Genomic DNA, 72,089 nt, shown 5'->3' on the forward strand with positions numbered 1-72,089 from the left:
TCTCTGTCTCTACCCCAGCTCAGTGAGGAGGAGAGGAGCGGGGGCCAGGGGGAATGAGTTGAAAGCGAGCTTGCCCTGTATTCACCCCATGGCAGTGGTTCTGGTCTTGTGGAGCTGGGCCCAGCTCCCCACTCCAGCCCGTTAACTCATGTTGTTCACTCATTCAGGGCAGGTAGTGGGATGGCAGGGCAGAGATAGCTCTAGAGGGCTGAGTCCCTTCTTAGCCTGGCCACCTGCTGCCTATGGACTTAAATGCAAGCTTAAAATTAAGCGTATGCCTAAGTGGCCTGCTGAAGTGGGATAGATTTAAACACATGCTCAAAGTTGAGCACATGCTTCAGTGAATCATGTCTTCAATGCACAAACCGACAGTCATATGAACAATTATGCATGCACAGTTATACCCACAATTATCCATGCACAGTTTTGGAAACTCACTGTCTGCACATATCAACAGTTCAAATATAGCCTTGGACATAAGAACCTGCTTTACCGAGGAGGTGACTTTTGGTCAAGGCATAAGGTTATGACCTACTTTGTTTGAAAAGTACCTTGGCACCTTCATCTTCCACTCTCAGAGGAAATAGGAATAAAATCTATTTAAAGTCTCATATACAAGACAGGAACAGAACAGTCTTTGTTGTGGGACTTTACTTAAAACCTTCTGGAACAAGGATCTCATCCAAAGCCCATTAAAATAGATGGAAAGGCTCACATTGACTTCAGTGGATGTTGCATTAGAGCCCGAGAGAGAGAGATTGAGATCGAGCTACTAACCAAATCCTAACAGAGATCCATATCTGTAGTTTCAAATTACATAAATTGGAAGAAAAAACAGAATATAGTGTTACAGTTACAGTTGGGGCAAATTAGTTCACTGAACTTTGAACACTGCCAAACCTGGTTGTGTTCAATGACCAGTGTCAGGTTTACTCACGTGACTTATCTCCAAATGAAAAATTTTACCCTTACACACATTATAACAAATGTTCATTAACTATCTTTGTACAGTGCTTAGCACCTTGGGTCCTGGATCTGGTTTGCCTCTAGGTGCTACCACAGTATAAATATTAAATAACAATAATAAAAAAATTCACATTTAAAATTAAGGGGGAAGGAAGTGTTAGATAAATGGGTCCATTTTTGGCCCATCTTTGCTTTTAGACACACTTGTCAGTGTTTTCACATAAAGGTCGGGTATGCATAACCATGCCGATACTTGAATGTCATGTCCACAGTTTCACACACAAATCAGATATTTGTGCCTGGCAGGGATGAAATGATGATGATGGGTGATTGGGTATGTTTTTATGGGAGAGATTATTTTCATGTGGGTCCTACCAGCTGGACTGTCTGATAGAGGATAAGATGTTTAGTTGTATTTTGGGATGTCTTAGTTTTGTCTTGGATTTTTGTGTACGTTTAATTTATTATAGAATTTTAATAAAGAGTTTAATATAGAGCTTAATAAAGGTGATGAACACATCTAAATTAATCAATCAATACATGATATGTTTTATTTAGATATGTGTATACATATCTATATTTATATCCAATCTTGTGAGGTTTGATGTTTTATTAAAGCCCCCACTCCTGGAGTCAAGTGATTACATGAGTATCTCAGCATTCATTAAAACTTTAGTAAGTTTCTAGCCCTCATAGTTGCAGGGGAAAAGCTTGCAAATGTGATCAGCATATGGGGGTCACAAACCACATGACAAATAAAAAGGATCGTATATATATATATTTAGAAGTCTCATGATTTGTGAGCCAAAGTCATGATTTTTATGCTCTTGTGGTTGGCAATACTGTATGTGCATGTATAAAACAGACTGATGGGTGTGGTATTACAAGTATTTGCATTTTGAAGGTTCAGTTGGTGCTCCCATGTTTGCAGTTCTTGCCTGTCAATAGAGATCCATTCTGATTTAACTATTACATTCCATTTTACCTTTCAAATCCTCCCCAGCCTCTCTTCTTTTCAGTGTAGAACATGACCAGGCATTGTTTAAATAAATGACACAGCCCATTTAACCTGTAACCACTGCCCTGTACAAAAAATACACAGTTGGAGAGTACTGAACTTCCAAGCACAAGATGAGTAAGCCAACACTTGCTGCAGTGCCGGGCACAAGGACAGCACTGATTTCATCTGGCTGTTGTCACACAGCAGTGAATAACAGTGGCCCAGAGAAATGGTCTTGATGAGCCTTAGGATGCCATGAGAGACTCCTGGCTGCAAGGAACAGGGGGTTGGGGTGGGGTGGGGAAGAATGCCTTGACTCTAGACAGCCCTTGACAACTGCATGCTTTTTGGTGTCATCCTGAAGGTTGGGAGGGTGACCTAGGAATTTTGGCTGTCATCCCAGACCTAGTAACCCAGGAGATTAACAAAAAGAGATACTGTAGCTAGTCTGTAACATTTATTGAAAGGCCATTAGGTGGTGGTTCATTGATTAGCTCACCTGCAGGTAGCTGGCAAGCTATCAAATCTCATTGCTTTTTACTAGTATTCTTTGTAAGGGGGATCTTTTCCCCCCATGGCATAGAAATATGCTTAAGATGACAAAAAAGGGAGGGGAAATGAACATTGAGGGACCAGTCCTCCTCTCCTCCTGCCCCATTGTAGCCTCCTCTGTTATGTTGTGCAAAGCCCTGGAAGCCACAGAACTAGTGTGCCTTTGAGGTGTAGGTTGAGGCTGATGATGGCCAGACCCTATGCAATGGGTGAGTACTCTTTAAATGCTCAGGGCAGGGGTATAATTTAGGACTGGGGGAGGAGCAAGGTCAGGTTCACAGGATGTGTTGATCCACAGTCCATATCCTCTGGAGAAGCCAATGGGTGTCCAGTAACCCAGAGGGTACTTTCTTCAATCCTTGGCATTGGGCCAGGGGAGGATTTCTTGCCCTCCTGCAGGATGGCCAGAACACAGGCTGCTTATGTGGTATTCTGGGACAAGGATTTGCTCATAGCTATTATCCTGTATTTCTGTGGGACCGACTATGGACCTCTTCCTGTGAATTCACTGCAGACAAGGGACCTTGGGAGGTGTTTTCAGGGGCAGAGAGGCCATTCTCTGCAGAAATCGGAGAATGGGCACCAAATTGGTTTCAACCTATCGCACAAATTTACACCCCCTTTTCATACCCCTTCCCCTAAAAGGGATAGCTCAGTGGTTTGAGCATTGGCTTGCTAAACCCAGGGTTGTGAGTTCAATCCTTGAGTGGGCTGTTTAGGGATCTGGGGGGGGGGAAATATCCCAGGGACAGTACTTGGTCCTGCTAGTGAGAGCAGGGGACTGGACTCAATCACCTTTCAAAGTCCCTTCCAGTTCTATGAGATAGATATATCTCCATATATTAAACCTCATGTTTGTGGTGTGTGGGTAGATAGTCAGCCCTAAGCAGCTGGGTGTGGACATGCAGGAGCTGTTGAAAACAGAACCCTTTACAGAAACAACTTGAAAGACAGGTTTCTGCTTGAACTAGAGTTCCTTAGACAGGAAAAGACTGTGGTATAGTAGTGAGCATTAGGACTGGGAGTTCAGGACTCCTGGGATCCTCTCTTCCTGGCTGTGCTGAATGGTGAAGATATTTCACTGAACGAATGTGGAGAGGCTTCATTTGTCCATGTTTGCAGAGTGCTTTGGGATCCACAAATGAAAGGTGCCACATAAGTGTTATTAATAGTATTCATCACACTTGGCTATGATGGTAAACAGCTTCCTGTACTGTAATTCGGGGAACTGAAATAAACTGTGTTACTTAATCGGTCATCTTCTGTGCTGTTTATATAGGTCAGATCCTCTGCTGGTGTAAATCGACATAGCCCCAAAGCTCCACCGATAGGCATCAGCTGAGGATCTGGACCTAAACAGTTTGCAAATTTATGAGCATGGCTATTTTGATCCCAGCACCTTTTCAGTCATTCGTAGCTTTGTTGTATGGGAGAGCGGGCACACCTGTTACTAGATAATGGCTACATATTAATCCAGAGTAGCTAGGCAGTCTCCCAGTCCTATCAACCACAGTTGTTGTTATGGGCGCTGGAGCCAAGTCAGCTGTGCAAAGGAGAGCAGATGTGATATACTGCAAAAGAAAGATACTAAATGAGTAAAATTATACAGTGCAAAGGAGAAGGGGGTCCCTGAATCTGAGTACACAGTTTGGGAAATACATTGGATCTGAAATCTGATTCTGACCATTGTAGGTAAGGAATAACTTCACAGAACACAATGGATTGATACTGGTGTAAATCAGGCATAACTTCACTGATGTTAATGGAGTTACAGCAGTTTAAAATCAGTATTGAGCAAGATCAGAATCAGTTCACCGAGCTTTAGAAATGTCCCTGTTTCAGACACCTGCTAAATGCTTATTTTGAACCATATTATTACATGTGATCAAATGCCCATTTTAAAAAAAAGTCCTCCTTGATTTGGTTTGAGGGGCTCAAAAATAAAGACCGGGTCTGATCCCATTTCTTGGTAATTGGACCTTCATATCTATAATTGCATTGATTTCTCCTAAGTTTCATGCATTGACTGGCGAGAGGAGAAAGAAAAAGAACGAGAGCATTGCAGCAGTCAAGTGCTGCCAAGAATCTTTCTGCATTTAGGAGGGGTTGGGCTGGGATGCTCACTGTAGTTTGGTAACTGGCATCACAAATTGCTTTATGAACAGTTTAATGCATTTAAAAGCTAATAATTTCAGATTCTACCATACAATTTGTTGCAATGGTGCAGAAGCGTATCTAAAAGTTGAGGGGGAGGGGGGCTTGGGGAGAAGGAGGGAGGGATTGCATGGGGGTGGAACGTCTAATTGTTTTAATCATGCTTGATATTACACTATGAAATTGTAATTAACTTAAGAAGTCAGTCAAAAACAATTAATAACTGGGGTGGAATGTGGCTAATTTTAATAGGTGTGTGGAGAGGAAACAGGAACAGAAAAGGCCACGGGGCTGCTGGGAGAACAGTCAGTTCATTTACTTTTGGAGCTGGATCCTGCAGCTAGAGTTGTGTGTCGAGCCCTAACTGCAGTCCGGGTGGTGCAGTTCAGCATAGACAAAGGGATGTATTAATATTTAGCTCTTCTAGATCTCAAAGCACTTTACAAAGGAAGATCAGGATCATTATCCACACAGTACAGAGAGGGGAAACAGTCACAGAGAAATGAAGTGACTTGCACAAGGTCACTCATCAGGCCAGTGACAGAGTTGGGAATAGATCCCAGGTCTCCCCAGGCCCAGTCCATTAGGACACAGCCCTGCAGTTTTCTGAGTTGTGCACACATGCAGATTCTTGCTCACTCAAGCCCCAATTCAGCAAAGCGTTCGAGTATGTGCTTAACTTAAAGCATGTACTTCATATCCATTGTAGTCAATGGGACTGAAGAACATGCTTAAAGTTAAGCACACGCTTAAGTGCTTGTTGAATTGGGGCCTCACAGAAGTTTCTCAGTTGTCAGAGGCATCAGCTGTTCTTTAAAATACCTCTTTGTAGCGAGGCGGTGTGGCTTCCCTCCTCCACAGGGAGGGTTGAGCCCCGTCAATCATCCCCCAGGGCGGAACCACTGGGCGGAAGTCCCGCCCCTCAGAGGATCAGGCGCTGACCCGGAAGGATAAAAGCCGGGCCCCAGCCTTCAGTCAGGCCCCAGCCACCGCCAGGAGCAGACGTGCCCGCTGGCTCTCGTCACTGGGAGGATGCTGAGGCCAGTACCAGGAGCTGCCAGAGCTCCCCCGCAGCCGCTATGACAAGGAGCTGCCAGAGCTCCCCCGCAGCCGCTATGACGAGGAGCTGCCAAAGCTACCCTGTCCTTACTACGGCCCCGAGGAGCCGTCGGACCAGACCTGGGCTGCCTTCCCGGAGGTATTCCCGGACCTACCACCCAGCCCTGAGTGGGAGGAACCCATGGTGCTGGACGTCCCGGCGGACCAGGTAGGAGCCGAGAGGGAAATAGGAAGTAGCCCGGGGGCAGCTGACTACAGTCAGGCTGCAGAGGGCCCCGAGCCTATGTCAGTGTGTTTTGGTCAGGATCTCCACTGATTGCCACTAGTGGCGACAGCCGCTACCAGGGCCCCGGGCTGGAATGCAGAGGAGTGGGTAGGAATGCAGAGGAGTGGGTAGGCCTGCGTTCCCCCTGCCACCCGTAGCTGGGTGGCAGAATCCCCCTCTCCCCGGCCTAGAGAGGCCAGTGTGCTTGAACCATTGTATCGCTGTGCTGGTGCCCCGCCCGAACCAAGGGCTGGACCCCCTCTGACCTTGCCACTGCTCTGCCCTGCCCCAAAAGGGCCAGAGCTTCTTGTACTGTGTTTGGTGCCCCGCCCGAACCAAGGGCTGGGCCCCCTCTGACTTTTGCCACTGCTCTGCCCTGCGCCAAAAGGGCCAGAGCTCCTTGTACTGGGTGGTACTGTGTTTGGTGCCCCGCCTGAACCAAGGGCTGGGCCCCCTTTGACTTTGCCTGTTCTCAGTCCTCTCCACAGGGACCGAACGTCCCCCGGACGGTGGACCGCGGGTCCAAGGGGCCGGACACTTGGAGGACAGAACGAGGCCGGTGTGGCTCCCCTCCTCCACAGGGAGGGTTGAGCCCCGGCAACCCTCGTTACACTCTTCCTTTGCTGGTTTGGGGTGACAGCTTTTTAAAGTCGCTCCATTATAGTCAGGATACACTAACATCTTAAAAGGACAGGGTCACAGCGACAGGGTCAAATTCTGCTCTTATTTACATGACAACTCTGTTCCTAGCAATGGAGTCTTGCAGTATAAGAGAGAGCGGAATTTGGTCTATAAAGCTTACAAGATCTTCATTGGATGCATGCTGTAGCTCAGGCACTACAAGAATTAATGAACAAATAAGCCCTGATAACGAATGAGTCTTGATGGTATTAATATCACTGCATATGCAGATGTGGATAGCAATTAATTCTACCTCAGGTCTTTCAGTAATGTGAGGGGTAAGATTTTAACTAGTTAACGTGGTTGTATCAGAAATACTTGTCAGTCTGTAGCTCTGCTTGTTTAGGATTTCATTTTATTTTTCATTGTGTAAGTTAAACTCAGTAAACAAACCTTGCTCATGTAGAATAGTCCTGTTTTGGCCAAACATTTTATGTAGCCAGGTTTCTGCATAAAAGATGAGCACGATATACATTTACACTGTAGAAATACATTTGTAAAGTCATTTAATTGGCTGGTTTCCAGGATGAACAGAATAGATGGTAGGGTGGGACACAGTGTAATGCATGGAAATAGCTCTAAACCCAGTTACTGGTAAGTTGATTTCAAATGCAAGTGGATATAGAGTGTGAACTACATGCTTAGATACCATTTATTTACTCTTGAGTTAAGATTTTGCGTGCCAGTGATACATTTTAACGTTTTTAGAAGATCTCTTTCTATAACTCTATAATATATAACTAAACTATTGTTGTATGTAAAGTAAATAAGGTTTTTAAAATGTTTAAGTAGCTTCATTTAAAATTTAATTAAAATGCAGAGCCCCCCTGATCGGTGGCCAGGACCTGGTCAGTGTGAGTGCCACTGAAAATCAGCTCATATGCCTCCTTTGGCATGCATGTCATAGGTTGCCTACCCCTGATCTGACCTACCAGCTCTCCAAGAACTGCAGTTTGAGAACCACTGCAAGAGATGGATGGACAGATTGCTGATTTTTTTTCAGAAATCTTAAGTTCCCCTGCAATGAAATGTTCTAGCTGGAATAGAGAGGGGCAAACTGGAAAGGCGTGTAGAGGCATCCAAATGTTTCTGTGAGGCCTCTCAGGTCTTCAATACTCACAGCATTGCCACTTCTATAGGTGCCTGCCTGTGCCCGCAATGCAGAAGTACACTCAAGCAATGAAAAATAACCAGAAAAGAGTCATATGAACTTTTTGGAATCCCCATTTCTCTCTAGACTTTTCTTTTCTTGGAATATGGCATTTATGGTCACCTGGTTGATTAGCCAGCCCAGCCCAAACAGAGAGTTACATTGTACATTTCTTCTGCAGACAGATCCAGGACAGCATTATGGGTCATACCAAGTGCCATGACCCAAATCTTCCCCCTCTGCCCAAAGCCCAAGAATAGAATTGGTTGTAGCTGAGGACAAAATCCTCATCCCCACTTTCCCCTCATTCAGTGGTCAATATGGGCTTCAGTAACCTCCGCTGCTGCTGGACACTATGTATGAGGGGTTTACCCGTTAGATCTGTGTGTCCAGGATCTAATGGCAACACCTTTTGCACCCTGCCCTCTAATCCCCTTTTATGCTGTGCAAGAAGGTCCCTGGAGAGCACAGCTCTGAATTACACAGACCCCCTTAATTTTATTTATGTATTTATCCTGGGCCTTCTGCACCCTGCCATCAATTGGAAATGGAATGGAGCCCCGAACAATAACCGCAGCAGCGAACCCCACCCACATAAATAACTAGTCAGCAAGGAAAGCATTGCAGAACCAAATCCCCTCACCCCTCCGATTCCCACAAAAGCCTCTGCCCTCCGACCTAAGTACCTGCTCTAAATTATAGGCTTTGCAGGCTATTTCAGACCTCGGGAGGAGGCAGAGGGCCCTCCTGTACCATAGCCTGCTACTACCTCCCTCTCTTGTATTCCAAGAGAACAGAGAGCCAGTCTTTCAGGTAGGAGGGTACCAGGCTCCTTGGGACTTTATTTTGGTCCCTTACATGAACTTTCCATGGCAGATCCATTCCAGTTCCACTGCCCTGTGGTCCATGTGCACCTGCTGAGGGAGAGCCAGGATTTGGGTCATTATGCATTAGCTGTGACTTGTTGTCTTTCGAAAATGCTACAAAATATAAACCCTCAAACAGGCCAGAGCATATAGCTTCTCTTAAGGAACGTTCCTCTTTCTTTCTTTCCAGCAAACCGAGGATCTGTTGGCTTTGGGACACCAGGGGAAGGAGCGGATCTAAAAGAACTAGAGTTTCTTCTTTTTCTTTTCTTTCTCTCTCCCCCCACTCTGTCTTTCTGATTTTATTTCCTGTCATTATTTCTGTGACAGCTCAGCCCCGGCAGCCCCAGGGGACAGGACAGAGGGACAAGGAGGAGTGCAAGTACCCTTTGACTAAGTGGGCATTAAATGTTGGCTAACAAGCGGGAGACACGGTGTGGCTGGAGAGAAGGGGAAAGTTAAAAAGAAAGAAAGAAGCGCTTTTCAATATGAGCATTCATGTAGTTTTGACAGGAGCAATTTATCATGGCTGTGAACGGGGGCTCTGCCGCTGCTGCTGAAAGACAAGCTGGTTAAACTTTTACCTGCCTTGCTGGAAAGGGTGCTGTCATGACAGCTAAGATGAGCTGGCCACACACTCCTGTGATGTGTCTTTTAACTGGGATTGTCGGGATGGGGGGGAAGGGCAGTCATTCCGAAACAGCCTGTGCCCATCTGTCCTGGACAGAAAGAAGCAGTGACAAGGGGGCAGGGGGAAGAGAGCAAGAGAGAAAGCGCTTACATTTCCTGCTGTCTGGAATGCTGTTGGCATTCTGTGGGAAGGCCTTGGAATGTGATTGAATGCTCATGGCAGCGGGGGCGGTAGCTGTAGTGTGAGGGGATGACTAGAGGCTATAGTGGTCTCCTGGGAGTTACATTTGGGAGCAATGCTTCTAGCTGCAGAATGAGATGTGCTGATGTTGGGGGGGGGGGAAGCACATAAAGGGCTACAACGTGGCTAGGCGGTGTGGGGGGTGTGGGGACAGTAGCGAGCCTAACAATATGGTTATGGTATGGAGAGCATTATGCTCTGGTATAGATAAGTGAGGAGTTCTGTATGGCAGTGTTTCTCAAACTGGGGTCACTGCTGCCGGCCAATGGGAGCTGCTGGAAGCGGTGGCCAGTATGTCCCTCAGCCCATGCCACTTCGAGCAGCCCCCATTAGCCCAGAGCAGCGAACCGCAGCCAGTGGGAGTCACAGTTGGCCAGACCCACAGACGGGGCAGGTAAACAAACCGGCCCAGCCCACCAGGCACTTTCCCTACACAAGCGGTGACCCCAGTTTGAGAAACACTGCTGTATGGGATCCTTGATAATAGGCTGAGAGAGGTGGGGTGTGTCTAACATTGGCTTTTGACTGATGTATCCCACCTAGATCCTTTTGGAGGATTCTGTTTAGTCTTCCTGGTAGAACTGTTATCTAAGGGTTTGTTATTGAGAGGAAGGATGGTCCAGTGATTACTAGGGTTTGGGAAACCCCAGGTTCAAATCCCTAGTCTGCCACAGTCTTCCTATGTAATTTTAAGGCAAGTCATGTAATTTATCTGTGCCTCAGTTCCCCATCTGTGAAATGGGATAATCACTTCCCTACCTCATATGGGTTGTTTTGAGGACAAATACGTTACAAATGACAAGGTGCCCCGATACTGTGGCAATCAGAGCCATATAAGTACCTAAACAGATTAAAATCACTAGTATGGTAAATCCCAAATTCTGAAGTCCTTACTCAGTTCTTAACACAGGCAAGCTTCGCATTGGTTTAATTAGCCCATTTAGGAAGTAAGAATTGACTAAAGATGTCAGGATTTGCCCTTTTATTATTTATAAAGTACCATAGCTATACAGAGTGCTTTGGAGACAGACAAAGCATGATCCACGCTCGCAGGAGTTTACAATCTGTGCTAGAGGAAACACATTCTGTAATGAAGAATCACAAAGACACCCACTTGGATTTCCTTAAATGGAGACGTGGTTTCCAAGGCATGATAGAGAGAGAGCTCAAAGCAGCAGCCTAACTTGTTTGGAAGCCAGTACCCTTCTCACTAGAAACACGTAAGCTTTATTTCATGTACCGTGTACTGGATAATAAAATGAGAGAACTCCATGCTTGTAAAACTAAAGTGGTTGTTTCTTAAGAGAACTATTTATAGAGATGATGCAGCTGCAGCCAGCATTCTGCCCATGTCCATGCAGACTACCTTCCTGAAGCCTGCTCCAAACGCTTCCCTCCTGCAACCTGTGCTCCTCCCTCCAAGTTCCATGCAGGTTGCCACAGGTTTCTGCTTCTCTTAGGTATGCCCACACTTGCGTTTTAACCGTTTCCAGTGAGTCAGGGCAGAATTTTCTCCATGCACTTTAAAAGGAGTGATAGACTTGAGCCTCAAAGGTTGAATCCAGATCTGAATCTGAACCTCCTGAAAGTTTGGGAGTGGGAGTTTTGAACTTGGAGGTGTTGGTTTGGTTCTTAGTTAAAGAAAATGTGCATTGATTTTCTATGTTAATGGGGAAATGTGACACAACAGCACCCAACATCGTAATGTTAGGCTGGTGAAAACCAGCCAGGTGGCAACCCTTCCTGGCATGGCTCTGAGGCCTGGCTCAGTTACTACTTTGTTCTTTGATATTAAGCTCTAGAGCTAGTCGACAAATTTCCAACAGACATTTTTTATACTGGAAAATGCTGATTTGACTAAATCAAAATGTTTTGTGGGAACGTATCAATTTCACCACTCTTTTGGGTGGGAAGGTCAAAACATTTTGTTTAGACTTTATTGTTTTGACATTATTAATTATAATTATATGATATTATTCATTAAAGTTGAAATGATAAAAATAACAAAATGATTTGGAATATTTCATTTTGTGAAAAATTCCAAGATTGCAACTTTTCGTCCCTATTGGGATGAAATGAAATGTCAAAAATCTCAGCATTTCCTGGGGGACAGTTATACCATTTTTGACCCACTCTATTAAATACTTTTCCTGGCCAATTTCAGCAAGGTACTCAAGCACCTGTCTAAGTTTAGACATGTACTCAAGTGCATGAAGTTAGGAACATGATCAACTATTTCCTGAATTGGAAAGCAATGCTATTGGAATAGAATAAGGTATAACCTGCTTCACGACCCTCACCATTTCACACTTAACACTTACACATGAATTTACTGGCAATGGCATTCTAGACTGGCCCACAAGGACTGTCTGATCACTCAGCTACTGCCTTCTATGTATTTAAGCCCTTTGTAAAAGCTGTATGGCATCTGCTTGAAAAAGTTTCATAGAAATGCAAGTTATTCTAATGACTAATCAGAGTCTCAACACCAAAAAGTTTGACCGCATTAAGGGGCATTAAGTGCACAGATATTCCCAGTAGGTTTTTCATACTATTAATTGGTGATCTTCAGACTCTGAAATAACATTTCCCCCCTCACGTTCCTTATTTCATTATCCCCAGTTCAATACACACCAATGCAATATGAAGCAGACTAGATATATTAGGAATTATTTAAATTAGGGATGTATGGGTAGTTAAATACTCAGTCTTCTATTCTACCCTAATTATGTATCAAATTACACTCAAATTATACCCAAATATAAACGTAGGGGGTAACCTTCAATTTTACATAAGAGATTGGTGGGGAAAAGGTGAAATTAAACAGGTGGTACCATTGGACCTGAACTAATGCAAAATGAAAACCTTATGGCACTGCCATTTTCCATTGTTTCCTGTTATTATTGTATTGCGTTTTTGCTTAAAGTTCCTTTGTGTACAAAAATCATTACTGTCAGACTGTCTTATCACACTAGTAGCTGTCCTTTCAGCTTGGAAGAACATGTTTATTTTTTTAATGTGACTGACTCCCTCTTCCGATTTTAGTGTAAATATGATTCTTGTTCCTCATTGTGGAAATGAATACGCCACAATACTATGAGATATATATATATATATATATATATATAGATGACACTGTCCAAAATCAGGTAGACAGTGGAAGGGATTTATGTTGCTTGACCTGGAAAATATCTATTACTGGACACATCACTGAGCTGACTTTGTGGTGCTTTCATGAAACTGTTGTAAGTAGGTGACTGGAATAAACCTCCTGTCATATGCACTAAGTGAATTTAACTCCATCACTGTAGTTCAGTGCCTGTTTCTTCCCTTCAGCCATGAGCTGTTGTATGAAGACTTTAGGATGTTCCATGGTCTTTGACTACTAGTCATGATGGTGCAATGGCCTAGCCAAATCAGAAAGTTGAATACTTCTTTTTAAACCTTGCCCCTATGTCAGATTATTGGCAGTCAGGGAGGTAGAAAATGTTAGACAGTGATCTGTTATATTACTACTAGTATAGGGCTGATCCAAGCCCACTGAAATCAAGGGGAAGACCTGCTTTTACTATCATCGGCAGGAATCCCCTTGATTGAGTCAATAATAGATGGCAGAAAAATTATTATTTAGTGGTTGCATCAAATGTCTTGGCATCAGAATGCTTGAGTTTTATTCATGACTCAGCCACCAACTCACTATATGGATTTGGGCAAATTGCTACACACATACGTGTCTCAATTTACTCAGTAAAATGGGTCTAACGATACTATGCTACCTCACAGGGTGTTTCAAGAATGAATTCAGAATTGCATAGTGCTTTGGAATCCTGTCATCATGCTAGACTAATGCAAAGTGTTATTACCCCAACCGGAAAGATTAGACAAGCAGCACTGCAACCTGCTCATGTGAATCTGCTGGTTCACCACTCAAGAATGTTGGTGTTGGTCAGCCTGATGGTCTGTCTACACTGCAGCTGGAGGGGTATGGGTTGACTTACCTGTGGTAGGTATGACCGAGCTAACACACTAAAACTAGCATCGGAGCTGTGGCGGTGTGGGCAGCAGGGTGGGCTAGCCATCCAACTCCAGTCCAGTCCAAGATCCTAAGGTTCTCTCGGGTGGCTAGCCTGTCCCTCTGCTCAAGCTGGCTCAGTTACACTGCAAGTTTTGGTGCGTTAGCTTGATCAAAGCATGTGTATATCTGTCTCAGCTGGAAATGACAGCTCCAACTGCAGTGCAGATGTACCCTTAAATTTTATTGTCTGTGGCAAGTGGGTGATGTGTGTACCAGGAAAACCAGACAGTTAAACATGGCTAGGTAAATCAACAGAAAAACTGCCCAGCTGGGAGTACAACCCAGTCTTCGGGCCACTGAGTGGGTGCCTTCGTGCCCTCCCTTCTCAAAGGCCTCCCCCACTTCTGACTGGCAAGTGACTTCTCACAGGGCCAGATCTTCAGCCAGTGTAAATTGGCAGACCTCTATAGAGCTACACCAATTTCTACAAGCTGAGGATCTAGCACTTAGAAATTCCTGTATTCCCCTGAATATGTGGCTGGACTTCACCCTCCAGCCTTGCCTTGTTACTCCTCCCTGTACATGCATGTAAGGTATAAGCAAGGAGTTAATACTTTATTGAAAACCAAGTTGGGCCTCTTGGCCTGACACAGAATCAGGGGAAAGCCTAAGTTATGGCACAGGTTTTAGTTCTGCATCCATTTAGAAGATTCTCTTACTGAGTGCTAGGAAGACTTGTTATCTTCAAGGCCCGATCCTGCATGACTTTCACATGTGGGACTGCCTTGAGTTTCACACATGGGCCGCTTGCAAGGTCATACTCTAAAGAAGTTACTTACAGTAGCCAAATAGCCTGCAAATGATACATTGCCCACATCTAAAATCTCCATGTAAAGGATTGCTGGTCCCATTGTGAAATGGTATTGCAGGATTGTACAGCAACAATCTGAACCACTGCAGCTTCCCGTTGTGATACTGTGGCATTTTGAGTGTTTACTGTCAAGTACTGTGTCAGGACACCCACACATTTCTCAGCTTGCTAGAAGTTACTGGCATTGATTTTGAAAAGGGGTGACAGATGGTGCTTGAAACAAGGTATCCAACCAGAATAAATGCATAACGATCGTAAAGGGTGTGGGAAACATCATATTTCTGCTTCCTTTTTAAATGATAAATAAGGTTTCTCAGAAGCTCAGTTTTCAAAATCCACAGGCTTTTGATGTTAATAATTTCTTTATGGCACAGTGTGTGATAACAGCATGTCTACAGCCTAGAGAAGCAGATTCTCACCTCACATCCAGGGTGTGCCTCCTAATCAGATGCTGCTGGTGAGAATTATGCTAATATATTCCTATGAGGGGGGGTGGTCCCATTACACACCTTTTCATTGATGCTATTTACAGTGTGGGGAAGCACAGGATGCCTATAAATAATAGCCACTTTTCAGAGACAGGGTGATGATGGCAATGAGTGCCAGAGCAACACAGGACTCCGACATAGTCAGTGGCCAAGCTGGGACTCTCCACTGTGGTTGCTAGCAGAGGCCGGGGATATATTGGTGAAATTCCTATACCAGCAAGGGTGAAATCTATGGAGTGGGAGCTGGATGAAGGTCTAGCAGGTAGGGACTGAGGTAAATTACTCATTAGTATTTCTTTAATGAAGTATAAGATCATCCACAGAAGAATATGTAGAGGAGGAAACAAATCCTCTGACATTAGAGCAAGGGGATAGATAACATAGGGCAAGAGCGGGACGTATCTTGATATGAGAAGAGAGAGTTGTGGAGGAGGGGTTGGAGAATTTCTCTGACTTCATGCTACCAGCAAGTAACAGAGCCTAGGAGTCTTGCTGGCTCCTGCTTCCATGTGTCAGCAATTATTTCAGCAAGAAGCTGTACAAAGTTAGTTTTCTTCTAAAAGTGCTAAGCCTGTGCAAGTTTGCCATACAAAGGGCCCATTCCTTCCCCACTGAAGTCAATACGAGTTTTGCCATTGACTTCAAGGGGAACAGATTCAAGCCTCAGACATCGCTCACTGAAAACAAAATATTCTTTCAGTACTATGAGAGTGGCATCGTGGCCTAATAATGGCAGAAAGAAAGGTCAGACAATCCGCCCTGCTGGGACCAGGGCTGCAGGCTCTGTTACTGCACCAGCTCACCAGAGCAGACAGGGAAAATCAGGTAAAGATCAAAAGCCAGCAGCATGGCACCTGATGAGATGGTATTTCCCCGGAGCCCAGTCATGTCTGGTGCTGAATGCCCTCCACTGCCATTGATCTGGTGGCAACAGAGGGCACTGAATTGCACCCAGGAGGGGCCCAGTGCCTGGGCAGGATTGTGTCCTCAAACTGGAAGATTTTGTATTACTATGGATCAGCAGTTCTCCTGCTGTTTCAGGCTGTAGCTGCAAACCAGTTTCCACGATCAGCCTGATTTTGGTCCCCCATCTAACATTCACAGGTTCATTTTGGTATAAGAGTTGGTGAATTGGGTCTTGGGCCAACATAGAATTTTTCTTCCAGTTTTGAACAGTATTGGACAAGAATTTTCTGAATTGTGGTACCCTTAAAATCAAGGTATTCACTAGAGTCCAAAAAACTTCTGCCATTGTTTGGCTATTTTGGTTTTTTTGCTTAAAAAAAGAGAGAATGAGATAAAATATAATCTGCTGTAATCGTCTAGGCAAGGGAGAGATGACACTGGAGCCTAAGTTCCGTTTTCAGAAGTGACCGAGGCAGGGATTCACAAGGGATACTTGCACGCCTAACTGCCACTTTAGGTGCCTAAGTCCACTATACATAAATATTCATTGGAGCAGGGGGACTGGCGCATGGGTCTAATCATTGGGCCATGGAGTTATTCTTATGCTCTCTTTGGCCCAATGCAACAGCTTCAATAGGAGCAATTGAGTGAGCCCTGCCCCAGCAAATCCCATAACTCCATAGTTAGCGCACTCTCTTGGTAGTGGGGGAAGACCCAAGGTCACAAATATTTTTGCTTTGGGTGGTAAAAGACCTGGAGCCAGCCCTGGCCTTATGAAAGGAGACTCAAAGAGCTCGGCTTGTTTAGCCTAGCCGAAAGAAGGCTGAGGGGAGATATGATTGCTCTCTATAAATATCAGAGGGATAAATACCAGGGAGGGAGAGGAATTATTTAAGCTCAGTACCAATGTGGACACACGAACAAATGGATATAAACTGGCCATCAGGAAGTTTAGACTTGAAATTAGATGAAGGTTTCTAACCATCACAGGAGTGAAGTTCTGGAACAGCCTTCCAAAGAGAGCAGTGGGGGCAAAGATATATGTGGTTCAATACTGAGCTTGATAAGTTTATGGAGGGGGATAGTATGATGGGATAGCCTAATTTTGGCAATTAATTGATCTTTGACTATTAGTGGAAAATATGCCCATTGCCTGTTATGGGATGTTCGTGGGTGGTATCTGAGTTACTACAGAGAATTCTTTTCTGAGTCTGGTGGTGATGCTTGCCCACATGCTCAGGTTTTAGCTGATCGCCATATTTGGGTCAGGAAGGAATTTTGCTCCAGGGCAGATTGGCAGAGACCTGGGTTTTTTGCCCTCCTGTAGCGTGGGCACAGGTCACTCTGGAGGATTCTCTGCATGTTTAAGTCTTTAAATCATGATTTGAGGACTTCAGTGGCTCAGACAAAGATTAGGGGTTTGTTGCGGGAGGGGTGGTGAGTTTCTGTGGCCTGCGCTGTGCAGGAGGTCAGACTAACATCATATTGGTCCCTTCTGACCTTAAAGTCTGTGATACACGCCCTTCTCCACGTCCAGTGAAAAGAGAGTAGAACCGGGTTTCCTACATCCTAAGGTGAGCACTCTCACCACTGGACTAATAGTTAGAGCAGGAGAATCACTCCCCCCCCCTTGTTTTTCTTGAAAATGACTGACTGCTTCGGTGCCTAACTCCAGGTAAATCCCAAGTGGAGAGGTGCCTCCCTGCGGTCTGTTATGCACTGTGACAAAGTTCCTCCTCCACCTTGGGGGTCCTGCGCTTATTGGCGGATTTGTTCACCTCAGTGATCTTCCCTTCTTGTGAAACCCACAGTCTGAGTCAGGTCCTCCTGTGGTCTGATCAGGAGTTGGGAGGAACCCAGGCCCACCTCTACTCCGGGTTCCAGCCCAGGGCCCTGTGGATCACGCTGTCTATAGTGCCTCCTTTAACAGTTGCAGGACAGCTACAACTCCCTGGCTACTTCCCCATGGCCTCCTCCAAACACCTTCTTTATCCTCACCACAGGACCTTCCTCCTGGTGTCTGACAATGCTTGTCCTCCTCAATCCTCCAGCAGTACACTCTCAGCTTCTTGCTCCAGCTCCTTCTCCTCTGGCTCCTCCCTGCCTGACTAGAGTGAGCTCCTTTTAAAGCCAGGTGCCCTGATAGCCTGCCTTGATTGGCTGCAGGTGTTCTAATTAAAGTAGCTATCTCTACAGCCTTCTTAGAAAATCTAATTGGCTCCAGGTGCCTTGATTAACCTGGAGCAACTGCCATTTGGTTACCAGGGTACTAGGGATTTGTTTAGCCTGGGGCTAACATACCTGTTTCTCAGTACTTTACTGTAGCCATCTGGCCTTGCCCCATCACAGCACCTATTTCCCTTTGAGGGGCAGGCCTGAAGCCACACCCCTCTCCTGACCATTTCAGATTGGCTAGTTTAGGTGGCTTCCTGCTCAGCTCACTGGCTTTTGAGAGTCCCATTCTTAGGTGCCTATTTCTTCCCATGCACTGTTCAGGGATTCCATTCCACTCTTAGGTACCTAAGTCCCATTAAAAGTCAATGGGAGTTAGACTCCAAAGAGCCAGATTTTCCCAGGTATTTAGGCTCCTATGTAGACATTAGTGTCAAGTAGGATTTTAAGTGCCTAGGTACCTAACTCCTATTGAAATCTGAGAGCTAAATACCTAGGCATTTTCAGAACCCTCACTGGGCACCTATTTGAATCTTTAGCTGCCAAAATACCTTCTGAGATACGCCCCAAAGTGCCTAAATTGCTTCTGAAAATCAGACTAAAGTGCCACACTTAGGTGCTTTGGAAGATTTTACCTAGGATTTGCACAGAATAAAAATGAGTTGACTAAGCTCTAATTTTAAAAGCTACTAGAGTTTTAAATAGTAACATCAGAATTGTACCTTGGTTCTTGTGACCTAAGTTAGCCTCAGTGGAAGCTTCACATGCCAAGCTACAGAGCAGACATGGCAGTTAGGGTAAGGGGTTCTCTACTGATAACTCCTGCACAGTGCCCCCAGAGCAGCAGAAAGCAGTTCTGATAATTAAAGTAATCAACAAAACCCATAAGCTGTTTTCAACCCATAAGCTTTAGAGGATAATTTCCACTAATCAGATGTAAAACATATTCCTGGGCAAATTATATATTTACATCCAATTTGCAAACTAAACCTTCAATATTGTTCATGCTGTTGCATAGCTGTTCCTTTAGTAAACAGTGTAAATATTGGGCCTGTGCAAATGTACCATTAAAGAGATCCCAAGAAAACAATGTTTCACTCACTACATATTTAAACATCCTTGACTTAGCTTTCTAGATAAACTTCCATTTCAACAGCCTCCCACACATAGACTCATAGACTTTAAGGTCAGAAGGGACCAATATGATCATCTAGTCTGACCTCCTGCACAAAGCAGGCCCAGAATCCTACCCATTCACTTCTATAACAAACCCCTAACCTATGTCTGAGTTATTGAAGTCTTCAAATTGTACTTTGAAGACCTCAAGCTGCGGAGAATCCACCAGCAAGTGACCCATGCCCCACGCTGCAGAGGAAGGCGAAAAACCTCCAGGGCCTCTGCCAATCTGCCCTAGAGGAAAATTCCTTCCCTACCCCAAATATGGCGATCAGCTAAACCCTGAGCATGTGGGCAAGATTCACCAGCCAGCATCAGGAAAGAATTCTCTGCAGTAACTCAGATCCCATCCCATCTAACATCCCCTCACAGGCCATTGAGCATACTTACCTGCTGATAATCAAAGATCAATTGCCAAAATTAAGCTATCCCATCATACCATCCCTTCCATAAACTTATCAAGCTTAGTCTTAAAGCCAGATATGTCTTTTGCCCCCACTACTCCCCTTTGGAAGGCTGTCCAGAACTTCACTCTCTGTGATGGTTAGAAACCTTTGTCTAATTTCAAGTCTAAACTTCCTAGTGTCCAGTTTATATCCATTTGTTCTTGTGTCCACATTGGTACTAAGCTTAAATATTCCTCCCTCTCCCTAATATTAATCCCTCTGATAATATTTATAAAGGCAAGCATATCCCCCCTCAACCTTCCTTTTTGGTTAGGCTAAACAAGTCAAGCTTTTTGAGTCTCCTTTCATAAGACAGGTTTTCCATTCCTCGGATCATCCTAGTAGCCCGTCTCTGAACCTGTTCTAGTTTGAATTCATCCTTCTTAAACATGGGAGAGCAGAACTGCACACATTATTCTAGATGAGGTCTCACCAGTGCCTTATATAACGGTACTAACACCTTCTTGTCTTATTGCAAGTGGCAATAGAGCATTGTCAAAATTTCTATCAAAGCCTGATTTATTATGTGGTTCTAATTTGCACAATTGCTGAAATGGTCTCTCTTCTGTGTGTGAATTTGTTACTGGTGAAAGGAGCTAGACTGATAGCCCTGGAAAATGAAGTCTCCTATTTATCCACAGAATAGACACATTCAGCAATACAACAGAGCAAGCCTCTCATGACTGCTCTATCCATGTGCCTGATTCCTCCGTCTGGAAAGCCCATTCCTTGATGTGGGGAAGAACAGTTCAGATTTATGGGCTTGTCTAAACACTTTGTGGCGAGCTGGGGTGTGAATCTACCCTATATTAGCTTGGTGTGCACAAGGTGTCCCTGTGGACTCTGCTGCACGCATTAAAAGTTCCCTAGTGTGATTTAATTAACTCCTGTTTCCAAGTGCACATAGCAGGTCCACACGGATCGTTAGTGCATGGCAGGGTAAATTTACGCACCAGCTTGCCAAGAGCTAAGTGTTTTAGACAAGCCCTTACTCAAAGTTATCTGCTGAATAAGTTTTGCAGCTAACTCTTTGTCAGTAGATAATTTCCAAGCAGTTTGTTGCAAGTGTTTGATATCTGAAATCCAAAATCTGAGCTGTGATGGTTAGTTTTGATTGGACATATAAGACAAGTGCAATGCGCTTCTCTGATTGGATGACCATAACTCTTAGACTCAGAAGTTTGATGCCAATACTGACATTTCTGAATTCAATGTTTTCTTTCCACAAATCTTTGCCAGTAAGGTCAGTGGGACTGAGGCTGTGCCTACCTATATGTTTGAAGAGTGTCTAGCCCAATAGGGTCATGATTTGATTGGGGCCTTCAGGAGCGGCTATAATGAGAAAGCAATAACTAAACAATAAGTTGTTTTTACAAATATCCTTCCTAATAAACTCTTTTGCTACAATACTCCTGGAGATCAAACTCAGACTAAGCAAATTTGTTTAAAATTCAAACTAGTAGTCACAGAAAAGGGTTTTGTTTGTTTGCTTTTAATGTTATTTGCCAAGCCCAGCTGTTTGGTCCTTCTCTCTTCTCTTCATACCATTTCATATGGACAGTAGGGTCTGAAAATTTTTTGCAGTATCCTAAAATGTTGGGCCTGGTTTTCTGAGCTAATTATTGCGTCTTATGCTACTAAGGCAAAGTTTCAGAAGGGGAGAAAAAAATCTCTTTGCATCCAATCCACTGAGTGCTTTAAGTGCTGAAACTACCAGACCAAACAAGTTTATTAGATTATCATTGCGGAAGTTAATAAAGAATTAATTTCTCTTCATGTGACATCCAAAGGCAGTTATTTCAGTGGCCTGTCCATTTACACAAAGCCAAGTATTTGTCAAGTGTCAAACTCAATTCCCATGACCCAGGCCTCCTCAATAATTCTGGATTAGGGATAGCCTTAAATGACATTACCAAAATTTTATTCCAAGATGCAGTGAGCTCTTGGGACTACTCAGGAATTTCAGGTTAGTGAAGGTTATGTAGTCAGCAAAAGCTTGTTGGATATAATATGTGAAATGGAAGGATACTGTGTGTAGTGTATTTGTGACAGTGGAATGTGGCATGTAAGAAAGAAGACACAGATTTCCATGAGGATGGATTTTGTTCTGTTTACCTCCTTTGAAAATGATGCAGTTCATGCTATCTGCATTGCAAAATAACAGCCAGTTCCTATTCTCCTCAGCAAAGCAAATGCTGATCTGCTTCATCTCATGCAGATCGTTGTAAGGACAATGGGGTAGATATAGTGAGGAGGAGGAGGAGGAGGAGGCAGAACTAAGTCAGCAATATCTATCATGGGAATTAAGTGCTATAAAAATCTTCCTTCAGTGGTGGGGGGGGGAGGGGAGGAGGTGAGAGTTTTGCTTGTATCTAAAAAGCAAATCAGATAGCAAATAAAATAAAATGATCTGGGTTATACCTCCCCCCCAATCATTTTTCAGTACAAAGAGTGAGACCAGCAAAGCCCAGTAGTTTCACCAACAATGGCTGGAAATACTACATGCACTTTGGACATATACATTGCGTCTTCTCATTCCGGAACAGGAAGACTATTTACAGATGGGACTTAGAGATGGATCCCAGGTAAAAGATGGCCTGCGTGTAAAATAAGCACAAAAGCTCATTTACATCATATGATTATCTACATACACACACAAAAGAGAACCTCACCTTGTGCATACATTGACTTTATTTTATTTCAAGGTTATATGAAAATGTGAAACGATGGTAATCAGTGCAAAGAGGCACAAAGCAACAAATCCCTTCACTTGGTGCAATGCAGATTTAAGATTTAAATGGACACTGTCAACCATTTTTTAAAATCCTTATTAATTTTTCATCCCAGCAACTGAATCTCCCCCCTCACCCACTGTTCTTCTTCTTCTTTTCCAAGTAGAAAATACTGCTTGCAGATACCTCCACCATTGCATTTTGAATAAAACAGAAATTAACATGGTTGAGATTTGAGAGCCGGGATCCTCAGCTGAAGTAAATTAGTGATGAGTCTGGCCTTTAAGGTTTAATGTACAAGATTTAGTACAAGGAAAATACAACTACTTGAAGCCATAATTTCCAGTCATCTCTAAGTCACAAAGCTTGGTGACAACCTCTCAGCTTGGACAACTAAGGAAAGGATTCCTCCATGATTGATCAGGGCTAGACTGCCAGGTGTTCTGCTCAGCTCCACGCACATTCATCCCTTTTGAGGCATTGTGATTTAAGACATCCTGCGTAGTGCCAAGGGCAGGAAGGGGGCAAAAGTAAGATATAGAAAAGAGTTCGTTTGTATTAAAGAAACTGTTTATAACAACAATGGCATCCTTTTTGTACTGGTTGTCATAGTATATGGAATCACAGACCTTCTTAGACATTGCCTTCCAAGTGTGGTAATGTGGAGCTCAAGAGTAACCTTTTCCTTTCACCCAGGAGACTCACAAGAGGTCAGTTTGATTTATAACCCAACCAGCCTTCTCCCTTTAACCTATTTTAAATCTTCTGCATTTCCCTCTCTTCTCTTCTCAGCAGAAAACCTTTTCTTTTGGTGCCAAACAAAGAAGGGCCCGGACAGTGAACTTTGACTGGCATATGAAGTTCCATGAATTCCAGGGGTTTGAGAATGGATGTTGGGATTTGGGCCTGACCCTTATGCCGGACGAATTGTCTGATCCCTATTTGCACCACCCTGATCCTACTAAAGCTATGCACCCACTCTCCAACCCATAAGAAAGGATGGTGCCCTCGTAGGAACTGGTGTTGCCCGTTGTGGACAAGGCATGAAGGGCAGGAGTACGTGCTTCATTGCAGTGGCATGTCCATTTTAAAGTGCTCAGGAATTTCCGCTGCGAATCAGGGTGGGCTTCCTTTCTCTGCATCCTTGTAGCAGGATAGCGGGAGTGTGCAAGCTAATAGGTGCTTTCCCACTGGAGTTGATCAGTGAAAGCTGACTAACGTGTCGGATTGGCAGTCACTTCCTCAGTTTCTTTTCCCTTCACAGACGAATGAACTCTAAAAATAAAACAGGTCAGCATGGCATTCCCTTCAGAGTCACTTGCCCCAGGAACAGTGCATGATGTAGCACTTCTCACCAACAGCGGAGAGGACATGGGAAGAGGGGAGGATGAATATCTGGGGCTGACAACAGGGTGATGCATCTGAAAAAGGGAGGGGTGGGGTATTTACATGTTGAAGGCATTGTGGAGAGGGACAAGGCCCTGGGGAGAGTGCATCCTATGGAAGGGTTAAACTTTAACAAGTTTGAGATAAATCCTAAGTCAGAGTAGGGAAGGCACCACAGTGCTTAGTCTGGCAACTGAGGCCTTGAGGACACAGGAAAGTAATGTGTGTGAGAACAAGATAGAGATGACCGCCCTCTCCCCTGCTTTCTACTCGCCTGTTGATGTCCCCTTCCATACGACTGCAGACCTCATGCATTTTGTTCTGATTCTCCCCTCCCATCTTTTTTATGTGGGTGCATCTCCACTTGGAGCGTCCTGTGAGAGCAGCATTGTCCTTGGGCCATTTTTCTCCTTCCTGTCTCTGCAGGCTGTGAGTCCCTGATGAACGGTTCCCATCTCCTGATCAAAAAGTCTCGCTAGCCATTTGAGTGTGCTTGTGTCCCCCTAGTTAAGATAAATTAGACAGGCTAATGAGACTGATTAGTCTTTAGCTATGACCCTTGGCCTTTAGGATGTACTTTGAGCTAATAGAGAGAATGGGGATTATGAGCTGTGATAATGTGCTTGTGTTGGCCTTTTAAAGGAAAACACATTTATTGCTACTTAGAGGAAATTGATCTAATTGTACTGGAAACATTTCTGCAGACAGAACATGGAATTTTTATTAAGTGGGTGACTCAGGTTCAGCCAAGATAGCTGGACTTGAAATGGGAGAAAGATATTTTAAGAGGATTTCATATGGAAATCTCTCTCTCTCTCTCTCTCTCTCTCTGTCTCTCTCCAACTGATAATGAGCTTCTCTTGTCCTGTCTTTGATCTGCTGTTTTCTGAGCAGAATATTTAAGCTCAGGGAGCCTGTGCTGTGATCCTTGAAAGAAGTCTGATGGCTCTGGTGAGGGCTAACAGGTTGTTAAAGGTGCCAGCTTTTTCATGTTGACTCAGAATTAACTGTTTTCCTTGTTTTCAGAACACGACAGTCTTCAGACCAAAATGGCTTCTTAGATGGCTATGAAACAGTCTCCCAAGAGGCTGCCATGAAAGTCACATGATTTGGAATATTTAAGACTAGCCTGCGCAATCTGCTAGTAAATGTGCTGAAGGGAACAATCCTGCCCTGATAGCCAAATGCATTGTCCCCTCTACGAGTCACTCTACATCTGTATGCAATGAAACAGTCACAGACACACAAACACCAGGCATTGAACCCACCTGCTCTGTCATTGGAGACAGAAAGATCTAAAGCTTGGAGTTAAAGGAGTGTGTAAGCAGCAGGCTCTTCAAGTGGTCAGTTGTTAGGCTGTGTGGACGTAGCAGGCTGTTTAAGTTGCTGGGCTCAGTCAATAGAAGGAAGTATATCACATATGCTAATAGACTAATCCAAAACCTATTGAAATCAGTGGAAAGACTCACTGCGATATCAATGGGGTTTGGCTTAAGCCATAAAGCAGTAGATGAAGTGCTCAGGACTGTGACATATATGCCCCTTGTCTGTGAATGACCAGCAGGCATAGTAGATAGAAGACTCTGTCGTGTTAGTGGTCATGCCCAGAGTTACCCCTGTTGGAAGGTGGCACATCCTTGTGTGGTGTCATAGCATCAGTCATTCGAGATACTGCAACGCTACGTTCCATCAGTACTCCTTTTGGAGATGGCACTTGCAGGGTGATGAGGAAGGTGGAAGAATCATTTTTCTGTTTCCAAGCAATAAGCAAATTATCTGCTCAATCACCATCTTCGCCATCATGCGTATAATGATATTGTTCTGGTAACATCCACAGTGTGCTCAGTCCCATACAAATGCAAAAGAAGGCATTGTTCCTGCCCCAAACAGCTTACAACTGAAAAAAGATCCTATGTTTTATATACAACTTTTTATCCCCAATGATCCCAAAATACTAAATATTAAATCTAGCTCTCTCCCTTATCTCTGAACTAAAGTTACACTTGAAGTGGAATACAGCATCTGTTTATAAACACAGAGCAACACCACTTGACTGGTGAGGACAGGAAGTGAATAGGAATACTACGCCCAACTGAAATTACAGAGGGACTCTATTTTTGCAGAATAGAATTAGCTCAAACTGGAATTTTGCCAGTCACCAGCTATCTGTGTATAAAATGTGCTGGAATCTTTTATGCCAAGAAGACATATTATATTATTAATTATTTGGGTTACCATAGTGCGTAGGCGCCCCAGTTGTGGACCAAGACCCCACTGTGCTAGACACTGTGCAAACCTAGAACAAAAAGACAGTGGCTGCCCCAAAGGGCTTATAATCTAAGTATAAAACAAGAGACAGATGAATCCAGACAGATGGGGGAGTGCAAAGAAACAATTCAGGTCAGCATGCTAGGCAGATCTCTGCATACCCATTCCTTTTGGGTTATGGTAGCTTGACACGATGCCAAAGCTAGAACACGGGTCATCTCTCCATGTGGAGGTGGGGAGGTACGTTCTGATAATCTGGCTGAATTTTGATGGCAGAGAGAGCAGGAAAGTGCTGTGGATGAGAGAACCTCTCTGAAGAAAGCTGAGATATGTGAGCTTCATATTCAATAGGTGAGCTACCAGGTGCTTTTCTATTACATCACTTCTTAGGGACAGATTCTGCAAGAGGCTGAGCACCCTTTAAGCGCTGAGCCCCTCACATGGGCTGTTTCCTTAATTGCCACAATATGAACTCCTGAGCACTAGTGACACCAGCACCATCTAGTGGAAGTTGTCAGTTGTGAAAGATGCTGCAGACGCTTTTCAGAATGCCACTTTTATGTATCCTGTTAGTTTTATTTATTCTTTATGGGATGGAGTGGGGGAAGACCCAACTAATTTCACATATACATCAAGTGAGGATCCTTTGTGAGTTCACTTAGCCAAAGGCCAGTTGCCACATAGACTCCCCAAATCCTGCAGTTGCAGAAGCAGTTAGATCCATTGTTTAAGAAAAGAAAAGAAAAAAAGAAGAAAGTCCACATTAGAAACAAAGGCAATCAAAAAGACACTATAAAATACATGAATCGGAGAACATTAGGACAAATTAATGGACTACATGAAAAGTGATTCCTTAAGGATATTTTCAAAGTTTTATTAAATGCTTCAAAGCTCCCCAAGTACTCCAAATGCAGAGACAAAGGAATGGTCTGTGTGATCACAATAAAGTGTATCAGACTTTCTTCCAGCCATCTATTTGGATGAAATCCCTTTCCTTCTTTTACAGTTTTAGTTCTTCTAACTGGTATTGTCAGTGCAAGGGAACTTTGATGACTCTTGGTCTGTAATATATGGCAAATCTCTACGGGAAAAATGTGCCTATGTAAAATCATCAGCCAATATGCAGTGGTGGGACCAGCTCTTATAGTGAATAAGAGTGGTGGAGTGGAATGCCAATTTCACTGGAGCAGAAGTTGTTCCAAATCACTGGCACATGCAAACTGAAATTCTGCTTATAGAGAAACTTCACACAAACTGTTAAAAACCATTAACAAATGCCACTCTAAATGGTTTTCACTGTATGAACTATTTCCTGGCATGTATGATATTGACCGGTTTCCCAATGCTGAAAATGGATGTTCTAGACTATCAGATTGTGCTTATAGCACTTGGGTCATGAGCCAGAAAGGTGCTTAAACTCCAGACTTAAGTCACTGGACTAGAGTCACTTCCGCTCTCTCTCTGGCCCAATGACTAAGTATTTATCCACAGTGGAACAGTCAGTGGACCATAGAGAGAGAGAGAGTGAGAGACTGGCTCTGTAGTCCCTGGTTAGGGCACCCACCAGAGAGGCGGGAGACCCTGGGTCCACTCCCCCTGCTCCAATTGTTCTTTCATTATTTCTCCAGAGTGGAAAAGGCGAGGTGAAGGGAACTCTATAGCAGCTGTCCCATAGCTCAGTGGTTAGTACACTATTTTGAATGATGGAAGACCCCTGTTCAAATCCTTTCCTCCCTCACTGGCAGAGAGGGGGGAGTTGAACCAGTGTTTCCTACATCCCTGGGGAGTGCTTCAACCATGGGGCTAAAAGCTACAAGGTGAGCAGCTGGTCCTCCAGCTGTTGAGGTACTTAACTCATTCCCACAAGAAGCGGTTAAGCTGCCCAACTCCAGGCAGTTGGTTCCTGTTCGTGGATCACTAAGCAGAGGTAGGTGCTCCTCTGAAGCCCAGACTTAAGACACCCATCAGGATGGGGCTTAACACAAACTCTCTAGTCAGCATCTCCCATTGACTATCCTGAGGTGTGCAGCTGCCTTGCATGCTGGCTTTTGTGGATGACATTGTAAGGTGCCGGACTCTCCCCATTCATTTTGTATAGAGCCGAGGTGCCTAACTCAGCTCTGAGGAGTGCAGTGGTATTCCTGTGATTTTCTAGGTACTGTGACACTCAGTGTTGCAACACCTAAGCCCCTTTGTGGATCCCACCCTGGGACACTAAGGTGATGGGGACCATGGATCAATTCAGAAAAGCATCCCTGTTTAGGAAGGCATTTAAGTACATTGAAGTCAATGGGACTTAAGTACCTAGATACCCAAAGGTACCCAAATAGCTATACACGTCTATTTATGTAAAATATAGCACTAGATTTTTCAGAAGAGCTCAGCTTCCATTTAGGCACCTACTGCAAGCCAGGATTTAACTGCCAAGAGGCAGGAGATAGACTAAAGATTCTCTCTATCTTTACGCTGCACTGTATTGGCACTTATGGAGCCAAGTCAATCCCTGATTAAAACGGGTGCAACTCCAGGGAAATGAATGGAGTTATAGTCACTTATGACAAGTCTTAATCTTGTTGATTAAGGAAAGGATGAAGTATGGAGTTGATGGAGTATGGGATTATATTATTTATGGCCCAAATCCACCCATCCATCCATCCTTTCTTCTTTCTTTCTTTCATCAGTCTGTGCCTTACAAATTCCAGGGTACGCAGAAGTGGATCTCTCCTATTATCAATCACTAAAGAAAATTCTTCCATTCACTGACACGGATGGTTATTTATAAAAACATAAGCAAAAGGAGGAGTGAGGCAGGGTTCTGATTGCTTCAGGGATAAATCCTATTCTGTGAATGGCCCTTCCTCTCTTCTCCCCACTCCCTACAATATCTTTGGTGACCAGACATGCTCATCCGGGTGGGAGGACTGAGTGGCTGACAAGTAGCGTATAGTAGCATGCCTTCTGTTATCACAGACCCTTCCTGTTCAGATTCAGAATTATTCTGTTCTGCAGTTCTGGGGGCTTTTTGTGTTGTGTTTTTTTTTTTTTTTTTTTTATCCTGATGGTCATGCCCTGCTCTTTGGTGATGGATCATAACTACAGCAGCATCAGCTTTTTTAGAAGGAGAGATTTGTCTGTAAAAACTCTCACGGGCCAAGTCCCGAGGCATCTGGCTGAGGTTTGCTTCACAGCAGCTTGTTGACTGAGTGTGTTAGCATCAGGAGAGAGTCTATGGTTTAGCTGCAGTTATGCCCCCAACAACAGGTGTTATTGCTGATAGTGGGAATTGCTAAGGGGGCTCAGAGGACTGGAGAGTACAATGTGCGTCTCAGCCAATGAGACTGTTATTTGTCAGTATTGGCAAGATCTCTAACACTGCTAGAGCACCATATGTATATAGCCAGCACCATATGTATATGGCCTGCCTCTCCCTTTTACAGTAGAGATCCTGTTCCCTTTGCAATGCTTCATCTTGTTTTTCTGTTTGATACAGTCAATAGTAATGGCACATAGGCTCAAGTCACAATATTCGGATCCCATCTCCGTTTGCAGGGGTTTTGGGTTAGGTCCATCATATGGTAAATAGCAATGCATAGGTGTTGCTCCACCCTGTTACAATTGTTTTGCAAGAATGTAGCTCCATAGATGATGATGGAGTAACACGTGTAAAATCAGTGCAATGGAATGGAAAATTAGGCCTCTTGAGACAGATTCTGCTCTCGATTACACCGATGTAACACCATTAAAATCAGAGGCAATGCTCTGGAATTGCTTCAGTGTCACTGAGATCAGAATCTGGACCATCCTTTTCATTTTTCTTTTTACAGGCATTTGATGTCACCCCTTGCTCTCATTTTTAAGACTCCACTCACCATACATAAAAAGGGTCTGATTTTCACTGCCCTGCAACTCTGATAGTCAGGGGAGATACCATGATCATGAAGGTAGTTTTCCCAGGGTAAGGCTCATCAATTGCACTATGGGTGTGCTGACCCCTGCCATTTCCCCAAATGCGGGAAACTCGACTGCATAATTTGTGGTAGTGGGGGACTGCATTCGTGCTCTCCCCTGAAAAAAAAACACCTCTGATAGTCATTTATGCTTGCGCCAAGTGAGTGTAGAGTGGGTGTGAAATGCTACAAAATCAGAATAGTAGTGTATTAATCCCACTTGGCACAAGTCTAAATGACTACCCCGAGGTGCAGGGCAATGGAAAATCAATCTGAAGTCAAAATAAACATTATCCCTTGCCAAAATTGGAGAGCTCAGTTATGCAGTGCTTTTCACAGTGCAAACCTATAACTCAACTTCATTGTACTCAATACTAGCTTGTGCTCTCAATAGTAACAAGCCACTTACTTTGCCTCTGAAATCCTTGTAGGACTTCCATATTTGCAGATTAACCCTCTTTAGAGCACACGCTCAATCTTTATTCATTCAGACAGACTCTCTCTCTCTGTGCATATATTGCTTGATCTCATTCTCGAAGTATTTTTCATCCTTTTTTAAAAACCATCATGAGCTTCTATTATATCAAACATGATGATTTAATTTGCTCATGTATCATTGCAAAATCATTCCAAATATCCGGAATTGGAATCTCAAGGACTCAGCCCTAATGAGCTTGTGATGGAAAGTATTTCCAGTTTATTATATGTAACTCTTTCCTCCCTGACTTCACATGGTGATTAAAAAGTAATAACAAGCCTTTGTACTCTTTATCTTCAGATGCTTTTCAGTAAGTAAATATTATCCCTATTTTACAGGTGAGGAAACTGAGGCACAGAGCCACTATGTGAATTGCCCAAGGTCACAGAGAGAACTGTGATTAGAACCAGGATTAGAATGCAGGAATTGTCAGCGTCCAGGCCTTGCCTTAGTCTTGCTGTCTAGTGGAATTTATACTGTTGATTAGGGCTGATCCAAAGCCTACTGATCCAACATCAAGACTCCAACATGACACTGAATGAAAGCAACCACATGAAGATCTCCCCAAATCATTTTACAATGCTAAATTACTTGTGATAAGCGCCCTCCTCTCCACTGAGACCAGAAACCACCCGGAATTGATTCCAAGTACAGCAACACCCTGTCCTGCAAGGCAGCTCCACTAGAGCTCTTATTGACCCAGAGAGGGCCCGATTCTTTGCTCACTAACACCCAATCCAACCACTGACCTCAACGATAGGCGTTCCTCATCAATGAGAGCTGGATTGGACCCTCTCCCAGATTCACGTCATTGACATCCTGAGCCACACGCTGCAGTGTAAGTGAGGGTAGAATTGGGTCCTTTGTGTGTACTCCAGAGACACTACACTTGGCCATAGTTCCATGCATTGCTTCAAGACTGTTACTGAAACAGCAGAGAGCAGGTAAACATAATAATCGGGGTGGAGTGTCAGCTGGTGTACCTCATCATCCTAGCTCCACTGACTCCAATGGAACTACAGTGGAGGTTCTGCCCCATAAACGTAATGCTTTGTTCTCAGACCGCTGAGTAGTCCCTTAGCACAGGCGTCATTGTACTTCGATGCAGTAAGCAGTGTGCTGAGTGGCGCTGTTATTTAAATTCAGGTGGTGGCTCTTTCATTCCCCCTCCCACTACCCCATTTGCTCTGGTGTCTCAAGTCTCACACGACCTTTCGTGTTAACTTGAGATTTGTCAGGGAAGGAACAAGGGCTGTGTGTCGTCATTCAGTGCCTCAGCAGCCAGAGGATAGCCTCCAGCTGCTAGTAAATCAAGTGGAGTTACATCAGGGTTGATGTTGCTTGAAATTCTTGCATCAGTGCTCAAGAGCCAGAGAAGAGAAAAAAGAGAGGGCAGGGGGAAGCATGTGCGGTGTGATTTGAATGGGAGCTGGCCAGGCCCTTATGGCAGAGTCTATTTTAAAAATAGTGAGTCAGTAATGAGCTATGGCTGAGATTTACAAAGGCACCCAACTCCCTTAGACTTTCAGTGGGATTTGGGCATCTAAATCCCTTAGGCTTCTTTGAAAAATCTGAGCCTAAAGTCATCATCATCTGATGGCTGTTCAGTGGCCTGCATGAAATGAGCTGGTGATGGCCTCCATCAGGTGAGGGGCATTGCCTTTTACAGCCGAAATATGGTCATGCAGGACAAACAGAGGTGGCACATGTAGAGCTGCAAGCCTGATTATTTTAGACTGCAAGCTCTTCTAGTCTTAACTTTTTGCCCAATGTAACACTGAGCCCTTCTATCTCTCTTTAGATTAGACACCAATATGGACCCTGACACCATAGTATCTGAGCACATCATAATCTTTAATGTATTTATCCTAACAGCAACTTGGAGTGATAAGGAAGTACTATTCTATTTACAGAAGGGAAACTGAGGCACAGAGTGACTTGCCCAAAGTCACACAGGAAGCAGAAAAGGGAATACAGCCTGGCTCCCTGAAGACTCAAGCTAGCATTCGAACAACTGGGTGATCCATCCACTTGTAGTACTTAAGAAATGATGACTCTTATGCAGAACCTAGTTACCCTGCAGAATAGGTATATGCAGCATATATACAGCAATTTTACATTCACAGCCATTAACTAAATAATCTTCCCAACATACTGTGAGGTAGCAAAGTATTATCTCCTTTTACAGATGGAGACACTGTGGCAGAGAGAGGTTAAGAGACTTGCAAGGGTCCCCAGTGAGTGGGACTACGGAGCCAACAAAGAAGCATTGGGGGGGCTCCACAAGAATCACTCTGAACTTTTTCTGATCCCCTGGGACCTATGTATTTCTGATCCCCTGAGATCTATCTTTGTGGGCTTGGCCTGTTCCATTTTAGGATTATTCTGTGGAGGATTCTCAATTTTAATCCACTAAACTTTATTTCCGCCTTTTATTTCAGATTTCAGGGTTTCCTAATGAATATTAGGGTACTCTGAGGGGGAGTTCTACCTATAAATTATCTTAACACTTTGGCTGGGATGGAATCACTCCACTTCGCTTTGAAACCCTGTGGCCCGAACCAGAGCTGTTCACAAGATGTGCCTGGTTGTCCAAATGGAGTTTGTTAAATATATATAATAGCCAGCTTGTGCCTCAGCACATTGGAGACAGTACCGAGAGCTGATCATCCTTATGTAAAGAATTGTGCATTGTTATGGTGCTAAGATTGAGGGTGACCGGACTTCATTACTGCCTCATTAACTTCTACTCAGGAGCTGCATTTCCAACATGATTGCATCCAAACTACTTGATAGGCCAGCTTTGCAGCGAGAGTACAAGTCTATGGGATAACTCTGAGTCTGGTTAACAGGGAGAAATATCCTAAATGCACTCCCTCTGTGACATAGCGTGGAAACTCATCATGATTATTGGCATTTTAGGATCATACTCTGTCCCTTCTTGTGGGAGATGTCCCTTATTTTAGACCCACATGCTTTGCAAGCCCTGGTGTCAGCTGACTTTTATTATTGCCTTTCCTTTGCCTGCCCCACCTATTCATTTATCCCTGGCTTGCCAAAGTTACTTGTACTTGCGGTAGGAGAATAAGGCCTGTTAGAAACCCTTGAATTTTGGAGTGTTTTCAGTCTGGATCTGGAATCTGAATGTTGGACTCATTTCTAGTGGATATGCAAGGATGAGACAACAGCTTTGGTTCTCTTCTCACTTGCACAGGTGAGGTTTGCACTGTGCAAGTCAATCAGGAAAATCCCCACTGAAGTCAATGAAGGTACATCAGCTCAGAACTGGTGTGAGCAAGTGAAGACAGGTCTGAAATCAGGCCACTTGGTGCTGATTTCAGCTGGCAATCCAGTCATCTGTATTTGGATACAAGGGATTGTTCCAACAACAGAACAATGGCTCCCAAGACAAACTAACAGGAAAATGGATGAAAATATCCCTAAAGACGAAGCAGGCCACTCAGAGGATTCAGGGGACCTGGGGCAAAGTGGAGAAGCAGTGGCGGTCAGGGTGTTCGGCGGTGGGGGGCCCTTCAGTCGCTCCACGCTTTCAGCAGCACTGAAGGGCCCCCCGCCACCAAAATGCCACTGAAGACCTGGAGCAACTGAAGGGCCCTGCGCTGCCGAAATGCTGCCAAAGACCTGGACTGCCACTGGCCTGGGGCTCACGAGGCATTTCGGCGGCAAAGGGCCCTTCAGTCGCTCCGCGTTTTTGGCAGCACTGAAGGGCCCACCACTGCCAAAATGCCGGCCAAAGACCCAGACTGCTTCCAGACCAGGGCTCGCAGGGCCCCTTTGGGGCCTGGGGCAAATTGCCCCACTTTCCCCCTCCTCTGGGCAGCCCTGAGACGAAGTAACTTTAGATTAATAATAGTCATGTATGATAGCAAAGTCCCTTCAGTGTGCAAAGTGAACCCTACAATGGCCTTTATACACCTGGTCTGACCTCTTTCTTTCACCCTCTTGCGCCTGCACCCTTCCGAAAGCTTAGTTTTGTTGGGTTAGTTTATGGCTTATGCTTTATTTTCAAAATAAAGTGTGCATCAGAATGTGAGCTGTTTACCTATGTACTGTGACAAAGTTCCTCCTCTATCTTGGTGGGTTCTGTGCTTCTTGGCAGATTTGCTCACCTCAGTGATCTTCCCCACAGTCTGAGTCAACTCCTCTGTGCTGCAGAGTGAGGTTTGGGGGAACCGCCCGCCCTCTGCTCCGCGGTTCCAGCCCAGGGCCCTGTGATTGCAGCTGTCGATAAGACCTCCTAATAACAGCTGCATGACAGCTAACTCCCTGGGTCACTTCCCCATGGCCTCTCCAAACACCTTCTTTATCCCACCACAGGATCTTCCTCCTGATGTGACTATGCTGTGTCTCTAATCTCCAGCAGACACCCTCTTCACTCTCAGCTCCTTGCCTTCTTTCCCAGTCCTCACTCACACTCCTTCTCCTCTGGCTCCTCCCTGCCTGACTGGAGTGAGCTCCTTTTTAAACCCAGGTGCCCTGATTAGCCTGCCTTGATTGGCTGCAGGTGTTCTAATTAAAGTAGCTATCTCCACTGCCTTCTAGAAAGATCTTAATTGGCTCCAGGTGCCTTGATTAACCTGGAGCAACTGCCATTTGGTTACCATGGTCCTAGGGATTTGTTTAGCCTGGGGCTAACTTACCTGTTTCTCAGTACTTTACTGTAGCCATCTGGCCTTGCCCCATCACAGTACGTAACAAGGGCAAAAAGCAATCGCAAATGGGTTGGGGAGGCCTTTGGTTACAAAATCTAGTTATTGACAGAAGGATGACTAAGGGCCCAATCCTCTAAAGTGCTGAGCGTCCTCACCCCATATTGAAGTCATCTGGATTGGAGGAAGCCAGTGGGAGTTAAGGGTACCCAGCAACTTACAGGCTGAGATTCTAATGTTGTGGGAAATACTTTGTTTGAAAGTTCTGGTTAGATTGGGTTAATCAGAATGATCAGTGTATTTTTTTGTGGTGTCCGCATTTCATTTTACACCAATTATTATTAATATTTGTATAGCAGCTGTGTCCAGGAGCTCCAGGCATGGATCAGGACTCCAGTATGCCATGTGATGTATAACAGAACAAAAAGATGGCCCCCACCCCAAAGAGCTTACAACTGAGGCTGTTTGATATACTAGACTATTAGATATTTACCTGGAATGACTTCAAATGTCTTGAAGATCAATATTCTCCAATCAGCATAGGCTCACACCCACATATCCCATTTGTGAGGACCACTTTTGGCCCCAGTCCCTGCGGAAACGATATTTCAAGTGGTGATGCCCTGAGAGGTTGAGGTGTTTGAATAAGGAAAAATACCTAAACAAACACATGCGTCTGACGAAGTGGTTTTTCACCCACAAAGCTTATGCTCCAATACTTCTGTTAGTCTATATGGTGCCACAGGACTCTTTGTCGCTTTAAACATACCCCAGAATCTCACAACGCCATTCTGCTTACATTTTTTTGCTCAGTCTTTACAAGTTAAGCACTAGTGTTTGATCTTAGGTCAGTAGCTGTTTTATATTTTGATGAGGGGAGGGAGTAGAGTGTCCTTATTTTCCCTCACTGTCATCAACAAAGGCCCAAATCACTGAGGTTTGGGGATTTTCTACGTGAGGATCAAAGATGGATGTGACTTCCTTTGGAGGTCACTCGTGCTTCCCCCTGTATCAACCAGAAGGGCTCACTAGAGAGGATACAAAGTTTATGCTCTCCCTCTTCCCTAGGGTTGGAGTATACTGCCTCATTAGCATTTTCAGCCCCGAATGCAGTGCAAATTCTGATCCCATATGTGACAGCATGTTGGGCTTAGCGCTACACCACTGGGGCAGCCTATGACACCTTTTAAACCCTGTTTTCTCCCAGCAGCCGTGGGATGCATTCAAATTCATGGATTGATCAGAGCAAAAATGGCAAAAGTTATGTAAATAAGTGACCCAAGTCAGCTTTAATCTTAGACTACTCTGTGCTGCTACAGCTCTACAACCAATCACTTAGGCAGAAGCTGAAAAGGGATAATTATGATGAAACTATATTGCAAACTGTCTGGGTAATGAAAAAAAGCCAAAGCTCTGGACTAAGTGGCAGAAAAACCTCCCAACAACCTTAGAAAAAGATGAATATTTGAAAACACCAACTGCTGCAGTTTTTTCTGGCCTATATAAGCAACTGTCTGTGATGGGCAGGGGACAATCTACAGGAAGAGGTTTTCTGAAGGGAAGTAAAAACAAATGGGGCTGCAGTTAGAATCACACAAACCAGACCAAACAACTGGCTACTGTTTCCTTTTTTGAGTGCTGGAAGCAGGGGCTGTATTGTTAACCTCAGCTCCATAAGCAAGCCCCCAGGAGTGTAATGAGAGAAACAATTTCGTGTCAAAAACTATTTCTCGGCAGCCTGTTCCATTTCACTGGGGTTCTTGCCCAAAGAAACTATAGTGGTAGTGAATGCTGATTCCTTTGGTTTGTTCCTACACTGATGTGTTGGTTTTGTGGGGTTTACAGAAGAAAACTAGTGCTTTCAGGGAATGTCTTTATTTTTTTCTTAATTAACAGTGTCTAATCATATTTTGTCCTTCTAGAGTACCTAGGGGTTTGAATGCAGTTTAAAACAGTATTAAGCGTATTATCCCCATTTTACAGATGGGGAAACAGATACACATAAACATTAAAAGACTTGCTGAAGGACTCAGAAAATGAGCGCTTGTTTGCACACAAAAGTTGTGCAGCTTTAATTATTTTGGTATGGTTAAAGTGGTACAACCTTCCTAAATTTGCGTGCAGTTTTTTGGTGTAAAAGTGTTTATACCAGTTCAGCTATTTCTGCACAGGAAGGGGAATAATTATACCAGTGTAAGTCACCTTTATACTGGCCTTCACATTAGCAGTTTACCAGTATAAGTACATTAGTAAAAATCCCAACCCCTCACTGATATAGTTACACCAGTAAAACTGTTAAGTATAGACTAGGCCTTAGAATGTTGGGTTCAAATCTCTCCTCTCCTCTCCTCTCCTCTCCTCTGAGTGGTGACGTAGCACCCTATTCCAGCCACTAGGCAACATTGTTAGATTATTTCAGAAAGACCCCAAAAACACAGTTAGGCTGATCCATGTTTGTGAGGCTGTAGATTTTAGTCATCCCAGGATTCCGAGGCCCCACTTGCTATATTGTGTATTTTAACTGGCTGTCTCTTCCACTTCTTCCTTTTAGGTTACTGGGCTACTGACAAAGAAATATGGGAACGGTCACCCAATCAAATTACAAAACATTAAAAAGGTCAAATGAATACAGGTTGATTTCACACCATGTGGGTGGGAATCATATTTCTTGGAACCTAGTAAAAGTGACAGAGAGGGTTAACAAGATAAGCAAGTGGTAGACTATGAGTCTGAATCAAGGGGCAATGTACCAATGTACCTCCTTGCTAGTGTAGTGTAGTGTGTAAGGGTTGGATTTGCCTAACAGTTTCATGGGAGAAAGATGTTTGACTGTCTATTCTGTACTTACTTGGATCAGTACAGCTATAACAACTCTGCATCCTATGATTTCGGAGGTTGTGATGGTAAAATGGTCTGGGAAAAGTAAAAAACGAAGTCATTGGCTTGGAAATGTTCAGACTGTAAACTTCTCCTCCTCCTGACAGTGCTTAAGGGTGGAACTGGTGGCTAGAGATCAGGACAGATTCTCTGTTTATGGACTCATCATCCTGCCTACCATTCCCTTCTTCAGCAGCTCTGTGAAGCCCCTACTTGTGGATCCTGTGACCAGAGAGATTTCTTGGTACTGTGGCTCTCATGGAGCTGTGCTGCCAGGGAGGTGGAGCCAGGGGCTCTGCTGGGAATTTGGAGGCACAAGGCTTCCCTGCAGATTCCATGGGATCTGCTAGATTTGGGGTGGCCTAGTGGTTTTTTATGCAATGGGGAAAACCCTGTGGCTCTGGTGGGATGATGTGGGGGCATCTCTGTGAGGGATCCGCACAAGATTTCCTTTGCCCGAGCCCCTCACCCAGGGCATGATCTGGGGCATACAACTTTAAAATATCTTACTTCCTTACATGGTTACCTAGAAGATGTTCACAGCTGTCACTAGTCCGGATACCTGTTGTTTAAACATTCTCTTGTTATGGCCATGCATACATGGCTTGGCTCATGTTGGGTATCCCTTAGCCTCTAGGACCAGCTAGGTGGAGTTTCACAAAAGAAAATGCACTGACTGGGCTGCCCTTGTACTCTGTCTGGAAGTTTGGTCTACTCTCAACATCTTGGTTGGGATTTCCAAAGGAGCCTATTGAGTGTAGGCATCCAACTCCCATGAAACTGTTGAAGGCTTTGGGGATGGAATATTTGCAAGTACTGTACCTAAATGATCTGGGAGCCGAAACCTTATTGACAGCCAATGGGATTTGTGCTCCTAGGACACTTAGGAGGTTTGACTTTCAAAAATGCTTTTAGACTCTTTTGAAAATCTCAGCCATATAGTGAAACTATCTCCATAATATTTAGAACTCCTAGATCTGGCTAAGGCAGGGCCTTCTGAGTCTAAGGACCGTGGGCGCGGTTCTTTACAGCCTTGTACTTTGGGTAGCCTCTTTCATCTGGGCAAAATGGATGTATGTCTCAATTGAATCAGTGCATTAATATTTTACAATTGCCTTTCACCTACTTTGCCCAGGGGAAATGACAATACAGAGTCCAAAACAGTGGAGAATCCAGTCCTCTGCCTGGGGACCTCCATCCCTGAGAAAGTCCATCGGAGTCTCTCTGTTTTCAGTGTCTTCTTTGACCAGTCAGGTCTCCCTTTGCACAAGCTTTTCCTTTCTTCTCATATTTTGTTTCTAGGACTAGCTGATGTTCTGGCTTTCTAAACACTGGTTTAATTTTCACAGCAGGGATCCTAATTTTTGGAGATGATGTTTCAAGAAATAATAAATAAGCGTCTGTCACCTTGGCACACTAACATTTTCATCTCCCCTTGCTTTATTTTTTGCTTTGTTTCCCCTAGCACGTTTTCCAAATTATCTCCCCTCCCTGTTTTAATAAATTGAGAATTTAATTCTAGAGCCCGAGCACAAGTCAGACATGATAAAGCACCTAGTCTTTCTGCAATTCTGTAAATGCTACAGCGCCCGCCAAAGGGTTAATTCATCATGGTCCATTGTCCAGTCGACTTTGTAGCTAGCAGCAGATTGGAGCCGACTTGAATGCTGAAGTGGGGATGAAAAATGAGCAGAGCCTTGGTGTGCATTAAATATTTAATATTCTCTCAGTGGGAGGTGTCAGGAAAAGGACCATATAATAAATACTATGAGAGACAATTCCATCACTGAACTCGTCTGTTAATGACCTTATTTGCTTTGACAGAAACATTACAGATGCATCGTCTTCGCTTCTGTGGCCTTATTAAGCATAAGCAGGCTGCATCCCAATTTGAGAGCAAGTTCCATGCTTGTGCAGTGTGGAAGACCAGGTGGGAGCAAGCAGTTTTCTGAAGTTGGCTAATTCTCATTTTCTCTTTCTCCCTATTCTCCATAGCTATAGCATTTAAGGAGCATTTCAGATGGTAAGAAAATTATTTTTAATAGATAAGTGGTTTCCAGAAAGGAGTCTGGAAAGTCCTTTTCACATGTGTATCGGGCATCTGTACTCAGGAACATGCAAGTGCAAGGGGCTGATTACAGCTGATTGGAAAAATTCCGGCAAAATAGTTTTTCATCAGAATTTACCGATTTATTGACATTATGGAGGTGGTTCAATTTCAACAAAGTTGCAACAGAACCCAGGCAGGATTCAAAACCTAGTTTCCTACTAGCTCATTTCCTGGTTTCCAGCTGGTTTCCTGGCTTCTTGGCAGACTCTTCAGTAGCCAGGCTTGCAGTGCTCCCTGGGTCTGCGGCTCCAACACAGTCTGCCAGGTGGACTGCCCCAGAGCCAGGGCTCTATTGCTTTTCACAGAGAATTTAAAATTTTTTAGTTGCACTTTGAATCAGAATGGGACCAAATTTTGAAATATCAAAATCCTCTGCAAAATGGAATCCTTTCTCTGCCCAGCTCTAATGCTGAGCATTTCCTGAGAAGTGCTGAGTGCCCTCCATTGCCACTGACTTCATAGTAGTCCCAGTGAGTCAACAGGCACTCAGCACCTTGAAAGACTGCATTCGTATGGGATGGAAACGTCTTCCAATGGTTAGCGCATTAGCCTGGAGCACAGAAGATTGATTCCCTGCTCTGCCACAAACTTCTTGTGTGACCATGATTAAATCACTTAATACCTCAATTCCTTAGCATGGTCACCTCTTGTGATTTTGTTGTAAGTCATGATTTTTAAGGCCCACGCTGCTGGATGATATTACATGTGAACCTCAGTGTTAACTTTAAATAAAAAAGCAAATTACTAACCTTTAAAAAAAATCTTATGATTTTTATCCTTATCTTATGATTTTGGGGTCCATACTCATGATTTTTGAACAGTTGAGGTTGGCAGGACTGGCACCCCATATGTAAAATAGGGATATTAGCACAGGGGTGTTGTGAGGATAAATATATTCAAGATTGCGAGGTGCTCAGATACTATAATATTGAGGGCCTTATAAGTACTTTAGGTAGACTGGGGATTGGGCTGGTGACCAGCAGAACTAAAAGCATGAGTCTCTACAGCTTGAGCTAAGAGCCTACTTCGCTGACCGGAGTCTATAACATTTTGGGAGGGGGATGTGTAACATAGATCGACCAGCGAGTTACATATAGACCCTGGGGTTATGGAACATGTTCAGTGGACGTGAGGAGGGAAAGGTGCATTTGCTTTTTGCCACAGACCCCCAGATGACCTATTCGGCTAAGTGGCAGAAGTACCTGGGAGGCAGGGGTTAGGAGGCATACCAGCTGCCAGCAAACACAAGGAGGAGAGGAAAAAAAGCAGGGCTGAAACTGGAAGAAAACGTGACTCCCTCTTTCTCTCTGTCTCTTTGTAGGCTGCTCTCAGATGCCAAACATTCTGTGCATTACAACAAGGCAGTGGTTTGTAGTATTGGATCAGTGCAACAGGGAGATAAGGTTCTGCCTTTGTATCAGAAGCAGCTGCAAAGGGGAAAAAAGGTCTTAGAACAAGAAATTAGTTCATTTGATTTTTTTTTTAAGTCAGATCAACAGCAAAAGCAACCCCCTTCTTCCTTCTCCCTCACATACCTACAGTGGAGTCTATCCATCAGCCTCATCCTACAGGTGGGGGCTTGTGTTCTCAGCTTCCAATGACTGCATTTGTAACTGAGACAGGCAGTAAGAGCTCTACACATAGTACTGGTCTCCCAGGGCCTAGTTTTTCACTTCAGCCAGAGTTTCCCGTGGCTGGCTGTCCCCAGCTCCTAGTCTTGCAATGACAATCACCAGAGTACTTCAGGTTGAATTCAATCAATTCAACTGGCATTTGCCAAAGCACCAGTGCGGCTGGCACCCAAATGCCCTGCAATATGGTGAGAGGGAGGAGTGCAGCACAAACAGAGAATAGAAGGAAATATGTGAATGGGTTTTTTATCATTGCCTGAGTTAAGGCCGCTGTGGGTTATGTGAAGTGATTGCGAGTGGTCAAAGGTAAATTTGCTACTGATCTCTCGGGGTAAAATTCACAGTACCACCAGCCACAAGGGTTCCAAAATCATGAAGCAGCCCTCAAAATAGTGGGATTGGCTAAAACCCCAGGAGATTTAGAAGCAATGTGTTTGCAATTCTTTTTCTTTGCATTTTGAGCCTGTAGGATGCACTCAGGTCATGATTTTAGGCTTTTCTCTTTAACTATCAGGGCAAGAAAAACATTTTTTTTCCAGTTAAACTGTGATTCTCACAAATAATTTTGATTGCAGTAGCTGGGGCTTGAAGGATAACACCAAATATCCCAAGACTCACAATAAAAGTGCCAGATTTGGTAACACTGTATCTCCTCCAGGAAGCATGGGTAAAAGGGCACTATGCAGGTGAAATGGGGTCTGAGAGCTGAAAACCATCCTCTTCTAAACCTAGAGCCAGGGCGTGAGGCTGCAGTACCATCTTTCCCTCCTCAGACACCTCTTGAACCTGTGGACTGGAGTAGCATCTGCAGCACGCTGTGCCAGTTGCACTGTGTGTTGGAGGTAGTGGAATCATGTAAGACTATTGCAGGCATCCTATTCTGGCCCTCCCCTCTTATCAGCTTAGAGACCTTTTTCATGGTAAATAGAGGTGCAGAGGATTCCCTAATTTTGCAGTCCACCGCAGGCGTGAAATGATGTCAAAGGCCTTGTGCTGGCCCTCTATGAGGTGTGAATTTCACCCTTAATACAGGAGTGAGGCAGTTCAGTACTTCTCCCAGCCATTCATCATCGTTGTCTTTATTTTATTACTTGTTCTGTGCCAACAGAGTGCTCAGTGCTGTACAAGACACAGGAGAAGGCATGGATTCTATGATCTGAATGTGAAGTGGCATGGCATGCCCATGCACACATAATGGTCAGGTGATGAAGTCCCCTATGGTAGTATTTTGAATCGTCATTTACAGAGGCCAGAAGCTATTTGCTGTTGCAGGGCCAGATTCTATACGCCCGGCTCAGGTGGTGCAAAAGGGCCATAACCTGGGTACTAATGCCCAGCAGAGAATACCTCTGTCAGAATTCGTGCTGTGTCTCAATAATTGTCTCTTATTAAGGTTGTCTGACACTTCCCATTATAAGACCCTGTTTTCAGTTGCTTATAACTTTCCCAACATTTAAGCTTTCAATTTGAAATTTTTTGTCCTGGGTGTCACTCTCAAGCTGAATTTTTTTTTAAAAAAATTCCAGCCAAAATAGTTTTGAAGTTACGGAAGAACAAAGCTAGGGAAAATATTTTGTTTTGCCCACATTAAAAAATTCTGGCAACCTTTTCTTTGAAAAGCTCTAGTGTGCTGATGCTTTGGAGCAAGGTCTTGAGATTTGGAATTGGGTGTGGCCTTTGGGTCTAGGATGTGCCTTTTGCTGTCCTTGTGAAAAATCTGAACAAATGTGATCAAGTTATAAAACTTTGAAAAATGTAGTTCAGACATGCTCAGTAGGTGAGGAGAAGGGCAGAGGGCTGAGGAGCCATGGGTGGGGAAAATACGAGACTGGGACAGTTTGGAGAGACTGGAGTAGAAGGGGTCATGCTTGGGGAGAATGGGCAGAAGACTGTATGCCCATTAGCACACTCCACTCCAGAGCTTGGAATGTAACTCAAGATTCCTGAGTCTCACCATTCCTCAATTCGTGAGACCCTCTGGCAAAGCATCCCATGTCCTTCTAGTGCCGATTCACATAGAAGAAGACAACCTACTACTGCTAACAGTCACTCTCTTAGCTCAAATGGCAGAGGAATGTGTGGTGAATCTAAAGCTTTCAGCTGTGCTGTGGAATTTCTGTTTTTTCAGTTTCCTTTTTTAAAAATGTAGGCAATTACGGACAACCATGGTCATGCTTTCTAGAATGGTCAGACAGCTGAGGGTGTCTTCCTTGTGAGTATGCTGCAGCTTCTGTACTCCAGAGTGAGACCAAGGATATAAGGGTTAAACAACAATTCTCTTTCTAAGATACATAACAAGATGGATCCTACAGATTGGGAGCGAGCAGACCCTCATTGTGCCTGCGTTATGGGAAAGACCTCTCACAACTGGAGGCCCTCTGGTGATTACACGTTTAATTTTAAAGTGACAGTACCACAACATACCACGCATACACAGAGTTAAAATAACATTACTAAGGTTGCAAAGTCAAGCACTCAAAATTTAGGGAGTGCCAGAATTAAGGTTGCCTGTACATTAAAAATTTGCTTGTTAATGTAGTTTTTGTGCGTTCAGTATAATATACATGGTAATATTCTGCCTGTTTAATATACAGTTTTGACAAATGAACCATTGCACCCCTGTAATAATACTCTTTGCATATGCCACCCCACCCCTGTGTAGAATATTCAACCCTTTTCAGAAGGTATTGTAAAGCTTATGCCCACCTTAAAGAATATTTGCCTGCTTTGTAAAAATAACCCTGCCCCCCGTCAAAATCTACCTAGACATCTCTTCTCTGTATTTATATATGTAGCGAATCAGGCAGTTCTTTCGAATGAACCTTATTTTACACAATTTTCTAATGTGCACACCATCAGAATACATGTTGTTGTTAATTCAGATCCGTAATCTGCTCATTCATAAATTCAAAGAGAGCATGAGAATTTCTCTCCCTTGTCTCTGTGCAAAGGGGTGGAGGAAAGGAAAGCAACCCACAGATCAAACAGAAGAAGAAAAGGAAAGTGAGGTGCAAAGAGAAGGAGATGAAATCACACTATAGCCCAGTCCATGCCTCTTGGGAGGCTTCCCCTGTTGTCCTGAGTGTAAGCTATCAGCACTCAGCAGTGTGGCTGTTGCTGCAGGACTGCAGAGGTTCAAGTCATCCTAGTGACCTCCAATCTCCCTAGTGCAGATTTAGAGGTCACCTGACACTCCTGTTAGGTTCACTAGAGATCTGTGATGTGGACAGGCACCATAATCCCAGTGTGTCACATAATCATTTTATTTTACAGCTCCCAGGTGCTGACTGGGAGGGGATGGGGGCTGGGAAGGGAAGGAAAGACAAGAGTGCAAGGTCAGCAGCATCTTTATAGATGGCAGAGTGAATGTGAGATGAAAGGGATCGTTGGTTTCACCTCCCCAATAAACCCCTTTTCTCTGCCTGAATGGAAGTGGCAACGAAATGTTCAGCTAATTTATATTAATTCAAGTCCATTAATGATGAGATATCTTTTCTTCTCTCAGCAGAAGGACAATCAAAAGGATTTAATACTGCACTACTCTTTTGACAACACCACATTACAGCCTGCCACCCCTGCAAAATCTCCTACCTCCATGTCTGGCCCGGACCTTTCCCCAAACTTCTCAGATCCATGCCAGGCACCTGGTGCTCCTGGGCCAGGGTTGCAAGGGGAGGTATATATTTTTGCTGTACTTTTCAACCCCTTTCAGTGGATTTCATGCACATTGGGAGATGAAAATATCTCTGCAAGAGAGAAGAACAAAACTTTTATATGTGACATAAAAACAAGGCACCTCCTTCCCCATTGAGATCTATAGTGGTCATCTAAGATTACACACATTTTTTGCCATTAGGGGGCAGTAATCCTGGTGTTCTGCCAAAATTCCTGTTTAGGAAATTACATTCAGCTTCTCTAGCATTCCTGCTGGGGCCTCAATTGGTTACAATGTTCTTCCTTACTTGCTCCTCTAAAATCTACCACAGTGTTGCTAGTGCTCTTTACCAGCTGCCATTGCTGTGCACCAGAGGGGGCTTCATTCAGTGGTGGGTAAAGTGATCCATTATGTAATTATAATTGATCTAAAAAATAAAAGGTAAAAATAATGCATTGAATAAATTCAAACAATACATAGGAGGAAACTGAGATCTTCTGGGGGCCATTCCAAAAGCAAGAAAAGGAGGCTCAGGGTATGTTTACCCTAGAAACACTGCAATGGCACAGTGGCACCACTGTGGTCTAGACCAGGCAGTGGCAGCCTTTAGCACGCGGTTACACTGGTGGCCCAGGCTGGTTTGTTTACCTGCTGCATCCACAGGTTCGGCCGATTGCGGCTCCCACTGGCCATGGTTCGCTGCTCCAGGCCAATGGGGGTGGCGGGAAGCAGTGGCCAGCACATCCCTCGGCCCACGCTGCTTCCCGCAGCCCCCATTAGCCTAGTGGGCCGTGTGCCAAAGGTTGCCAATCCCTGATCTAGGGATTCTTCCATTACTCTAGTAAATCCACCTCTTCGAGAGCTGGCAGCTAGGCAGATGGAAGAATTCTTCTGTTGACCTAGCAGTGTCTATACTGGGGCTTAGGTTCGCTTAATTACATTGCACAAGGTGTGAAATTTTTCACAGCCTTGAGCTATATAGTTAAGCTGACCTAACTTTGTCACATAGACCAGCCCTGAATTAATCAGATCTGCAGAATTTTTCACTCAACTTTAGAATATGTGCAGTGCAGCTGTGCTGCTGTAGCCATACACCTATATTGGGGGAAGGTTTTTCTCCATCAATGGAGTTAGTCCATCTCTCTGAGAGGCAGTAGCTAGGTCAACAGAAGAATTCTTCCATTGACCTTACCGTGTCTACATTGGGAATTAAGTCAACCTATTCTAGGCATTCAGGATGCAACATTTTCCCCAGCCCTGAGTGACGTAGCTAGGTTGACCTAATTTTTAAGCGTAGACTATGCCTTATTCACATTCACTTTATTGTTCATGTGTCAACACCACACTGTGGTGTCTGAGTTTTAACATACAAGGGGAAAATTTAAGTCTGAACCCAACTGCCCAGTACTGTACTCCTTATTCAAGCAAAACTCACTTTGAAGTTGTTATAAAGGAAAGGGGAGTGGTAGCTCCCTTTTATGAGCACCCAGCGAGCCAGTTAGCTATAATATTCCTCTTAGTAGTTGTTCTCTACTTGCTTTACCTGTAAAGGGTTAAAAAGTCTCCCTGCATAGGTAAAAGGCAGGGAGTGAGCGCCTGACCAAAAGAGCCAATGGGAAGGCTAGAACTGTTTAAAACTGGGGAAAAACTTCCCCTTTATCTGTCTGTTGGGGAGAAGCAGAGACAGAGCTGCAGCTGTGCTGTAAGAGCTTGTGCCAGCTATGAAAAATCATCAAATCATACCTAGAAACCCACTCATTTGAAACCCCAGATAGGTAAGTAGACCAGGAAATGTCTAGGGAGATGCAATTAGGTCTATCTCTGTTTATTTCTTTATGGCTTGTGGACTCCTCTGTGTTAACCCCAAATTCTTTTGTTTTGCTTGTAACCTTTATGCTGGACCTTAAAAAGGTTATTCTTGATACTTAGTTATTGTAAGTGATTTTAAATCTAGCAATAGCCTGTGTTTTCAATGTATTTTCTTTCTTTTTGTTTTTAATAAAATTTACCTTTTTTAAGAACAGGATTGGAGTTTGTGTCCTAAGAAGTTTGTGTACATGTTGTTTAATTAGCTGGTGGCAACAGCTGATTTTCTTTCCCGCTCTACCCCGGAGGGTGCAGAAGGTGAAGGTGCTTGAAGGTACCCCACAGGAAGGAATTCCCAAGTGAGCCTTCCTGAATTCTAAAAGGGATTTTTGTACTTGTGTGGTGGCAGCATCTACCCATCCAAGGTCAGAGAGAAGCTGTAACCTTGGACGTTTAATACAAGCCTGGAGTGGCCAGTATTAATTTTTAGAATCCTTGCAGGCCCCCACCTTCTGCACTCAACGTGTCAGAGTGGGGAATCAGTATTGACCGAAGTCAGTTGGTGTTTTGCCTCAGAGCTGCATGTCTGCATCCGAAGAAGTGGGCTGTAGCCCACGAAAGCTTGTGCTTAAATAAATGTGTTAGTCTCTAAGGTGCCACAAGTACTCCTATTCTTTCTGTTTCCACAGATTGTTTGTTCTGATTTTTTTTAACCTAAACATCTTAGTTTTGATAATACCTATGCAGGATATGAATAATTCCAACTGAGATCAGTTGGAGTTACTTGAAAATAGGGCCCTTTGGCAATATCTTTTTAATGGAGGGCAAAAACCCCATTGATTCAGCGAATTGTGAGGTAATGGAAATAATCTGATGATACGATCCAGTGTTGTTCAAACTTCACTGAGGTTCCCCATCTGCATTTCTGTGGTGGAAAGTGTCTCTTGGTTTCTTGTTGGGCATGATCTTGCTTTAACTGCAATGAGAGTCTGGAAGGATGGTGCACTTGGCTTCTTAGAGGCACTTGTAGAAGAGGGAAAATGAGACAGTCCCTGCCCCAAACAGTTCACAACCTATCAATCCCCTCAAAGTATAAATCTGATCTACTTCATCAAGCACATTATTATGAGGAGTAGACAGGGATTGAGAGTTTGTCCTGTTCCTGTTCCTAAAAGAACATTCAATCCAAGTTGTTGATCAATATATAACAATACTGATACTTAGCGAATATCAGCTTTCCTTTCTCTCTCTTTTATAATGGGCCTAGTCTGTCTTCCACTGAGGTCAATTAGAGTCTTTCTATCTAATTATAACTAGATCTTGTGTAGAGTTATGTAGTACGTAGTAGAACTGGCCCTTTACATCATCCCTACTGTACAGATGGGAAAACTGAGTCACAGAGTGGTGAAGTGACTTGCTCAGGGATACCTAGCAGGTCAGTGATAGAGCTAGGAACAGAGCCGAGGTGTCTTCAGTCCTAATCCTGTATGCTGTCCACAAGTCCCTACTGCCTCCCAACTTCTGTGGCCATTAGATTTACCCAGTCCATTATTTGGTCCAAACATCCTCTTGTATCCAGACTTTTGCATAAAAGGGTGAAATTTGCCTCAGTGCAGAGGGGTCATACGAGGCCTTCTGCACTACTTAAACTGGGTGTGAAGGGCTTAAATGTTGCACAGAGTCTTGAGTGGGTTCATTTAATTGTGGAGTGAAATTCAGAGGGGCAGCAGAAGACAAATGTACCACTTATGTTCCAATGAAGGCTCTGTCTAGTGATGAATTTGATGGGATAAGACCGAGATCTAGTTTCTGTAAAACATAGAGGCTGAATTGTACACTGTGGACATTTGTGGCAGGTTACCAACACCCTGTTATTTCTGCAGTTGCCATGGCTGTAGGTAGATATATTTTACCCCAAGAAATTTCCACCTGGCAGAGCTACTAGAGGAGTTTACCATTGCCCAATGCATGCCTTGGCTGTACAAGATGAGTGTCTCTGCTAGTCATGTAATTTAATTTCTTCATTTGCTTCTGGCTGGTAGTATTAAACTCCTCGCCTCTGGAACATGTATATACATCTCATTTTTTTTTATTAACATATTTCCTTTTGAAACTGTGTGAAGCTTTTCTCGAAACTAATGGATTTTTTCCTCCCCTTGTCTGGGCCAAATGTATTCAAATCTTAACTCAGTTAAGTCAGAAGATGCCTATCGTCTCAGCAGGGAATCCCACCCTTTATTCCACAAATCAGCATCCTTTTTATATGACTTTCTGATCTCCAAAGTAAAAGGGATGCTTTTTTTTTTTTTTTAGTTTAACTCTGACGTTGATGTTGCAATGCTCTTTGATAGCCAGGAACACAAGAACTGACTTCAGCAGCAACTGAAACTTCATCAGGAACTAAAAAATTAAAAGGGGTGGTGGTGGAAGGGGGGAAAAATGGCAGAAAGTGAGACTGCTGAAACAACCCTTTGAAATTTCCCAAATGATGTTTGATGTGCCAGTTCCTTAAAGTGACTGCGATACCTTTAGCATCAAACATGTCTCTTTTGGGGCGGGGTGGTGGTGGTGGTGAGGGGAGAAGTGTTATTAGCCATTTTTTGTGATGCACAGAAGGAGTAAGTTTCATTTGAACCTGTAATGGTTCCACCTATAAACCTTTATAAATGTATTTATTGGACTTTAGTAGAGTTCTTTAATATCTTCTTTCTGGTTTTCTTGAATAGTCCTTTATTTCAAAGGAACAGCAGAGGAGATATAAAAAACCAAAGCTTGGAGGAATGTTTACCTCAAAAAATAAGCATTATCCCTCCCTTATCCACCCCAAACCCCCACATGCATAAGGAGTGAAAACAAGAATTAGAAACTCTCTGGAAAGGGACCTCAGAGCCATTAAAGGGAAAATCTTTTCAGTTCCTCAGATGATGGGTCAGATCCTCAGCTGGCATAGCTGCATTGACATAGTGGTGTGATGCTGGATCACACTAGTTGGATTTCTGAGTGCCAAAATCCTCTAATGTAGATTTGAGAAGGATTTTCCACCCTCTAGAACATATTATTAGGGGATGGAGGCGTGTGCATGTTTCTTCTACAATTAATAGATCACGTGCAAATAGAATGTTTCTAGGGAAAGTTTGCAAAATGGGAATGCCACCACTTACTACCAGCTTTGCAGAGCTAAAAGGTTTTACTGTAGATAACATTTTTCATTTGGTGCTGTTGTGTTTCACATTTATTGAGCCCCTGCAAAATGTCTGTAAATCAGAGTTGTATAGATTTGTCATATATCCAACCTGCAGAAATCAGCAAGTCACAAGGATTTAGAGAATGGTGTGAAATCACTTTGAATGGCAGCATCAGAAGTAAAGATTCAACCTGAGTTCCCCCTGCAGCTTCTACTCAGTAGAGTGGCATTTTTCATTTGCTGTCTTTAAGATTGTTGGGTAGTGTTGCTGTGAGCTGTTAAACAACTGCTGTGTTCCATTGTAGAGAGGGCTGCAGCTCTGTGGGAAGTGGAATGATTCCTTTGTGTGTGTGTATCAAAGTGGGTTTCCCAGCTGCAAATGAGGGCAGGATTTGCTCAGTATCACTGAAAATTAGGCCACTTGCTTGAGTGCCTAAATGTGGATTTAGGTTCCTAATTTTAGACACCCAAGTTTTAAAATTTTAGGCTGTGGGACTTGCCCAAGGTCACCGAGCAAGTCAGTGACGGAGCCAGGAAAAGACCCTAGGCGTTCTGCTTCCTTATCCTCTGCCTTAAGCACAGGATCCTCCCATTCCCTCAGTGACCTCAGCTGAAGCTTGGAACACTGAGAAGACGTCCGGTCTCTTCTTGCACGCTGAACCCAACAACAGAAATGAGACCGAAGCATTACAGCCCACAGGAGACTAGACTATAATGTGCCACAGGCAGAGAATAGGAGGGACCAAGGTGCACCAGTGCTCGATGTCCCTGCAATGGCAGCGAAATGATTAAGAGAGATGTAGCCAGATAATCCTGGCAAATGACCCTTACCACATGCTGCACAGGAGGGTAAATCCCACCCCAAAGGTCACTGCCAGTCTGACCTGGGGGAAAATTCCTTCCTGACCCCACATATGGTCATCAGTTAGACACTGAGCATGTGAGCAAGAACCAGACAGCCAGGCACCTGAGAGAGAGTATTGCCACTGTAACTTTTGATGGATGGCTGAGTTTTGTCACATGTTGCCATGTGGTATTCCACAGTTGGGTATGAATTCATCCACCAGCACTGGGATTGACTCAATGGACCTGCATGGTTCAGAAGGTGAATTGCTGTTCTATTTGGGACCAAAGTTAGGGCGAGGCTAGGATACATCGTATGACTGATCATTGCTTGCGTGGTTCCCTGAGCGGTTGCTGAGTTGTACCCTGCTGCACCCCAGTCCTTAGTGAGAGGGCATGGATTTGATTCTGGTGTTTTTCTCACTGCCCATTGCAATTTGCAATTCCTTGGGTCTGGCCATATTTGGTGTGTGTGCTTGGAACCTAGGGACAACCTGTCCTTCCCATCTTGGGTCAGGCAGTGAGATACCCTGTAGAGGTGCTTGAGCAAACAAAACATCCAAATATTGGGGGAAAGAAATAGGGATTTGGGATTGGTTTTTCTGTCACTGACCACTGCAGCTCTTTGGCTGAGCTTTTCCCACACCTCTTGGGGAGATGGTCCTCTACATCATTCCCTCCCTCCTGCTCCTGTTCTGTGCTGCTCAGCTTGGAGGCTCAGGGGCTCTTAACAGACCTGGTGAAGTTGTGTTCCTCCTGCACTGCGTCTGCCTTGGAATGGTGGGGAAGCATATGGATTCCTCCAGCAGTTGCACAGCCCTGCAGCATAGCCATCTTCTCAAAAAGGACCTGGGACAGACAAGCATAGAAGTGCCTTCTCTTGGGCACCAACGGTCATGCCCCCCCCCCCCCAAGGGTTTCTTCATAATAGATTGAAAACAATTGAAAGTTAAAAACAAACGAAACGAAACAAAACAAAAACCAAACAACCTCAAAGCAGTGCGGCTGTTTTTTAAGGCATTTGAAAAGTATTTATTTAGGGTCAGTTTTCTCTGCCCCACTAACTGTTGGAAATCACCCACCAAGACGACAAAAATTCCATTATAAATGTGTAAAGATGGCAGCTGGCCAGTAGAGTCTTACACAGAGAAAGCTTCCTATCGAGTTTTATTGTCAGGAAACATTAACTAAACAGTTTTCAGATTAAAACAGGGGTTTTTACACAAACAGATTTACTGGACCACTTTAGAAGTAAAATCCACTTTCCCCTGCTATCATGTGTGGCAATATACCTTCTCTGAAGCAGCTAGTTTAGATGGATCTCATCTCACTTCTATTCCCTCTAATGAGCACCAGATGTTTTTACAGAGCTCTCAGGTTTAAAGCACCTTATGAGGAGCCCAGTCTCCTTAACCCAACCTTTTACATATGTTTGGATGTGTGCATCAGGAGGTTATCGAGAATTTAATTCCATCCACCAGTGAAAGAGTAGAGTTCCAGCAGCTGTCTTAAAGAAGTAGACTGGGAAATGCTGAGGGCTACCTGAAACATAGTGCGGTAAAACTAGTAAAGATATTAAATCAATAACTGTTGAGAAAAATATCCCAGTTGTGACTTCCTGCAGAAGGGTAATTCATAAAGCCATTGAAGAAAATGTTCACAAAGTGAGAACTGGTTAGGCTTAACAACTCAGAGTTCTTGTAAAAGAATTTTCATATGCTTATGGCAGTCCCAAGCCCTCTGATGGGGACAGTTTAGTATGTGGGAAGCAGCCTGGCTGTAGGTTTGAAAAGAGCTGCTTTTGCTGGAGATCTACACAACTGCAAATCCATTTTTGTTCAAGGTAACTGCAGGAATTATGTTGATAAGGTAAATAAAATAGACTGGGAAATTATATTCCTTAGTCTCTAGTCCTAGTCATTTCTCTTCTAATGAATGATCTGACCCACTCCAGAAGTCCAAACCCTTCTTGACTGCTCAGAATTCTGGACAATAATATCACAGAGCAGGATTATGATAAATAAATAAATAAATAAAGCAAGCCTGTAATGTACCGAGGAACCCTTTCAAAGCGTTAAACTATTCATAGCTTTATGACTACATATTAATCTGCTCTCATTTATTGCTTTGTAAGGCTATTTTGACAAAAGTTCATTATCAAGACTGCTAAATGCTTTTAAAGTATTGATTGGAGGAATTATTACATCACAGTGATAGACACAGTGTGTTAAGATGGATTGTATGGCTCGGACTATCTGAAATTTCCCCCCTTTTAATTGGATCGATCCCCAGAATAAACGAAGTTTAATTTAATTTTGAGGAAAATTGAGCAGTTGTTTTCAAGTCTCTGTCAATATGCATTATTTCAATTACATGATGATAAGCACACCGAGGGTTTGCAAACAGGCTGAGCGGACACACAGGCTACACATTGAATAAGATCTCCACACTTGGTGGGCTTCACTTGACCTTTCCAGGACGGTTTCTATTTCCCAAAAGTAGAGAGGTAAGAGAAGCACTCCCTGCTAAAGCAGTTTGGGTAGTGCTGGATTTATGGACAGAATGTTAATCCCACTCAAGTAGCTTTACAGGGGCACAAGTGGGGGACACATTCCCTAAGGGGCCAACTTTTCCCTCATTGCAAAATGTTATGACTCTTTACACTAAGAGCCTCTCATTAGAAGATCTCTACATGCTTTTATGAGCATTCATTCAGCTTCAGCATCTTGCTGTGAGGTGGGTTCAGTATAGCACATATTTTAAAGTTAGGTAAACTGAGGCACAGAGAAGTTTGGGCACTTGAGATGCCTTGGGCTTGATTTTCAGACATGCTGAGCACCTGCAACTCCAGTAGATTTCAATGGGAGCTGCAGTGGCTCAGCATTTCTGATCATTAGGCTGAATGCCCGGAAATGGAGGCACCCAAAAGTAGAGGTCAATTTTGAAAATTTTGGACTAAGCTGTCATAAAAAGAGTCAGTGGAAGAGGTAGGACTAAAACCCAGAAATTGTGATGCTTCGTCTCTTGTGCTAACTCTTAGGCACCAGTGCCCTAGGTTTCAATTTATGCAGCTACCTCACATTAAAGTCTATGCTCCATTGTCTACACTACAGCTTTAGAATGTTAGTTAAAAAGTGTTAGCTAACACGTTTTAACAACACACCTTTAAATTATAGACAAGGCCTGAATCAGCCCAGAACCAATGCCCCTTCATGCTGGTAGAGAACAATAACATGGTGGATTTTTGATTGAGCCTTAAAACCAAAGGCTTGGATCACATTCTCTCAGTAACTGACATCAGAATCTGGTTCCTGTCCATTTTTTTTCCAAAAGAAGGGATAGCTGGTTATTGCTGATGTTAAAGACAAATTTCCATTAGGAATAATTACATTCCATTTATGTAAAATTCCTCCTGCATTTTTGAATGGATGCAGTATTCTTCTTCTCTTCTTGTACTGTTATGTGGACTGTTATATTTCTGCTGCATTCCATGCCAGAGATAGTTGCTGTGATGGAAACAGAGCTGCTCTGTGATAATTTGTAAGTCTCGAATATTGACCAGGCTATAGGGGTGTTTACTTGGTGAACATATTGGTTTAGTTTAATAGTGAGTTGTAAGGAAAACAAGCAGGAAGGAAGAAGAATGGTTCCAGATAAGCCATGTCCCCAGCAAACACTTGAGGGTTGTAAGGAGAATGTCAGATCAGAAAAAGGACTATAGCTGGATAAAAAAGGACTAGTTGTCTCTGCGGAGAGGCCATTGTTGGGGAGCTGCTTAGGCAGAACAGACTGACACCTAGGACTTGCTGGAGAGTTTTAGAATGTTAGGTCTGTCCAAGCTACCATCAGGGGATGATAAGCCTTTGGGTAAGATAGACGTGTGTAAGATTGTTTTTTTTAAAATCCTTTGTCTCTTATGCTAAGTTCCTACTGTTAAAATAAGTGATACTTTGGATTAAGAAGGGTATGTGTCACTGTATTCTCCACTGGTCACAGACTCTTGCAAGGAAGATGCACTAGGACCTGCTGGGTAAGCATGGTTTATACACAGGGTACTGTAGCCCAGAACCTGGTCTAAGAGTGGGGGACTTGAGGAATGCCACCCCAGGACAGGTAAAGGCCCAAAGCGTGACACCTGAGGGAGAGCATTCAGACAGACCACAAAGGGGACAGAGAAGCTGTTTGTAGCTCTGCAACCATCACTGGTGCATTTTAGTGCTGGGTGAAGTGATTCCTGTCCTAGGAGTACTAGGAGTTGGTGTTTATAAAGTGCTTTGGGAATCTTCAGAATGCAAAGCATTATATGGATGCAGTACATAATTATTTAATAATAATTAACCGACAATTAAACAAATAAACAAAACCTTTTGAAGTACCAAGGCCTCCGTAGGTCAGAATTGTTTTTTTAAATCAAGGGGTGAAATCATCCCCAAAGCAGAGATCTCACACAAGGCTCTAGATATTTTTACCTCAGAAATCACTTGCCTACTTCATGAAGGGTAGGATCCTGCCATTCTGCCCCACTCCACCTGCAGGCATGGAGGGCCATCAATGGATGGAAGTGGCTCCACACTGAAGGGGCAGGGGAGGCTCTGGAGTGGCATCAGTGCAGTGGAGCTGAGGAATGGGGGCAGGGCCGGCTCCAGGCACCAGCACAGGAAGCAGGTGCTTGGGGCTGCCAATGGGAAGGGGCGGCACGTCTGGATCTTCGGCGGCAGGTCCCTCAGTCCCTCTTGGAGGGAAGGACCTGCCACCAAATTGCCACCGAAGAATGAAGCGGCACAGTAGAGCTGCCGCAGAAGTGCTGCACCTTTATTTATTTAAATTTTTCCCCCCACTTCGCCGCGTGGGGTGGCATAAAAGCTGGATCCAGTCCTCCTGAGCGGGGGAGGTTGGAATAGTCCCGAGAGCAGGCAGAGAAGTGGCCATGGGATCTACCTCCATGTGGCAATACTTGGGGCTGTGGCTCTAACAACGTTCACAGAGTGGCTCCATTGGCCTGCTGTTGATCAACAGAAACACCACACAGGATCTTAATGTGCTTTATATTGTGATAAGAAGTCTTATCTTTCTCTTTTAAAAAATAACTCAGTCCCTAAGAACTGTGCAACCAAAAGTCAGGTAGTGCCAAAGCTCAAGATTTCCCCTAAACTTACACCCCATGGGAGGCCACTGAAATCAGTGGGCTTGTGTAGAGCTGGTTGAGAATTTTCTGTTGGGAAATTCTGAGTTGATAAAATCACTGTTTTGCAGAAACATATCAATTTTGTCCAAAAATGCTGATGAAAAATTATTGAAATGATTCATTTCCATAAGCTTGAAACATTTCATTTTGACTTTATCATTTCAATGTCTTTGTTAAGATAATTACCGCCGGGAGAGAACTTGTAGGGGAGAGCAGCAATTGCCCACAAATATCCTTTATGTTTTCTACCAAAAATAAAAACAGAGCCTCTCAAGAGTGGCTCCATCCACCTCTGCTAGGTTCCACAAGCAAGTCAACAAAATCTCACAAAGGTGCTGACAGATCTAATGTGATCAGCATGTATGTATCACCCATTGCTGGAGCATACATGGTAAATGCTGTAGAGTGGCCTCCCATGGGGTGTAAGTGAGGAGAGAATTTGAGCTTTTGTCACAGATCTTCCTTTGTGCCGATCCACAGAGGTTATGAGTCTCTTAGGGTATGTCTACACCACCCGCCAGATCGGCGGGCAGCGATCAATCCAGCGGGGATCAATTTATCACATCTAGTCTAGACGCTCTCCTGTCAACTCCTGTATTCCACCGCCGTGAGAGGCGCAGGCAGACTCGACGGGGGAGCAGGAGCAGTTTACTCACCGCCGTGAAGACACCACGGTAAGTCAATCTAAGTACGTCGATTTCAGCTACGTTATTCACGTAGCTGAAGTTGCATAACTTAGATTGACCCTCCCCCAAGTGTAGACCAGGCCTTATAGTCCACAGCTATAGAGGTTTAGCTCAAGGTGTACCAGCGCATCATTTAGCTGTGAGGGTCTGGATCAATACCTGGTATGCCAGCCTGGACGGGGCCATCACATATGCTTTACCTTTGTCCACTGCTTGGAGGACATCATCAACTACCAGAACCAAAGTGGTATCTGCCTTATGCTCAGGCCTGCAGCTTGAATGGCAGGCCTTAGCACTTAAGAAACCACCATTGTTTCCTGGGAAAGCTACTCCAGTGCACTCTTGCCCAGATTTTTCTTGCATAAGGCAAAATGCCTCAAGCTGCGGGTGGAACATTCTGAGCAGTGGCTCTTACTACACTTCTGAAAACATGCAGCCAGCACTCCCTCCTAGGGCAGCCCTGCCAGCACTTAGCACTGTGCAGAGAGAGACAAAGCCATGGCCATGCCCCAACCTGCCAAGACACACCACTTCTGCAGGCAGATCTGAATGACCCTCTTTCCACCTTGTCCTCTCCAGCATGTTACAGTCAGACAATGGCTGCCTCATGTGGACAAAAGGGTTCCCAGGGCACTCTTTCCCCTCTAGCACATTCACAAAGGACTTTACACAATCTGGCTTCAACATGAGACGGAAAGCTGAGTTCTTTGAGAGTACTCTATTTATTATTACGCATGGGGCAAAGCATGCTCATATCATTCATGCAGAAGGGCAGAATCGGTCCTTCTTGTGTTCCATGCAGCAAGGGGGCAAGGCACAGAGTTGTGCCTCATCTTTACAGATTAGTTATTCATTGTAACAGCACCAATCCTAATGAATTCATTTGATATTCGTTGGCTGTCATGTGCACTGCTGTAGATTTTCACCTCTAATTTAGGACAATTAAAATGAAGTGTTAGTGAGCAATGTTTCCCCTGCATTGCACAGTCTATAACATTTTCTTTTTAAAGGAGGGTTTCAGATTTAGCCCGCTCAGACGGGTGATGTTATTGTGGGCGAGATTTTACAGCTTGATACTGCAAACTTAATGAATTAATATAGCAGATACAATTTTCATGGGTCAGTGTGTTGGGCTGGCCAGCAGATCTGTCTAGATTAAGCCTTGGGAAAGACTAATTGAAAAATACCTGTATTCGTTTGCTTAAAAACAATAAGCAGATATCTGCCAGGATGAAATGTATGAACAAGATGTATAAAGGCAAGCTGGCAATTTCTCACATGCTTCATAGTTCATATAGCAAATTAGACAATCTTTCATAATCACACATTGAGGGGGGGGAACCCAATCAATTTGTGTGTAAAATTCTAAACCCTTTTGAAAATACAATTGAAACATAATTCCTCTGTGTTTCCCAGTTAATTATCATTTGCAATATTTCTGGCATCAAAGCTTTTCTAGCATGGAGGGATCATTTCTTCCTCACAATACCACTTTCAGGATTCATTTATCTTGTCTGTTAGACTAATTATCCCAAAATTCGCCAATAGACTGTTACACTTACATGCTCCGATAAATGTAGTTTTAAATCAGTGGCTTACTTTGCTGCAGTGGTACAAGCTTTCCTGGATTGTGTCTAACTAGAATAATTCATCTATGATCACAACACTAAAGGGAGAACAACAACATTAAGATTTGTATGAATGATCATGCTTATTTATATGCAAATATGTCTGACAAATCAATAATGTATGATTTAGCTGTTCAGCGTGCATTAGTAGAAGTGCCGGCATTCTCAGGTGGCAGTCTCAAAAAGAACGTCAGCCCCTCCCACCCTGTAACCATCTTCACCAGTCAAGTGACTGAAAAATAATCTGTGTCCTCAGCTATACGTGAGTGCAGAATTAAATACAGCTCCTTGTTGCCTCTTAGTCAATGAAGTTTGGGGAGCGGGGTGTCAGCATTGCGGGAATGGTCTCAGTGACTGGCAAGTGGGAAGATGCCCCCTGATGTCAGAGCTTTGGAGCTGGAACATAACAGGGTACCTTGCCAAAAAGCATCCTTATGATAAATGGCTTGATATGCCAGCATAATGCTGAGAACCGGGTGAGTGACGAGCTTTAAAGGAAAGCCATCAGCAAGACACCAGGGGAAGATAGCTCAGGCAAGGAGAAAGCACTCAGATGGGAGTTTCTGACTTTCACAGTCTGGGGCCACAAGCTGCCTGTTCATCCAGACCTTCCTGTGTGTGAAATATAATAATGCTTTGCATGTAAACAGCCCTATGCCTGGCATGATAGAACTGGACTCCTGCATCATGCTCCCTCCACTGGGCCATCCAGAATTTAGCTGCTAAAATTATCTCCTTCCCCTATTCATGTGACTGTCTCCTTTTCCCTTCTCTGGCTTCCCTTTACACACCATCTCAAGTTTAAACTTCACATTTTCACCCTCAAGAACCTGTACAGCTCTGCCCTGGCACAGAGCTCAGATCTTGTCTCTCACCATAGCTTTCCTTGTCCCCTTTGTGTCCTCAGTACTCTCAGCCTCACCACTCCCTTTGTTTCTTTCTCTTCTATGCATGGACTGAACCCTTCTATCTTTGTGCATCAAGCCCTGAGCCTCTCTTTATCCAAATTCCCCCTAAGAAGTTGCTTTTTCCATAATGTCTCAAAAGATCAACCCTCTTTAGTCAAAAATAAAATGGGGTGGATCCTCAGCTGATTTAAGTCACCAAAATCAGTTTTCACCAGCTGAGAATCTGGCCCAATAGTTTCCACGTTCTGGTGTGCACTGACACACGGTATAGACAAGTCCTTGGTTAACACACCATCTCTTGTTCCTCAGCACGTCATGGCTTATCTGGGTCTGGCTTGTAGATTGTAAACTCCCTGGGGTCTCATACAGTCTTGTACAGTCCCCACCCCACATTGGCAGCACTAAAGAAATAATAAAGTAATTTGAGTAGGTAAATATGTATGTCCATTTTGTAGATGAGCAAGTGAGGGCCAAATATTGGCCTGGGGTAAATGCATGCACTTCCACTAAGCCTGTGGCGTTGTGCTTACACTAGTGGTGAATTTGGTCCTAAGATCACACAAAAAGTTTGTATCAGAGCCAGGGACATAACCAAAGAGTCCTGACTCCTAGTCCTGCTCCTTAACCACGAGATTAATCACCTTCTAAAGGACTCGTTGATTAAACAGAACATACTGCTATTTCCTCCTCAATGAATGCTGTATTAATCTCTTACAATAAAGAGATTTATGTAAAAAGTAAGGTACTGGAGCAGAAAAAACCTTCAGCTGGGTTCTCTTCATGTAGACCAACCTGCCATCCCAAGATCTCTGCCACAGCCCCAAAGGATCCCTAATTCCTCCCCTACAACAAGGTCTTTACAGATCCTGCTTCAACCCTCAGGCCCTATGTAGGAGCCTTTGATGTTCTAGCTGAGGGGGACTGGCTAGGAGACTATGTTCACTCTGTTTTTTAACTAGTCAAAAGGCGCTGGTTGCCATGGATCAGTGTGAGATCTTCTCATCCTCTGTCTGAAGCCCCTCAGCCACTGCCAGTCAGAGTCAAAGACGGAGAAGAAAATGTGGGTTCCCAGGGATGGCAATTGAAGGCACTAACAGCCAGGTGGGACAGCCTAAGCCCTGAGCAGACACTGTCACCCACTGCTATACCTCACTGACATTTTAACATTACCAGCAGGGCCTGGATCCCAATAGGTCCCTGCCTTAGTCTCTCCCCCACTTCCCTGTCATCTATGGAATGTGGATCCAGCCGAATATATTGTTGCATTATGCAACAGGACACTCCCACTTAAAGATGTGTGACCTAGAGCATCAGTTATCTGTACATTGGTGTAAAAGTCAAGCCAGGACCAGGGCAGAGGAACATAAAGTGTCTGTGAACCCCAAGTGAAAAGAAGACCAGCTTTAGATGGATGCTGCGCAGTCCACCCTGTGCTTGTACTGTTTGAAAATGGAGATAAATTGCTTGGTTATTACCGGCATCTGAAGAAACATTCAGAAATCCAGGAAAGAAAGAAATCCCAGTGTATGGGCTGGTGGGTGGGGGTGAGGGGAGGAATAAGTTTAATGGCTTGCACGAACTGTCAAGTAAACCCTCTACAGACTTCAGCATCTTCTGTGGCACATTCTCATTCTGACACAGAAGCGACATTTATAGGTCATAACTCTGAGGAGCAGTTGGTCTCTCTGGCACTATTACAGTTAAATGTGAAGGGCTTCATCTGCTGACTATCACAGTGGAAAAGGCAAGCTGAGCAGTTAAAGTAACAGTTCAAGAAGATCCCTTAGGGATGAAATGAGCGAACGAGAATAATCAAGCATTTTCACAACTTGGTCCTTCAGTGTATTAGTTTCCAGAGGCTAAGCTGCCTTTAGATTTCCCTGTTTATTTTTTAATCCACATAGATAGAATATATAGTTGTTTCACCCATTATATTCATAATTATAATTCACTAATTAGCTAACTAGATACATATGTATGTGATATAAAACAGTGTGTGCGTCTCTGTGAGTGTGTGCGTATACATATGTACATACACAGATGCCTGCTATCAAAAGAACCAGTAGGAGATTGTATTAGCTTAAAAATGGAGCATCTGCACAGCCAGTAATTTCATTATAGGGGAAAGCAGGAAACAGTGTTACTCAATGAAGCCCAGATTGGGAGTCTGGTAATTTACATTGGAATTTTAATAGGTTCTTACAGAAAGAGATGAACGCACATAAGTTCTCCTCTGACTGTGGTATAATAAAGAGGATATGTCACTGCAGAATAGCTTTGCACATGAAAATTGTACATAGTTTGGGATTATAGTATGTTACTTGAGAGAGACACTCCATCAGCCCTGCAAGAGGAAATCAGGTAAAGAAAGGTGCCCTAGGTTATACTGTGTCATTCTCCTTACCAGTCACATTTATCACTGGAGTGACTGATGCAGTGCCCCCCACACAGACAAAACTAATTGTTTTAAATAATATGATGTCTGTGTCATGTTAATTCTCTAAGCGTCATCACACAGAGAGCAGACTAGGAATGCAGCCTCATAGATGATGACTGCCTAGGCTTATAGGAACCGATACTCATACAGGGTCTGACCCAAAGCTCATTAAAATCAGTGAAAAGACTTGAGAAGGAACCAACTCTTGCTACTCACACAGATGTCCTTAAATTATGCTTCTTTTGCATGAACCCAAACTGACTTTGTTCTTTGTTGGATACCTCTCCAGTTGTTACAGAATGCTCTGTTTCTGGGTAACACTTTTCCTATGAGCACTGTGCATTCCACAGGGATTTCCAACAGGGTGCTGCTGTGCTCTGGACTGGACTGTCCACAGATAAAAGTTTTCTTTGCCTGTCTTCAGCATGGCAGATACTGAATTAAAGAAAACCAAGAGTACAGAAAACAGCACACCCTAGGAAAGAATCAGGAGAAATTGTAAGGGTGTGCTTGTTTCTGTTTTCTAACAAGCTATACGTGAAAATTTAACTTCGGGTTGGTAGATTTATGCAGTTTATTTTTAGCAGCTGTGAAGGATTTCACCGAAATGGGAATATGTACATATTTTATTGACTTTGGGGAAAGATTTTGTCACAAGCACACACACGCAAATACATAGTACAGTTAAAATCTCAGCCTGGGTATCCTATTTTTGCAGGGTGCTTACCAATATGAAATATTAAAAGTGCTATATCCTTTCCTTCTCATAGTTCTTCATATTCAGTATGGCCAGTCAATTGATATGTAAATAAAGTGTACTATCGCTCTATAAACTATGGATATCCTGCATTATTTAAGGTCTGAAAGCGATGCATCATCCGTTATGTGGCTCATTGGTGGAGCCCTGCTGAGTATTTGGCAATAAAGCCTCAGAGTGCCTCATCAGAAACAGCAGTTGGTCCAGGGGAAGTTCATTTATGCATGAAATATTCACAGAGCAACAATGCAAACCTTAAACATCAGTAATTGTTGTGTTTCTATTGCCTCTAACTAGTATCTCTAAATTATTGTAAAAGACTGGCCAATTTACAAATTACATATATTTGTCATGCTCTTGTACCTTTAGTGAACTACCCATAATGGTGATAGCATTTTTAATGTACACACAATCACTGAGCCTTCTTTGGATTGCTAGCCAAAACTGGTTCTTTAAGGGAATAGCTGGCCAGGTTTCTGGAGAAAGTCACTGGTATATTAGCTGACTCATTGCTGGTTGTTCCAGCTGTTTATAATCAGCTCTACAGTGTGTAATAAATTTCTTGTAAGATGGTCCTTATGCATATATCCCCTCTCCCCCTGCTGTAATTCCATCTACTTGCTACAGTCGCAAAGGGCTTATCCTACCATGTGAATGAGTCTAGATCTTTCTCTTTGGTTCCAGACCTATCCTACGCAATGTGACTGAGTCTCCATTTTGATATGATGTTGTTGCTGATGGCACAGTTATTGTGCAGCATCTGGCATGAAGCAGTGGTAGAAAGTCAACCCTGCATCTCAAGCTCAAAACAATAAGGCAAATTAATCCCTCCTGTAACTCAATCAAAGTCAGTGGAGTTACACCAGGGATGAATGGTACCTGGCGAGTTAGACTAGGACACGGTGGTTTCTATTTGTGCTGCCCTTCTGATAGTGTCTTGCTTTCCCTGCTGAAATGATTAAACATACAAGTGTTGAGCTACCCTGGGATTAACAGACTATGCTGATCTAGTCTTTGTGAAAATGCTGCTCGTTTCAAGCGGAGTATTTTTCTACTCCATTTTATCTAGGCCTTGCAGAGCTTGGAAAGCATAGGACCATCTTTTCAACAGTATCCTTGATAGGACTGGAGGTTCTTGGTTTTGATTGTCCATATGTGGAGCAGACCCTCATGTGGGTTTATAGGCTCTTGCCTCTGCTTCTCTCTCCACTTTGCCATATCTATCCTGAATCCAGCCATGCTGGTATGCTCATACAAAGTGAGCAGTGAGAGAGCTAAGTGCTGCCACACTAAATGACGCATTCATTTAATATTTTCAAACTCATTAATATCATCCCCAGCAAGACCCCAAAGAACAACTAGTGGATCAAGGGGTAAATTAGTACTTGCGATCTCTGATCTGTCAGCAGATTAAGTTGTGAGTTGCCATTTGATAGAGCATTGTCTCCAAATGTGTATAAGGAAAGTATTGCCCTGACAACATCTTTCCACTTGCCTGTTGATATTTAACATCTGTTTTTCTGTGCCCTTCCATTTAATGAAAGATGGCATTGCTTGTCAGAAATCTCTTCCTTGTCCCATAGGGGAGGATGTAGTTTCCCATGATAGCACACTCCTTTATGTGCTACAATGTGTCCCTCTGGGAACAAAACTCCCTTGCCCTCCAACCCTGCATTTTGGGCAAACCCCCCAAATTCATAAAATACAATATCCCTTCCCTAGGCATATTGGTCCATCATGAGCAGTTGACAGCTCTAGGTCTGATGGTGGGCAACATGGGTGTAGTTGCTGCTTGTGGCAGATGGGTAGTGCTGGCTTTCCTGGCTGTCTCGGTACTGGGAGAAACCAAAGCCAGAGATCTGAACATCCCTAAAAGTTTGGCGGAGTTGGAATTTGGATCTGAACTTTAAGACTTAAATCCATATCTATATACAATCAGGGTGAAGGAGTGGATTTGCTGCCAAGAGTTGCACACAACTGGAGGGCTTTTGCTTCTCTGAGATTCTTGAAATAGATTCAGGTTATATAGAAAAGGTCCATAGGTGAAACTCACCCTGTGGGACTTAAGCAGAGAGGAAGAATGGGCCAGTGGGTAAGAGTGTTTCCCAGCAGCTTGGGAGACCTGCATTCAATTCCTTTCTCCCTGGGTAGCCTAAGCCAAGTCACTTTGGCCCAGATGCGAGTTAGGTGCCTAATTACCTTTGAGGATCTGGGCCTTTGATTCTCTGCACTTTCATTTCCCATGTGTAAATTGAAGATAACTGCACTGCCCTAACATACCAGGGTGTCAGGATTAACACATATAAAGACTGTGAGGTGCTCAAATACTACAATCATGGGATGCATATAAGCACCTAGAACAGATTGGCTTTGCACTGGCTCTGTGCTCAGAGGTGAATTTCACTCCATATGAAAGAACCATGAGTCTGAGCAAGAAAGAAGCTCAGAAGGAGAATCTGAGCAGCAAATAGCACCTTTTGGCCACCCAGCAGCAGATGACAATAAAAGCTAATGTAACAAAAACACTCAACTTTTTTATTCACTTTACAAAATGAATTTCTTGAGCGAGTTCTGAAGCTGGACGCTTTCAAAGGCTCCTGACTCCTGGTTTCTCTTTGACTTGTTTTACGATGTTTACTGAAAGTTCAGAAAATTAAATCTTTTGCAGTTTCAGAAATGCACATGATGGATGTGTTTTGGGATTCAAATCAAGGGAGAGAGAATGCTTCTTTAAATTATTAGCTTGGCTCCTCTCCACTGTGCTGCTGCTCTGTTAATTAAACAGCGGACATATGTTAAGGCTGTTTTACAAGCATCTGGAAAGAAAAATTAACATTTTTTATCACTGTCACTGTAATTTCTTAACTGTATGTATATGTGGACAATATGAAAATTAGTTTCATTAAAAAAGTTAGAGTGGCTCTCTTTCATTATAAAACAAGCCATCTGAGGAAGGGGACTCTGAATGACTGATGAAGATTCTGGCTAGGCGAATATTTGGTATGACTTCATGCTTCATGAGACATTGGCCCACAGCTATGAAAATGTAATAATGCATATTTGTAGCAAAAGAATAATACTATGCATGTCTATAGGGCCTTCTGCTCAAAGATCTCAAGGCGTTTTGCAAACAATAATGACACTATGTGTAGTATTTAGGAATTGGTTGGTAGCCCGTTAGATAGTTTGTACACCCGCTGGTAGCTTTTGCTGTCTTCTATGGTTCAGGGGCCACTGCAGCCATGTGCATATATAGCTAGGCCTCAAATGCTGTATATAGTTCATTTGGACCTCACTCTGCTCGTGTGGTTCCTTCCAGTTATGTTTGTTGCATAAAGAGCAAAGGACGCAACAGTTTTATAGGGTAAGGAAGTGGGGAAACCTGAGGCCCAGCTATGTTAAATAACTTGTCCAAAATCACACAGGAAGTCCGTGGCAGAGCAGGAAAAAGCAGCCTTCTCTCCTGACTCTCAGATCTATACCCCAAAGCACAAGACTATCCTTCCCCCAGACTGCACTCTTCATGAAGTGCAGTTGTGGGGGCTATTGTAATTGAACTCATTGGGAAGCTGAAGATACTTGGGTGTCCCAACACAACTGAGGGTGTGTCTAAGGTTGTACAGTGATGATGTAACTTCACACCTTTTTTTTGGTCACAGCTTGCAAATTCATTATGGCCTCCCTCAAACTTTAGGAGGAAGAGTAACTCTCCATGCTTTATTCCAGGTGAGCATGAATTGATATCTGATCAACTGCCAAATTGCATTGGAGCTCCCTTGGGAAGGCGAATGACACCCTCATGAAAGCTGCAGGCCTAGTTTATAATTGCCAGCTTAATGGACAACAGACAAGTAGGTGATTGTTAATAATTCATGTAAAGAGTTACGGAAAAAGAAGGGAGATTTCTAAAGTTCTAATAAAACTAAGAGGAGCTGGGAAGGCTCATGGCTTCTGCTCTTCCTCACATCACTGCTTCACTTTCCAAGCATTATAGGACCAGTGATAAAACAAAGCTCCAAAGATGGTTACATAGATCTAGATCTAAACTTCCACACAGGTCCAGAGGAAGGGATGGTGCCATGGAAGCCTTTGAGCCTCTCCTTTATCATAGAATGGGGGAGACTCCTTTATGGCCTTCACATATGGATTTAGAGGGCATGACCTTGGCCAATAGTGTCCATGGGCTTCATGGTACATCTGCTTTGCTTGTGGAATAGAACTGGATCTTTTAGTCTCCTGTGCAACATTCACATCGAATTAAAGGAACATCAGACTATAAGGTGATATGTTTTATAGTCTGCTCCCTTCTGCCCACGTGTTAAGGTGGAAATTTATTTACTGGATTAGAACTCAGTAGTTTCAGATTCCCAGTCCCCTGTTCAGACCACTAGGCACTTTAACATAGTCAGAGTTACCACACGATATTAATAGCAAGGCCCATTAGTTGGACACTGAAGAAATAAATGATTAGAGTGTGGGAGTGCATTCTTAGGTTATTTGTTGCATTGCATGGTGCCAATTAAACACATTCCTAAATTGACATATTTGATCTATTCAGTTTCCAGGACTCTCAATCCACTGTTGCTAATTATGACAATATGTTGCTTGTCATTGAAGAATTGTCCTCATCCAAATTTCCTTGAGTAATGAGATACACTTAACTCCAGCTGGACAAAAAAGTTTCCTAGTCCCAAACAAAAGAATATGACAGGGTTTCAGCATGTCTACAGAATTGCTCCATAATCGGCTGTGAAATTTGAAGACTCAGGATCAAATGCTCCCTGACTTACTCTCACAAATAGTCCAACTGAAGCTAATGGGACTATGCATATGAAGAAGGACCTGATCTCAATACCACTGAAGTCAATGGGCGTTCTTCTATTGACCTCGGTGGGCATCAGGGCCGGCTCCAGACACCAGCTTATCAAGCAGATGCTTAGGGCAGCAACTCTGGAGCGGGGCGGCACTTTCAAGTATTCGGCGGGAATTCGGTGGAGGGTCCCTCAGTCCCACTCGGAGCGAAGGACCTCCCACTGAATTGCCGCAGATTGCAGTTGCGGCTTTTTTTTTTTTTTTTGGCTGCTTAGGGCAGCAAAACCCCTGGAGCCAGCCCTGGTGGACATTGGATCAGGTCCAAGTTTAGCAGGATTTAGCTGTCAGTATACAACTATCTGAACAGCAAATGACCAGTAATGGCTTAAAGGCTCCAGCATCTGATTTTATCTCTGCATTCAAAACAACACATCTCCATTTGGAATCTTTCACCATTCCATAAAGTATAGAGAGAATTCACAACTAGGCAAACTATGCAGCAAGCAGACTACTACCCAGACCAGATTCTTATCCTCTTACCCATGCCAAGTAGTATCTTAAACGTAGTGTAGACTTAAACCTTATACTGCCATAGCTACGTTGGCCAGAGGTGTGAAAAGCCCTACAAGAGAAAAAATAATGCAGGCAGAAGTCTGGCAGACGAGCGGGGGCAATCCAGCTTACTGCACTGAATGCAGCATGTATGATTACCTGCCTTGTGGGCAGGGGGCATATGTGTGCATTCAACACAAACCACTTATGAACCTCAGAGACCAAGTACGGGCTCTTGAGACCAGAGTGGCTGAACTGGAGGAGCTAAGGGAGAGAGAGATGTACATAGATGAGAATTTCTGGGACACAGTAGAGTGGTCCCACCCCTGGTCTAACAGCCACTGTACTTTTGAGGCGGATGAAAGTCTCAGGGAAGGAGAATATCAAGCTGGAGCAGAGGGAAAGGATCATAGTTGAGATTCTCCATCCAGATGATGTCAAAGTATTATCCAAAGTATCTTTACAAGGGCAAGACAGGTAATAGTAATGGGGGATTTGATTATTAGAAATATAGATGGGTTTAAATCAACCTCTGTACAAGATGACAAGAGAGTAGCTAATGTAACACTGATTTTTTAAAAGGGCTCCAGAGGCGATCCTGGCAATTACAGGTTGGTAAGCCCAACTTCAGTACCAGACAAATTGGTTGAAACTATAGTAAAGAATTATCAGACACAGATGAACACAATATGTTGGGGAAGAGTCAACATAGCTTTTGTAAAGGGAAATCGTGCCATTACCAATCTATTAGAATTCTTTGAGGTTGTCAACGAACATGTAGATGAGGGAGATCCAATGGATATAGTGTACTTTGACAAGGGCCCTCTATAAAGGTTCTTAAGCATCCCTGATCAAGATGGCTAAGCTGACAAAACCCCCATTGTATATGCAGCTATGCTAACAGAAGAGTGTCTCTGTTGGCATAGGTAATGTGGTTTGAGAAGGTGATGTTCCTATCCAGCAGAAAAACACCTCCTATTGGTCTATACTACATCTACACTAGCTGGTTTTAGCAGTATAGCTGCTGGCATAGCCTCCGTAATGTAGACATAATCTTACTCCTCTGAAGTCCTATTGAAATAAATGGGAGTGGCTTCATAGGAAGATACTATTCAGTGAGAAGCGACAAAGAGTCCCGTGGTACCTTATAGACTAACAGACGTATTGGAGCATAAGCTTTCGTGGATGAATACCCACTTCGTCAGACGCAGTGAGAGTAAGGCTTTACTAGAAATGCTGCAGATGAACCACCATCAGGCTTCAGTATAGCCACTACATACACCGGTGGGAGGGATTCTCTCATCACTGTTGTTAACCCATCTCCCCAAGAGGCAGTAGCTAGTTTGATGGAAGAATTCTTCCATCGTGGGGTTAGGTCAGCATAGCCACATTGCTTAGGGATGTGGATTTTTCACAACTCTTTAGCTATATAGCTGGGGTCGACCTAACTTTTTGTGCAGACATGGCCTAAGAATGGCAGAATCAGGCTCCTAATCATCTATGAGACCAATATATTACTCTGGCATTTTTCCATTCAAGAATCATCTCACTCTTTGCTCCTTTCTTATAATCCTCTTCCCCCTCCCACCCTCCCTCCATTTTCCCACTGTTTAATACAATAAAAAAATTATCTCTTTACATGTCCCAACCCTGCTCCCATAGAAGGTCAATGGAATTTTGCAATTGATTTCAAATGCTGCAGGATCAGGCCCCAAAGTAAATATAACCATTCAGCTAACTGTCTAACATATGGAACCAGTCCTGTGTGCATGTTATTAAAATAATGAATGCAGAAGGATGGAATTGTCGAATTAATCTTGGGCTCCTGATGATATCACAAACCACTGGGGCTTTACGCTCACAGGTAGCAATTTCATCAGACCCCCTTACCTATTGATTTATACCCATAAAACCCATCCTTTTCCCTATCCATTATACTAAATGCAATGTTAACTTACCAGAGAAAATCTGAGTTCATTTGAATTTTTCCTTTAGTTCCTGAATTAATGTTTTTTAAAGGGATGTCTTAATCAGGCACTTATGTGTTAAGAGAAATATTACAAGAATAAACCCCTCAAGGTTAGTCAGAGATGGTAAAAGAGCATATTTGGCTTTTGTTATCCTGGCCGCCTTTTATCCAAGATATTAGCAACATGAATGAGATCTGAGAATTTTAACCCTGTTTTACCAGGGAGAGTTAACAGATGAATATGGTTAATTTATTTGATGAATTAGTGCCACGTGGGCTCAGTTCTGGTTTTTGGTTTTCTTTCTAACAATATAAAATTGTAAAACTGCAGGTTGTGTAATTAGTTCAAATTATCCTGTTATAATGATTAGGCAGATTTGCCTTTTTTGCTGCCATCACCAGGTTGTTTCTATAAACAGGTCACCGTGTTACAGTAAAATGTAGAGTCTTCTATTTTTATTACTTAATAAATGCAATATTGCCAGCCCCAAATATGCCAAAATCAAGCCCCACCCTCAATTACGAGATTGTCTTAAAAACTATGAGAATTTTTGAAAAATAATACATTTTGGGTTGTTTTTATTTCCCTTCTGGTTTTGGAGCCATTAGGGTACACTGGGGTAATGTTTTCAAGCTTTCTTCTGCAATCATCAAGGCTAGAAACGTACTTTTTTTTCCCCAAACAAAAACCGAGATTCTCATGAGATTCTTGTCTCCGGGAGCTGGGGCTTTAAGGAAAACGTCAAATATCAAGAGATTCTCAATAAAATCATGAGAACTGGCAACACTGGTTCCTCCCATGTAGATATAAACCAGAGAGCAGGACAGAGGTACAAAACAAGAGACTGAAATTCAGTTTTTCATAAAGGGGGAAGGACAAAAACTCACTGAAATTATAAAAGTTTTTCATAAAAAGGGGGGTAAATTGTTTCGTTTCAGCAGGTGTCAAGAACCTGGATGTTTAGAAATGATTGAATCTAATGTCCATCAAAAGAATGAACCCGTGTCAATGTACATGATGTTATGGGTTAGGAAAATATCTTACCTTAGATATTTATATGGCCCCTGTTATTGTAGTATCAGAAAGCCTTGCAATCTTTTAGTGGTTTTAATCCTTGTAACACCCCTGTCAGGAAAGGAAGTGCTGTTATCTAGGCAGAGATACTATGGGCTGGTGTACACTAGACAGTTAGGCTGACCCAGCTATGTCTCTCAGGATGTGAAAAATTCACGCTGTCTTCACTAAGTTCTTGTGTAGACTGTGCTAAGTCAATGAAGGAATTCTTCCCTTGACCTATCTGCTGGCTCTTGGGGCCATGGATTTACTACAGTGAAGAAAGAACCCCTTCCATTGCTGTAGGAAGTGTCTACAATGAAGCACTTTAGCGCTAGCGTTTCTAGTCTAGCCATGGCCTCAGTGACTTAACAAAGATCATGCAGGAACATCTGTGGTAGAGCTAGGACTTAAAGCAGGGTCTTCCAAGTCTCATGCAAGCACCCTAACCACTGGATCATCCTTCTTCTCACTACTTCCTCCTGAGCATTAGTCTGGTATAACGGAATTCTATTGCAGGGATTCTCAGATCAAAATGCTCAAGCCTGACTGTCTAAATTCAAACAAGATCTTAACTTTAGGCACCTTGGTCTGAACAATTTGTGGCCTGATTTTCAGAAGTGCTGAGCACCCACAAATTCACTGAATTCAAAGGGAGCTTCAGGTGCTCAGAACCTCTGAAAATCAGACTACTTGTCCTCAGACTTTTTCATAACATGGATAATATTTGAAGAGAGAGCTTCACCTCCCTTCCCATTCATGACTGTAGGGACTACAACAGTTCCCATTCATAATTGCATAAGCCATCTCTCCTCCCATCCATGATCCCATAATGGCCCTGTGGCAATTATAGTAATAGACTCCATGGAAAAGCAC

The 72,089-nt window shown here is 43.5% G+C and overlaps 1 non-coding gene across 1 annotated transcript; it reads left to right on the forward strand.

The window, feature by feature from the left end:
* The first annotated feature begins 29,935 nt into the window (after nt 1-29,935).
* On the forward strand, nt 29,936-30,092 carry LOC116817390 (U1 spliceosomal RNA). The gene has a single exon (XR_004371897.1). It is a non-coding gene; the product is annotated as a U1 spliceosomal RNA (small nuclear RNA).
* The last annotated feature ends 41,997 nt before the right edge of the window (nt 30,093-72,089 follow it).

The sequence above is a fragment of the Chelonoidis abingdonii genome, chromosome 14 (assembly GCF_003597395.2).
Source record: "Chelonoidis abingdonii isolate Lonesome George chromosome 14, CheloAbing_2.0, whole genome shotgun sequence".
Taxonomy (NCBI): Eukaryota; Metazoa; Chordata; order Testudines; family Testudinidae; genus Chelonoidis; species Chelonoidis abingdonii.